Raw genomic sequence first — 72,089 nt, 5'->3', positions numbered from 1 at the left:
ACTCCACTGAAATTGGCCCTCCTTCAATTACATATTTTTACTCTGGATTGCTCTTTGTTCTATTCCGTAGCTAAGCTAAACCTTATGATATTATGATCACTGTTCACCAATGCCACCCTGGAAATACTTGATTCATTTGACCCACCTCAGTCCCCAAAACCAAATCCAGAAATGCCTCCTTCCTCATTGCATCAAGAACAGATTGATCAAGAAAATTCTCTCAAACATACATCACAAATCCTACCTGCTTTCTGTCCATTATCACTAGTCTATAGTTTTTGTACCTCTCGTAATTTCCCTGCAAATTTCCCCCTCCATATTTTTCCCACTTGCTGTTGGCCTCTCGAATACAGCCAGTAGGATCATTGTTTCTTAGCTCTTACCAAATAGATTCTTGGATTGACCCCTCCAAGACACCCTCTCTCTCCAGCACTATAATATCCTCCTTAATCAATACACTCTTCCCTTTTCCCATCTGCATCTTTCCTAAACATCTTGCATTTGGGAATATTTCATACCCAGTCCTGCCCTTTTTTGAGCCAGACCTCCATTATTATCACAACATCATGTTCTCGTGTGGCTATCTGCACTTGCAGCTCACTAACCTGATTTACTGCGCCACTTGTGTTTATATACTTGCACAATAAAGCTAATTTAGATCTTATTGCACTTCTCCTCAGTCTTACTTCACCTAATACCTTACTATTTCTTATTCTCACCCTCCCAGTGTTTTGTGCATCTTGTTTCTACTTCCTAATGATACACCCTGGTTCCCACCCCCTGCCAATTTAGTTAAAACTCTCCCCAGCCTTATCACCAGAAAACCACCACACGAAGACGCTGATCTCGGCTCTGTTGAAGTGCAATGCGTCTGGCCTGTATCGCTCCCACCCCTCCCAGAATTGGTCCCAATGTCCCAGAAACCTAAAGCCGTCTGTTATGCACCATCTCTCCAGCCAGTTGGCCCATCATCCTATTGTAATATTCACGAGCAAGTAGCACTGGGAACAATCCGGAGATTACTACCTTTGATGTCCTCCTTTCCATTCTCCATCCTAGCTCCCGAAAAACTGCTTACAGGACCTCATCCCTCACTCTATCATGTCTATTGGTATCAACATGGACCATGACCTCTGGTTGTTTACTCCATCCCTCTCAAAGAGCTCTGCAGCCTCTCAGCAACATCCTAGAATCTGGTAGCAGGGAGGCAACATTCCATCCTGGAATTAAATGCCTTAATTAACTCTTATTATGTATTTCTCTCAGATAATAATTTAATTAAATATTAGGAATGCTTTAATATTATGATCTCTTTTTATTTAATGTTAACTTTAACCCCATATATCTGATTCAGCACTGATTGTATTTACATGATAAACTGTACAAGGTGCAATGTATAAAAGTTGCTACGTTAAAGTTTATTCATTTTATCAAATTGGATTAATTTTAATTTTGATGCTAATTAATTGACTGAGCTTATGTTATTTACCTGTCGACTTACCCACCAGCCAATTCCTTGTGCTGTGACATCACTATACTATTTTTTCAGATAGACAGAGAGAGAAAAAGAGACAGAAAGTGAGGGAGACAGAATGAGAGAGAGAACAATTATCCAGATTCTTCATATGACTTGTCTCCTGGCCTCGGTCTTCATACTGCTCTGCTCCCACTCTCATCCTCACTGTTTCTGGTCACTCTGTTCTCATCCTCACTCTCTCTGATCGCACTGCACCCAGTCTCACTTTCTCTGGTCACTCTACCCCCACCCTCACTCTCTCTGGTCACACTGCCCCCACCCTCACTCTCTCTGATCACACTGCCCCCAACCTTACTCTCTCTGGTCACACTGCATCCAGTCTCACTTTCTCTGGTCACACTGCCCCCACCCTCACTCTCTCTGATCACACTGCACCCAGTCTCACTTTCTCTGGTCACACTGCACCCACCCTCACTCTCTCTGATCACACTGCACCCAATCTCACTCTCTCTGATCACACTGCCCCCACCCTCACTCTCTCTGATCACACTGCACCCAGTCTCACTTTCTCTGGTCACACTGCCCTCACTCTACCCCCACCCTCACTCTCTCTGATCACATTGCACCCAGTCTCACTTTCTCTGGTCACACTGCCCCCACCCTCACTCTCTCTGATCACATTGCACCCAGTCTCACTTTCTCTGGTCACTCTACCCCCACCCTCACTCTCTCTGATCACACTGCCCCCACCCTCACTCTCTCTGATCACACTGCACCCAGTCTCACTCTCTCTGGTTACTCTGCCCCCAACATCACTCTCTCTGATCACACTGCATCCAGTCTCACTTTCTCTGGCCATTCTACCCCCACCCTCACTCTCTCTGATTACACTGCACCCAGTCTCACTTTCTCTGGTCACTCTGCTCCCACCCTCACTCTCTCTGATCACACTGCACCCAGTCTCACTTTCTCTGGTCACTCTACCCCCACCCTCACTCTCTCTGATTGCACCGCTCCAACCCTCATTCTCTTTTACCATTCTGCTGCATCCCTGGCCTCACTCTCTGATCGTTTTACCCCCACCCTCATTATCGCTGATGGCTGTGCTCCAAGCGTCACTCTGTCATAACACTCCTGGCCTCTCTAATTGCTCTGCTCCAATCAGGATGGCCTGTACAGATATCAATTATCAGAAATACAATGCTTGACAAAACTTAATGAGGTTCCTTCAGAGGTGACGCACACGGACTGTGGGGAAATGCAGTGGATGTTGTGTACGTGGATCTTTGGAATGCTTGAATAGGATATCACACAGGATCCTACTGGAGAAAGTTAAGAAGCATGAAATTAGGGGGAGGGGAGCAAACTGCTTAGATGGGAAGAAACAATAGGGGTTAAGAGCAGTTTCTCAGAGTGAGTGGAAGGAGACAGTGGAGTCCCAGAGGAGTCTGCTCTGGGGTCACTCCTGTTAATTGTGTACAACAATGATTTGGATACAAGGCTGGAGAGAGCGATGTGTAAATTTGCAGATAATATTAAAATAGGAAGCACAGTAATTAATTCCGAGGACCAAAGCAATGTAGATAAGATAAACTGGATTGCACAGGGGAAGGGAGGGTGAATTGGCCTGAGGCACGGGTAGAGGCTACAGTGTTAGGCCTGTACTGGGGAAGTCGGGGGAAAGTGGCTTTAGACAGGGGAAGGGGCTGCAGGGCTAGGCCTGTACTGGGGGCTATGGGTGGGGAAGGTTGCACTCAGACACATGACTGGGGGGAGGGTGCGGGGATGTGGGGCTATGTTGAACAGTGTAAGTGGCCTCAAGGTGGGGATGGGGGAGGTCTCCAAGAGCCATAGGCACATCCACTTCAAAATGTTCGAGGGTGAACAAACAGACATGCAGCAGAAGCACAACAGGATCAGAGAATACAGAGGGTGGATGGGGAGGTCGGTGAGGGAGGGAAATCTGAACATGAAGCTCCTCCCGGATGATGGGAGGGGTTTACAAACTCACACAGAGAGGGTCCCAGCTGGTCTGGCAGTGAGAGTTCTGCACAACCATCTTCCAATCTGCAGCGATGGCGAGTGCAAAATTAAAATGAGGAGAAGCTCTGTTGGTGAGGGCCCTGCGAGGCTCCTGCAGAGAGAAGGCACAATGAGGCTCATGGCACCAGCCTAGCATTGGTGGAGCACACCATAGGGATCTTAAAGATGTGACTCTGAGGCCTGGAGAGATCTGGTGGAGCACTCCAGTACAGCCCCCAGAGGGTCTCACGGGACCATCATTGCTTGCAGCACGCTGCAGAACCTGGCATTACAAGGGGGGGGAGGATTGTCAGATGATGAGATGGAGGAGCTGCACATTTCCTCCAATGAGGAGGACCAAGAAATGTATGAGGGCATTGAGTTGAAGGAAGATGAGGCTGCAGGAGAGGAGGCCATAGCACGGGCCAGATGAGGCAGGCATGCCTGTGAGCTCCTCATTGCCACCAGATTCCACCAGGAGGATGATGAGTTGTAGTGAGTAACCTCTCGGACAAGTGCCCTCCATCATGGGCCAACATGAGCACCAGCATTGCTATTCCTCTCAATTCACCCTTGCACTTCAATATGGGAGTGAATCATTCCACACCAGACTCACATTGTCCTGATCCTTTGAAGGATGATGAACCCTGGGCAGCATGTGTCCTTGCTGAGTTGAGGTGCTAATTGGAGGGCGGCATCCAGTCATCAGCCGTCAGGAGGTGCTGCCTCATCAAGTGTCTCTCCAACAACGGCTCCCTACAAGAGCCAGGAGCGGTTGCACCATCTTCAGTGGGCTTGTAGCTGAATGCCTTCAATGTGACAAGAATCCTCGAGGAGATCCATCTCAAGCAAAGGAACAACACACTCTGTGCAACATTGATGGTGAATCAGATAATTCACACTTGTAACAAGGCAGCCAATGATGTTCTGCTGCTGTGAATTCATTTAAAGATGACTCAGTCGTCTGTGGTGCATTCTCCCAACTCACACTGACATCCGGCACTCTCAGTTAGGGATCCTGGGCTGCATTTATCCTCAGCTTGTTATGGATGTAGAACACCTGAGCATGATGATGTCAAACACGTACCTGCCAGACATTAGAATGGCTCCTCTTTAAAACAGACATTGTGCCCTCATGGCCAGGCCTGGCCCTTACCAAGTCCAAAATACTCACACACCATGAAGCCCTCAAGGGCACGTGTCATTGTGAATAAGGAGCAGGCTCCAGCTTCAGTACATTCTCACTCCTATCCCGTTGCTCCCCTCCACATTGTCTCAAGCACCCACATGCATGTCCAGAACATGCCCAAAACCTCTCTTGCCCACCAGAAATGACCAGTTGAAATGAGCGTCAGTGACCTCGGCGAGTGCTCAGGTGAGGAGGACGCACAGCATCTCTACTTTGTGGCGAGAGCCTTGTGCCCACAACAGACACAACTACAGAGTGAGAGACACTCAAGGTTGGACGTTTGAGAAGCAGGGCGATAATCTAAGAGGGGCTGAGCTTCACCCCCTTGGGGTTACAAAGTGCCCCCACTTATTGGTCAGTTTACATGTAGTGAGCACCCGCACCACCGCTGTGCTCCTAAACCTTTTCACCTTTTCTAACCCGGCCGCTACATCTTGGTGTTTGCCTGACATCCACAGCAGAGAGGGAGGCAGCCTGCTGACTGTCTGTGATGACCTTGGCAGGCGTCCTCTGGAGGGCCGAGACCTGGAGGGCCCGGGTCAGTTTTGGGTATCTTGTTATGGGGCAGGTGCACCCTCCCCGGCCTGTGGAGTTGGAAGTGATGGGGTCACAGGGAGAGGGCATTTGGATTGGCTGCACAGCCCCAGAGTGATGTGGGTGGATGACCCCAGGATATGCACCTGGTGACCCTCCTTCCTATGGGTGCCCAAGGGCCCCGGCTGACTCCATGAAGGTAAAGTTGGAGCTTGAGAGGGACCTAGGTGTCCCGGAGCCCTCTCACATTGGGTGCTACCATGGGCTACAGCGATGGCGTGCTGACCCTGCAGCAGTGCAGGACCAGTGTTCTGGACCAAGGTCTCCATGGCGGCCGCCATTCTGCCAGTGTTGACCTTGGTGCATTGGCATGCCAGTGCTATGAGCTCAGACTGAATGCAGACGGACTCCTCCATTGTACGTTACAATCTGAGGGATGCAGCTGACATCGCTTGCTGATGATTGTCACTGCAGCTTCTGCAACTTATTTAGGACCGAGTCCTGAGGCCTGTAATCAGGCTCAGGTCCAGCAGAATTGTGACCTCTAGTCACCCTCCCAGTGCCGGTGACCTCAGGTGTCCCTGCCTCTGCCTGCTGTGGAGCAGATTGTCTGCTGTGTTCACCAGATTGTGACCCAGAGGCTGCTCTGGAACTAGATCCCACTGAGATGTGTGTCTCTGCACTGGTGGAGGGTGTGGGCGAGCGCTGTGATGGGTCTTCAAAGGCGCTGTCCTCAGGTTCCTCATCAGTGGTGTCCTCGGGGCTGGAGCGAGGGGCCTGGCTGGTTGGGGGCCTCACGAGCTGGGCAGAGGTGCCTGTGAAAGGAAGTAGAGATAATTAGTGCATGGCAGCCAAATAAAAAACAGGACAGTGCCCTCACAGTAGTGTTGAGTGAGGAATGAACTGGTACATGGTCCTCATGTGGGTACTTGCTGTCGCCCTCACCATCGCCACAGGCACGGTCCATGTCCACTCCGGCCAGCTCAATGGCGCGATTTTCAAAGAGAGTGAGAACCTTGAGTTCCAGCACTCCACCCCCGGTCTGGGACCTCTTCCTTTTATTGTGCACGAGCTTGTCCTGCAGAAAGGTCAGGAGTGGAGATGTCCATTAATGCAAGCACAATGTTCAGCACCATTCACGACTTCTCAGATACTGAAGCAGTCCATGTTCAAATGCAGCAAGACCTGGACAATATCCAGGCTTGGGATGACAACTGGCAAGTAACATTCATGCTACACAAATGTCAGGCAATGACCATCTCCAACAACAGACAATCTAACCATCATCCTTTGACGTTCAATGGCATTACTATTGCTGAATCCCCCACTATCGACATCCTAGGGGTTACCATTGACCAGAAACTGAACTGGACCAGCCATATAAATACTGTAGCTACAAGAGCAGGTCAGAGGCTAGGAATCCTGTGGCGAGTAACTCACCTCCTGACTCCCCAAAGCCTATCCCACCATCTAAAAGACACAAGCCAAGAGTGTGATGGAATACTCCCCGCTTGCCTGGATGAGTGCAGCTCTCACAACACTCAAGAAGGTTGACACCACCCAGGACAATGCAGCCCGCATGATTGGCACCACATCCACAAACATTCACTCCCTCCAGCACTGACGCACTGTAGCAGCAGTGCGTACCAACCACACGATGCACTGCAGGAATTCATCATGGCTCCTTCAACAGCACCTTCTAAACCAATGACCCCTACCCTCTAGAAGGATAAGGGCAGCAGATAGGTGGAGACACCACCACCTGGAAGTTCCCCTCCACACCACTCACCATCCTGACTTGGAAATATATTGCCGTTACTTGACTGTCGCTGGGTCAAAATCCTGGAACTCCCTTCCTAACAGCACTGTGGGTGTATCTACACCACATGGACTGCAGCGGTTCAAAAAGGCAGCTCACCACCACCTTCTCAAGGGCAGCGAGGGATAGGCAATAAATTCTGGCCTAGCCAGCAAAGCCCACATCCCGTGAATGAATAAAAAAAAATATGGAAAATTGTCCCAGGTATGTCCTGTCCATAAAAAAGAGGCCAAATCCAACCCAGTAAATTATTGCCCCAACATTGACTCCCTCCACCAACGACACACAGTAGCAGCAGTGTGTACCATCTATACGTTGCACTGCAGTAGTTCACCAAGGCTCCTTCAACAGCACCTTCCAAACCCACGACCACTGCCATCTAGAAGGAGAAGGGCAGCAGGTGCATGGGAACACCAGCACCTGGAAGTCCCCCTGCAAGCCACTCACCATCCTGACTTGGAAATATATCACCATTCCTTCACTGTCACTGGGTCAAAATCCTGCAACTCCCTCCCTAACAGCACTGTGGGTGTACCTACAACATAAGGACTGCAGCAGTTCAAGAAGGCAGCTCACCACCACCTTCTCAAGGGCAAGTAGGGATGGGCAAGAAATGTTGGCCCAGCCAGTGAAGCCCACATCCCTTGAATGAATAATAAAATAAAAGGCAGATGGAGAGATTGTGAGCAAGACACATTCCAGGGCTGATGCTAAGGGTAAAGGCAAAATACTGCAGATGCTGGAAATCTGAAACAAAAACAAAAAACACAGGAAAAACTCAGCAGGTCTGACAGCGTCTGTGGTGAGAAAGACAGGTTAACATTTCGAGTCTGTATGACTCTTCTTCAGGATGCCTGGCATGTTTGGGTGGTGAGTGGATCTCTGGACAGGATGAGGACGTGATCTCCAAAGGAGATGAGGCCAGATGGAGAGGTGAAGGTGTGTGAGAGAGTGAGTGGTGATGTCCCTGGAGCTGGCAGAGTGAGAGCCCTGTGATTGATGGGCTTGTGACCGTGTGAATTGAGGGTGATGAGGTGGTTGACTTACCCTGGCAGCACGGATGAGATCATTCATCCCCCTTCTGCCCTGGGTGGCTGACCTCTTGTGGGCAGCGTTAGCGCTGACCACCGCTGCCACCACCCCCCAAGCTGGAGTGGTGAGGTTGGTGGACCTCCTGTGGCCATCATGGAGGTAGAGGACATAGCGATGGGCCTCCCTAGTGTCCAGCAGATGTTCGAGGGAGGTTTTTCTTGGGGATTACTGTCTTCTTCCCTTTTTGGGCTGGCTGTGGTGTCTGTAACAGTCCTGGGCTGGAGAGATCGCGAAAGCTGTGCACGGTTGTTTAATTGGCAACTGACTATGTTGCCCTCGACTAAAGCCCCAAATATCTTTATAAACATCGAAACATAGAAATTAGGAACAGGAATAGGTCATTCGGCCCTTCGAGCCTGCTCCACCATTCAATATGATCATGGCTGATCCTCTATCTCAACGCCATACACCTGATCTCTCTCCCTATTCCATGATGCCTTTAGATTCCAAAAACCTATTTCCTTCTTAAATATATTTAGTGACTTGGCCTCCACAGCCCTCTGAGGTAGAGAATCCCATAGGTTCACCACCCTCTAAGTCAAGAAGTTTCTCCTCATCTCAGTCCTAAATGGTCTACCCCATATCCTGAGATTGTGAATCCTTGTTCTAGGCCCCCCTCAGCCAGAGGGAACATCATCCCTGCATCAAGTCTGTCCATCCCTGTCAGAATTCTATATGTTTCAATGAGATCCCCTCTCATTCTTCTAAACTCTAGTAAATACAGGCCTAGTCGGCTCAATCTCTCTTCCTACGACAATCCTGCCACCCCAGCAATCAGCCTGGTGAAACTTGGCTGCACTCGCTCTGTCGCAAGCATATCCTTTCTTCAGTAAGGAGACCAAAACTGCACACAATACCCCAGGTGTGGTCTCACCAAGGCCCTGTACAGCTGCAGTAAGACATCCTTGCTCCTGTATTCAAGTCCTCTCGCAATGAAGGCCAACACACCATTTGCCTTCTTAACTGCTTGCTGCACCTGCATACTTGCTCTCAGTGATTGGTGTACAAGGACAACCAGGTCCCTTTGTACATCAACATTTCCCAATCTATCACCATTTAAATAATACTCTACCATTCTGTTTTTCCTACCAAAGTGGACAACTTCACACTTATCCACGTTATACTGCATCTGCCATGTATTTGCCACCCCCTCAACCTGTCTAAATCACCTTGAAGCATCTTAGCATCCTCCTCACCGCTCACATTCCCACCAAGTTTCGTGTTATCAGCAAACTTGGAAACATTGCATTTGGTTCTCTCATCCAAATCATTGATATATATATTTTGAATAGGTGGGGCCCAAGCACTGATCCCTGCGGTACACCACTCATCACCGCCTGCCTATCAAGTGGGCTGCTTTGTCCTGATGGTGTCAAGCTTCTTGAATGTTGTTGGAGCTGCACTCATCCAGGGAGGTGGCGAGTATTCCATCACACTCCTGACTTGTGACTTGTAGATGGTGGACAGGCTTTGTGGGGGTCAGGAGGTGAGTTACTCTCTGCAGGATTCCTAGCCTCTGACCTGTTGTTATAGCCACAGTATTTATATGGCTAGTCTAGTTCAGTTTCTGGTCAATGGTAACGCCCAGGATGTTGATAGTGGGAGATTCAGCAGTGGTAATGCTGTTGAATGTCAAGGTGCGATCATTAGATTCTCTCTTGTTGGAGTTGGTCATTTCCTGGCCATTGTGTGGTGCGAATGTTAATTGTCAGCCCAAGCCAGCACATTTCCCAGGTCATGTTGCATTTGGACATGAACTGCTTCAGTATTCATTAGGGTGAGATAGCAAGTACAATGTGTCCTCACTGTGGCCTGGAAATAAATCAAATGGGTCCTGGAGATCAGTAAATGCACGATTAGTTAGGATTCACTGCCTGGAATAAAGCAAACACAAATATACAGAATGAAGCAGATTGACCCATTTCGATTGCATGTCCAAAGTGATGAAGAGGCTACAGCCAACATAAGGGAAAACATGGAGGAGTGTCAATGATCAACACGACTTGAAATAATAACTGTAAAATATGAGTATGTAACATGTCCTACACCAACAAGTTCCACCATCAGAGTAGTCAAACCAACAATGGTTATAATAACTCACATCGAACTCCAACAACTCCAAGAATGGGATAAAAAATGGGCTCAATATCAATAAGTAGAAATAATAACTCCACCAGATTCATGCTCTGTGGTGAACTCTATTGTCCTTTAGTGTGGAACAGTTTTCATTGACTCTCTGAACTCACTCAGTGGAGCCCTGAGTTCGTCCAGGTGGGTGACACCCACTGAGACCATGAGGCTTACATAAACGTTGTTATTAGTTCCAGGAATTGGAGTAAACAGATTAGCACCATGCATGAAACCTCAATTAGTTAAACAACAACAGAATCATTTTATTTACGCTTGATAAACACCAGCCCAAGTACTGGAATAGACACATCATGGAACTGGCAACAGAAAAGGGGCCATTCAACTTATCATATCTGCCCTGGCTGTTGATAGGATGATCCACTCACACCCATTTCCCTCTCCTTCCCCCATATCTTCTCCCCTTTGACGAATGCTGAATGCAGGCTTGTCCAACCTTTTCGTGTGGGAGGCCACATTTCAGAGGCCAATAAGCAAATTTCAGAAGCATGTGGTTTTGGACAACATTAAACATGATTTTTTTTTTAAAAGGCTGACGTATGAAAAGTAACAAGTTGCTGAGCAAAAACAAACCACAACAATCAATTAACAATTTTTTAAAATGAGCAATAAATGAAGATGGTGGGTGGAATTTTCCCTGCCCGTTGATGTCGGGCATGTTTGGCGATGTGAGTGGACAATATGTCAAGAAGGCCACAAATCAGTTTCACAACACCGTGAACCAGTTTGCGATCGTCCGCTCTGCCCAACAATGGCAGGCCGTGGTTCCCGCTGTCGGACATCGGGAAATTCATTGTAATCCATCTGCACATCATTATAAGGTCAGCTCGCTGGAATCATCCCCCCCACACTGGATCATCTGAGCACGTAGGCATGATTGCACACCGACATGTTTCACAACAGCATAGATTATGTGTGCACTTGGCAGACTGCACATCGAGGGGAACTCGGAGATGAGTGCACAGTAATGTTGCACAGCGCTCACCAGGGTCACCTGTTGGGCTTCAAGGTTGAAGTGCCGTGCATTCAGGCGAGGGCACAGGTAGGTCACTGTTTCCTGGCTGGCTGACAGTGCAGTGCCGGGGCAAGGGTTGCCCTGCAGTTGAAGTGACTTGGTGGGGTGCAGGGAGCGAGGGCTGCCCTGCGATTGATGGTAGTGCACAAGCACGTGCGGGCTGGTGGGGAGGGAAGCAGCCACGCATTAGGGAAACCTTATAGAGACTGACCATTCCTCTGCAATTGAGACAGTTCAGGTGCAGCCACATTGACATGCTTGGAGTCGGGCCTCTAGCTGATCTGCCCACTCAATCAACACAGAGGCATGAAAGTGCCACCAAATGCTCCCGAGCTTTTCACCCCTTGGACACAGGCTGCAAACTAATGAGTGCAGAACAGTTGGGAGGCCTCGCACATTGTACAATCTCCTTGCGAGAGATTCCATGGGGCAGTCACTGGTGGAGGCACTCACAGCCCCTTGCAATGTCATCATCCCGGTTTGGACCAGTCTCCCTCATGGCCCAAGCTAACAGTGCAGCCTTGCAGTGCGGGTTAGGAGAATGCCTGTGCCTGAGCTGAGCGCACAACATGCAGTCCAATGGGCAAAGCTGCAGCCAATCGGTCGGGTTGAGTGGGGCGGAGATGGGTGGGGTCTCGGGCAGCCATGCAGTGCACTGATCTCTGGCCATCCAAGTGGTGGCCAACACTCTGCGGATGTGTTAAGGGGCCTTCAGTCTTAACCAAGAGGGGTTCTTAGAACACACAAGCTAACCCATGGGCAGAATTTTGCCCTTGTCGGGGTTGCTCGGTGGGGGCGGGCGGGGGCAGTTGGGAAGCTGACTGCCACCCACAATCGGCACCGCACCGCGATTTTAGGCGGACGGGCCAATTAAGGCCTACCCTGCGTGGAACACGAGCGGCAGTGCCCAGCGCTGTCTGTGCGAGTTGGGGGAGGAGGGAGAACAGGCCTAGTGCGAACTTCACACATGCGCACGAAAGAGCGTTTCAATCTCCCTGAGGCACGGAGCTGCTCTGTCACATGAACAGGAACATGTTTTTAATTCAAGTGTTCAATTTTTATTTTATTTTTATTTGCTTTAGGAAACCTCATTCCGCCCAATTGTTCTGAAGTTCATTAGGTTGAACAGGCAGTAAAACATTCAGGACAATTGTTTACTTCATGGCCTCAGTAGGTTTTAGTTGCTTCCGGCTCCAGCGCACACCCGCCCACCTAACTATCGCCAGAGAGTGCAATGACATCATCACACTCGGCCGTCGCCAACACGCTCTATTTCACGCTCGGGCGTGCCAGGCACGTGCCCACATGCCAAGCGTAATTTTCTGCCCCATGTGTCTCTCTCTTCCATCCTGCAGGAGGAGTACATCAGGGGCATGGAGACTGATGAACTCGCTGTATGTCTCATGCCTTACAGAGAGCGGAGAGAAAGGAGAAGACAGTGATGGAGGTGCCTGGATGGGCAGAGGGAAGAGCAGCACCCTCAGGAAGAAGGGGCAGCTGGGGCTCCTGCACACGCCGCTGAAGAGCCACAATGAGCCATCGCTGGTCGGCGCCTAATGACACCAAGGCTCTATAGATGCCGCCTTTCATCCCTGCAGATGACCAAGAACCAGTGTCACCAAAGACTGCGCATGTCCAGGGAACTGGTCAGTCACATCTGCCACCTGCTGCAGGATTTGGCGACATGGGAACATGGAGGGCATCCACTGCCAGTGGCCGTTAAAGTGACCGTGGCACTCAATTTTTACGCCAGTGGTTCCTTTCAGGTCTCCACAAGTGACCTTTGTGGGATCTCACAAGCCTCCACCCACAAATGCTTCCAGGAGGTCACAGATGCCATCTTCGCGAAGGCACATAACTTTGTGCATTACACCCCAGACCAGGAGATCCAGGATGCAAGAGCGATCGGATTTGCCCATATCTCAGTGGCAAAAAGGAGTCAACTATGTCAACCACAAGGGCTTCCAATCACTGAATGTTCAGCAGGTGTGAGACCTCCACAAACACATCCTGCAGGTCTGCGCATGGTTCTGAGGGAGTGTCCACCACTCCTACATTCTCAGTCGGTCTCATATCCCTGAAGTCTTCCAAGGTCCACAGAAGCTGCAGGGATGGCTTTTCGGGGACAAGGGCTCCCTACAGAGGCCGTGGCTGATGACACCCGTGCGGTGGCCTCAGACTGCAGCAGAGCGAAGGTATAATGAGGCTCATGCTGCAACTCGCAACTTGGTGGAGCAAACCATTGGGATGCTGAAAATGAGGTTCCGGTGCCTGGACCGGTCTGGTGGAGCCCTATAATACAGTCTGGAGAGGGTGTCACACATCGTCGTCGTCTGCTGTGCCCTTTACAACCTGGCGCTGCAACGGGGAGGGGAGCTGGCTGAGGATGAGATGGAGGAGCTGGAAGTCTCCTTTGATGAGGAGGACATCGACAGGGATAAGGGTAAGGAGGTCCTCGATGGCAAGAGTGACAGCGATGAGGCCAATGCACTGGCCAAACGAGGCAGGCGTGCTCGGGAGGCCCTCATAGCTGCTAGACTTGTGGAGGATGATGACGACATGCAGTGAGGAGACACCATAGATCCTCACATTGCATCTGTGAATGTTTAAGTCCAGTCTGGCTAATGGCAGCACACATGCCCTCTCTGATAAGGCTCCTGTCATGGAGACACAGTGGAGGCCCCTAATAGTCGCTTGATTGCAGACGGGTGATGGTGACATGCAGTCAGGGCACTCAATAGGTCTTCACATAGCCTCTGAGAATGTCTGACTCCTGTCTGGCCGAGAGTAGCTCGCTTGAGCTCTGTGATCAGGGTCATATCATAGAGATGCAGCTGTGAAACTTTAAATGCATCTGATCATTTGTCGGCCTTCAGCACCTGAGCCTTTCAGGAGCACAGCGTCACTGGTCACAGATGCTGAAGAGATGGGGGCCAGCCCCTCCTTAAAGGTGCTGGGAGCATAGAGAGAATGGCGGAAGTCTGTGACGCCTGTGCATGACATTCTGGCAGCAATGACCAGCACCACCGAGGTGCAGGCATCAGTAATGTGTCCAGCGAGTGTGAGGCTGGACCATCACTTTGGTCTGAAGGCTGCACAAAGCACAGGGAAGAGGCCCTGGACTGAGACACCTGCCTTTATCTTGTACAGAAAGGTTTCACATCTGAGTGATAGGAACACTGCTCATCAGAATAAGGAACCAAAGGCAGGGAGACATCCTTGGGAATTTGTTTACAATAGTGAACATTATGTACAAGTGATTAAAACTTGTGCTGAGGGAGGAGGACCTCCTCATGAAACTGCTCCTGGGCCTGGCCAAGTTGGCCATTAACAGGTCCAGGCAGCGGGCGATTGAGGTCGTTGTCCGGCCTGAGCGTCTGCCGCTATTCCGCGGCCACGTTCACTGCCGGGTGCCCCTGGAGAGGGAACACGTGGTGTCCGCTGGCACCATCGAGGCCTTCCGAGCTCAGTGGGCACCGGGGGCACTGGGGTACCTTATTGACCCCTTTAATCACAGTTTGATTTAGTGTTTGTAAGTTTCCTTTGTGATTTGTTTTTCTTTTGCAGTTTCCCTTTAAGGGGCTGCCTTTTGCTCTGTCCCTGACTTTGTTAATTTAGTTTCATTGTTATACTAAAAAGAGTTGCATCTTCTTATCCTCTCTAACCCTGCAGCTACATCTTGGTGCTCCCCCTACACCCACAGCGGAGGTGGAGGCAGCCTGCTGACTGCTACACCCCGGTCTCTAATGGCCTTGGTGGGCATCTTCTGGAGGGCCGAGGTTTGAAGGGCGCCGCCTGCTTTTGGGGTCCTGCTGTGTGGCAGTGGCACCTTCCTCAGCCTGTGGAGCTGGAGCTGCTGGGGTCACAGGGATTCAGATGGGCCGGCACTCCCGGAGTCACCAGGGTGGATGGCCCCGGAGTGTGCACCTGCTGATCCTCCTCCTGACTGGTGTCCGAGGGCCCCTGGCTGACTTCTTGAGGAGAAAGTTTAGCTGGAGTGAGATTGAGCAGCACCGCACCCCTCTCACGTACACACTGTTGCAGACCAACTATGGCATTAGCGATGGGGTTCAGCCCGTGCAGCAGTGCCAGACTGATGTCCTAGACCAAGGCCTCCATGGCAGCCGCCATCCTACCTGTGTTGACCTCGGTGCGTTGGCATGCTAGCTATCACCTCAGCCTGAAGGTGGACAGACTCTTCCATCGTGCTTTACAATCTGAGGAGTGCAGCGGACATCCCTTCCTGATGTTCCCGAGCTTGCCTTTGCAGCTCCAGCAACTGTGACATGACCGAGTCCAGAGGCTCATCATCTGACTCGGACTCAGCAGATTTCTGGCCTCCAGCAGTCCTCCGAATGCCAGGGAGCTGGGAAGCCCCTGCCGCTACCCACTGTGGATCGGACGGTGCAATGTGCTCACCAGATTGTGATCCTGAGGTTACTCTAATGTGAGGACACACTGAGGTGTGTGTCTCTGTGCTGGTGGAGGGTGTGGGTGAGCGCTGTGACTGGTCTTTAATGGTGATGCCTTCAGATTCTTCTTCAGAGGTTTCTTCGGGGATTGATTGGAGGCCCTGGGTTGTGGACTGCGTTGGCGATATCCCAGATGTACCTGCGAGACCAAGGAGACATAATTAGCGTATGGCAGGGGCCTGTGAAACAGGACACATCACCCACAGCATGGTTGTCTGTTGCGCTGCTGGATCCTCACTTGGTAGAGCAGTGTCAACCTCACCATCAGCACAGGAACAGACCAGGTCCTCGCTGGCCAGCTGGATGTCCCTGTTTTCAAAGTCCACGAGGACCTTGATTTCAGACATTCCTCCACCAGTCTGCGACCTCTCCCGGTTGTTGTGTGTCACCTTGACCTGCATGAATAGAGACGGAGAGAGTGTAAGCAGGACGTCTGCCAGGCCAGATGATAAGTGTTTCTGGAATGTGTGGATGGTGAGTGGTCCCATAGACGGGATGAGGACAATGAAGGTGTCTGTGAGAGATGAACAGTGATGCCCCTTGAACCAGCAGTGAGTGAGATCCCTGTGGATGTGTGATGGGTTTGTGAGTGTGTGAGTTGAGAGTGATGAAAAGAGTGACTTACCCTGATGGAACGGGGGAGATCATTCATCCGATTACAGCACAGGGGCACTGGGTGGCTGTCCTCTTTTGTAGGTCATTGGCAGTGACGACCGCAGGCACCACCTCCCATGCTTTTTTTATTCATTCACGGGATGGGGCCAAAGTTTATTGCCCATCCCTAATTGCCCTTGGGAATGTGGTGGTGAGCTGCCTTCTTGACCTGCTGCAGTCCTTGTGGTGTAGCAGAGGGCGGGGGCAGAGAGGAACAGCAAAGCTGGGGAGCAGAGAGAGTGGGCAAGAGGTGGGGGGCAGCAGAGAGGGGGCAGCAGAGAGGGGGGGAGCAGAGAGAGTGGGCAGGAGGTGGGGGGCAGCAGAGAGGGGGCAGCAAAGGGGGGGAGCAGAGGGGGCAGCAGAGAGGGGGGAGCAGAGAGGGGGGTGCAGAGAGGGGGCAGCAGAGAGGGGGGAGCAGAGAGGGGGTGGCAGGAGGTGGATGGCAGAGAGGGGGCAGCAGAGAGGGGGGGCAGAGAGTGGGGGGGCATAGAGGGGGGAGCAGAGAGGGGGGGCAGCGAGGGGAGAGCAGAGAGTGGGGAGCAGAGAGGCGGGGGCAGAGAGGGGGGAGCAGAGAGGGGGGGAGCAGAGAGGGGGGGCAGAGAGGGGGGAGCAGAGAGGGGGGAGCAGAGAGGGGGGAGCAGAGAGGCGGGGGCAGAGAGGGGGGAGCAGAGAGGCGGGGGCAGAGAGGGGGGAGCAGAGAGGGGGGAGCAGAGAGGGGGGGGCAGAGAGGGGGGAGCAGAGAGGGGGGAGCAGAGAGGGGGGAGCAGAGAGGGGGGAGCAGAGAGGGGGGAGCAGAGAGGGGGGAGCAGAGAGGGGGGGTGAGGGGGGGGCAGAGAGGGGGGGTGAGGGGGGGGCAGAGAGCGGGAAGCAGAGAGGGGGCAGAAGAGAGGATGGAGCAGAGAGGGGGGAGCAGAGAGGGGGGAGCAGAGAGGGGGGAGCAGAGAGGGGGGAGCAGAGAGGGGGGAGCAGAGAGAGGGGAGCAGAGAGAGGGGAGCAGAGAGGGGGGAGCAGAGAGGGGGGAGCAGAGAGAGGGGAGCAGAGAGGGGGGAGCAGAGAGGGGGGAGCAGAGAGAGGGGAGCAGAGAGAGGGGAGCAGAGAGGGGGGAGCAGAGAGGGGGGAGCAGAGAGAGGGGAGCAGAGAGGGGGGAGCAGAGAGAGGGGAGCAGAGAGGGGGGAGTAGAGTGGGGGGCAGAGAGGGGGGGAGCAGAGAGGGGGCAGCAGAGAGAGGGGAGCAGAGAGGGGGGAGCAGAGAGGGGGGAGCAGAGAGAGGGGAGCAGAGAGGGGGGAGTAGAGAGAGGGGAGCAGAGAGAGGGGAGCAGAGAGGGGGTGGCAGAGGGGGGAAGAGGGGGGGCAGAGAAGGGGGCAGAGAGGGGGGCAGCAGAGAGGGGGGAGCAGAGAGGGGGGCAGCAGAGAGGGGGGAGCAGAGTGGGGGAAGCAGAGGGGGGCAGAGAGGGGGCAGAAGGGGGGATAAGCAGCAGAGAGGAGTTGAGTTTGCAGAAAGCAGGGGCATTCGGAGACACTATCTGTAACAATGGATGGGGGCAGAATTTCTACTTCCTTCACCTCTTGGGACAGCAGAGCTTTTTGAGACTGTGGTTTGTTGCATCAGCTGATGTCAGAGACCCACAACCTCCTGGAAGGTGACCAATTCCCTTCTAGATTGGTGTCCACATATTACTCGTGGTTGTGAAAGTGACCATCACCGTCAGCTGATTGTTCTCTTTCCAGGGTGTTGCTGGTGACATATTCCCAATCTCCCAGTCTGTTGAACATAATTGAATAAGGCAGCTCACTGATGGGCTGTTTTCCGGGGTTGGCAATTATGTCAACTTTGTTTGTGATGAGACCAGTCAGAATGAGTGGGCGTTCATGTTGTGTCTCTGGCTGGCTTCCTGCAGGTGCCGGGCTTTATCTGGAGATCCGTTCAGCCCCGAATCAACCAGGAATATTCGTAAACCACAAGGGGTCTCCATCCTATGAATGTTCAGCTGGTGTGTAACCACAGTAAAAGTTTCTGCAGGTACGCACCAGATTACTGGGGAGCAGCCATGATGCTGTCACCCTGTGGTAGTCCAAGTTCCCCACCCTCTTTGGACCAGCAAGTAGACTTTAGGGGCAATCGCTGCGAGAGGAAAATATCACCTTCAAATTCGGCTGATGAGATCACTGAAAAACCCAACCAATGCAGTCCAGGGTTGGTACGACAAAACCCATCTAACAACCACCAAGATATGTTGGCATCCTGTGTCTGCACTGCTGTTGCCAAGTCCTGCATGGACTCATTGCCAGGATTGACACTCCACAAAGTTGGCCACTCTATCCATGGAAGAAGACATCATCACCTTGTCCTGTGACAACAACCTACTCATGTTTAAACTGGACTCCTCCATTCTCTCTGCAATCTTGGACAGTGTGTGTGGAAGGCCTGCCAATACATCACAGATTTTTTGCTGTCCCTTGATGATTAACCTCTTGATCGATGTTCCCCGGGCTACGGTATCTCTGTCCAGCGGAGGGAAGCTTGGAGAGGGCTGTGTTCTCCAATGCAGATTCTCCACAGTTGTCTCTGTCACACTGTCTGCTCTTGTTCACCCGTCAACTTTGAGTCACCAGTGAAAACCCAATAACCTGTCTAACAGGATCCCCTGAAGTGTGAGTATCTGAGCTGGTGTACGGTAAGCCTGAGTCCTGTGATGGTGACCCTGAGAACGAATCAACTACCCTGAGAATTCATCATCTGGAAGGACCACCAATATTGACATGGACTGGTTCCCATGGTTTTGTTGTGTTTGACCATAGAATGAAATGAATCTTGGTTTGATCATTTCTCATTCTGAGACACACTCACAACTTTTCACCAAGACTTCAACATCTCGATCTACCTCTGGATACCAAAAATAACTTCTTGCAGCTGCTTTCATACGGATTATCCCTGTATGATCTTGATGAAGTTCCTATAACAATCTCTCACTAAAACTTGGCAGAATAATGACTCTTAAACTTCATAATAAACTGTCTTGGTCTACACTCAGTTCATTCCTATACTCCTGCAACTTCTCATCATCTCACTCTTTAGACCAGCCATTTATGACATAATTGAACACTTTACTGAGCGTCACATTCTTGTGAATTTCTTCACTAGTTTCTCTGGCAGACACTGACATGTCATTTGTGTATTTCAAGTAATTCACAGGTAACTCAGTGACTAGAAATGAATCAGTATTCATGGGAAATATCTAAAGATTTCCATTTGCATTTGCATGACCTGTTGACTTAACGATTATTTAATCCTCACACTTATGGGCCATCAAAATCAAAATCAATGCCCATCTTTGAAGCCGTGCTGCTGTTTGGGATGGTGCTCTGTCCTTTGAACAGCCTGATGGCCAGTTAACAAAGTGCACTTCCAAGGACCCATCTACCTCTATCAGGTCAATCACAGATAATGCCAACACTGATCACTTGCTTACTTCCCTCTCCACTCACAACCCTCTTCCCAATCCCAAGCCCACTTCCCAGTGTATCAACCCCCTAGAATTAGCTCTCTCACAATTCACTTACAACTGCACTTGAAAATTTACAACTACCTAGCGTATATGGCACTCCATTCAACTGCCTGTCTGCCCAATCACATGCTCACCTCTACCATTGATGCCCTTGCCCCCTTTAAAACTGCTCCTTTCTCTTACACTGGGCATTCCACCTGGCACAGTCCTCATCTACGTTCCCTCAGTTGAAGGGACACAGACTTGAAAGTTTTTGGCAGACAAACAGGTTTATTTATCACCAGATCTGGCTGGGCCAAATAAAGCACTATCGGGTCCTGCCTCCTCTGCCAAAACTGTTTACTCTTCTGGATCATCCAAAAAAGATAGTTAGCTAACCCCCAACCTCGCTTGTTCATTACAAGCCATCTTCTTAAATCCTTCTCCATGAGCTCTCTACCCTCACCCCCAACAACAATTCTGAGGTGCTTATTGATTCCTTCATCAGTAAGATTGAGACCATCGGTTCAGCTGGATCTACCACTTCTCTTCCTTCCCCTAGCCCACCAAACCAAACTCTCCCTGTGGGTCTCCCCTGCCCTAGCCCTGAATTTGCAACTTTCTCTAGTTTCTTTCCTATCTGCCCTGGTAAAGGGGAACTGGTAGATTTTGTGTACTTGGATTTCCAAAAGGCATTTGATAAGGTGCTACATCAAAGGTACTGCACAAGATAAGAGCTCATGATGCAAGGGGTAACATATTAGCTTGGATAGAGGATTAGTTAGCTATCAGGAAGCAGAGAGCATGGATAAATGGGCCATTTTTGGGTTGGCAAATTGTACCTAGTGGGTTGTCACAGAGTGTCTACTATTTACAATCTGAGAAGGGACAGAATATATTGTTGCTAAATTTTCTGATGACACAAAGATAGGTAGCTAAGATAGGTATTCTGGTTGATTTTGTCCATGACACCAGCCTTCTGCTCCCTTGACCCTATTCCCACTAAATTGCTGACCACGCAGCCTTCTTTCCTGGGTACCATGTGGGCTCATATTGTTGATGTATCTGACTAATCATCACCCTCCCCTTCAAATCCACAGCCATCGTCACCCTTCTTAAAAAAAATCCATCATCTCTTTTCAAAACCTTGAACATATTGTCACCTCTCAAATCCATATCCATCTTTTCTGCAACTCTATCTTTCAAGCTCTTCAAACAGTTTCCCACCTCTGCCACAGCACTGAAACTGCCCTTATTCATGGTACAAATGATATCCCATGTGGCTGTGACCATAGGAAACCTTCCCTCCTCTTCCTTCTCAACTTGGCTGCAGCCTTTGACATGTGGATTTGAGCACATAACCCAGATTGAGACATTAGTTTAGTACTGTGGGAGTGCTGCACTGTCAAATATGCCATCTATCTACCCTTTCAGGTGGATGCAAAACATCCCATGGCACTATTTTGAAGATGAGCAACCACTTGGCAGGTACTCACTAACCAGCTCACTTCTACCCCTGCAGTAGAGCAAAAATCAATTCCTACAGGGTGAAAAAGTTAGTAAAGGCAAAAGTAAAGGAGCATCTGCTTCCCCTCCTCACCGAACTCCCTTCATCACCCAACTTCAGCACTCTGTTCAAAGCCATACTCCGTGCTAAGTCACACTGAAATGTCTGTTTTTATATCTTACTCAAACAAAGGAGTTAACTGGCCCCAGTTACAGAAAAGTTTCAGAAGAAATACATGTGATGCAATGAGGAAACAACTAAAACAAATAAACTGGGGGAAGGTTGAGTGGGAGCAAAGTAGAACATCTTTAAAGGTATAATCCTGAGCATGTCAGAGTGAGAGGAAGTTACAGAGTCGGTTAAGCTTGGGGTTTGGTGCTGGGGCCACTATGATTTCTAATTCAGATAAATCACCTGGATTCAGAAACTCAATGTGAAGGGGTCTGATTTGTAGAAGATGCCAAACTGGGAGAGACATTGGATTTGGAAGAGGCAACTCAGAAGTTATAGAATGAGTTGCACAAGATATTTCAGTCAGCAAAACAATGGTGGGTGAAATTTAATGGAGACAGTGTAAAGTGTTACAGGTAGAAAGGAAATCTAGGCAACGAGTACTCAGTCAATGGTGTACAAATAGATAAGGATGAATCTGAAAGAGACCTAGAAATCTTTGTAGACGCAATGCTAAATATCACCAACCAATGCAGAGCAGCACTCACCAAAGCCAATAGAATATTAATCTACAATCGCCAAATCAGTAGAATAGAGTCAAAGGAAGAAATGATCAAACTGACTTGAAATCTTTTCAGATCGCACTGTGAATATTTGGTCCAGTTCCGGTCACCTTCAAACAAGCGAGAAATGGGAATTACTTTGAGCAGAGCTGGGATGTGGGATGTGAGCACATGGGAACACCGCGGATGTGACATGATACCTCCTAAGATGGAAGTCTTTCCTTTTGTGATTCATCCCAGGGACATTAGAGTGTGGAAACTCATTTGTGTTCACCCTTTTGTGAGTTCCCTCTTCAAACAGAGATATCAGACAATGTTACTGTATTCCGTAAAGAGATTTTTCTCAGGTTGGCCATATTTTTACATTGGTAGTTATTAGTTGCCATGATATGTATTTTTAAAATAATACACAAGTAAAATGTTTTTACTTAATACAATGATTTAAATTGTAAAGATTATTGAAGTTCAAACAAAGAGCCAGTTTGCATTTATACTCTTTGGTTGAACCAATTAAACTGAATTAACAAATCAGGGACAAATCAAGAAGCAGCCCATTAAAGGGGTACTGCAAAAACAAAGGCAAACCTTAAAGAAACCTACAAAATTCAAAACAAAATGTGATTAAAACACCCCAGTCCTCGCCGTGACCACCAGGCATGGAAGGCCTTGATCGGGTCAGTGGACACCGCGTGCTCCCTCTCCTGGGACACCTGGCCGTGAACATAGTCGCGGAAGAGGGACAGTCAGTCGGGATCGACGACGCCCACTGTCTTGACCTGTTGATGGCCCACTTGGCGAAGCCCAGGAGCAGGTTCACGAGGAAGTCCTCCGCCCTCCCTGCCCCTCCTGCGCTGAGTGCCTGAAGATCAGGAGCGTGGGACTAAAGTGCAAACAAAAGTTAAGTAAAAGGGTTTTTCAGAAGCTGAAAAGGGAGTGCTGCCTACAACACCCTACATACGAAGCGATTTAAGGTAGAATTTAGTGCTAAATTACTTTGACTCTTGTATATTAAAAATTCTTCTATTTTAAACCATGGAATCTTGTGGCTTCATTCTTTTAGTAAATAACTGGGATTTTGGATTTCTTTTTTTTAAATTGCTGGTCTCTCCCAAGATCAGACCAATTGTTGTTAATCCAACAGAATATAAGATAAAGGAATGAATGATAATTATCCAGTGCACTTTTCAGATTACACAATCAATATATGTCCATTTCTGGTCACCTTCAAACAAGCGAAAAATGGGATTTACACTTAGAAGAGCTGGAGACTGGGAAGTGAACACATTGGAACAACTCGGATGTGACACCATCATAAAACCACAGCTCCTCCCAAGAAGGAAATCTTTCCTTTTGTAATTTATTCCAGGAAAATAACAGGGTTGAAACTTCTCTGTGTTCACCCTTGTGAGCTCTCTCTTCAAACAGTTGTATCGAACAAAAAAATCTATTCCTTAAATCAATTTTTCACAGGATGATCACTTGTTCTCATTGGAAATAAGCATCATGGAAATTACACCAAAATAACACGTTAAAAAAGTGGTTTGAGTTTATACAGTGATGGATATTGTCAAGATCATTTAATTTACAGAAAGACCGAGTCTGCATTGATATAGCACCTTTCACAACCTCAGTAAAATCCAAAACACTTTTCACAGCAATGAGGTACTTTGAAGTTAGGCACCGTTGTAAAGTAGGAAATGTGGCAGCCCACACACCATGTACATATCAAGGCCTCACAAACAACAATAACACAAATGAACAGACATTCTTATGTTGGTGGCGTTGGTTATGGGATAAATATTGGCCACGGGACTGGGGAGAACTCTGTTCAAATTCTTCAAGCTGGTGCCGTGGGATATTTTACATCCACCTGAGAGGGGAGTCGGGCCTTGGTTTATTAGCTCATTTGAAATACACCTCGGAAAGTACAGCACCAGCTTGGTTATGTGTTTAGAGTAAGCATCAGTTTCAGGATAGAATTTAAGGTAGAATTTAGTAGAATGCTTTGAATGCTTTGCTACTTTGTTTCCAAGTTGTCATGGTTATTTAACATAGTTAATAATTGTAAAAAATCGATCCATTATTACATTTCTCAACTTCTCTCTCAATTTAGTCTGAGCTAGCACATTACACGTGTCTGTACAGGAGCTGAGCAGTTGAAACATATCGCTGGTGTAGTCTGAGATAAGTAAGGGATCCGTGTGTTGATCTGGATTGTAATGTCTGTCAGTAATTCGGGAAATGAGGAAAAATACAACATACGGCATCCACAGCACGATAAAAGTACCAGAAATGGAGAATAGTAAAATGATGGATTTCCTTCGGCTCTGCATCTCTGGATCATCGCTATTCTGGTTGTTGTGTTGACCTCGCAGTGCTCTGCGGGTTCGATTAACCATCACAATGTGTCTAACAGTCAGAGCACTGAGAAATAAAATCAGAAAGTACGGCAAGAATGGGTTTAAAATTGTATCAAGCCAGTCAAAAATGACCATTCCTGGCAAAGCATAGCAGGTTGGTTTGAAAAGAGCTCCCCACTCCACATTGTTAACTGTATAGACAAGTTCAAAAGCAAAATGTTTTTCAAACAGAACACAACACAGACGGTCACTATGACCACAGCTGCAGTTTTCTCCCTGCAATACTTTTCTCTGAACTTTTGACAACAAATGAGGACAAAATGATCGACAGTGAAAGCGACCATCAACCAGACAGAGCAGTCAATAACTGCTCGAATAGTTGATAACCTCATGAATGATCCTTGTTGAAGTGTAGTCTAGCGGTGAATAAGCCCATGAAGAGTCAACTTTTTCTGCAGCTATTTCTTCAGACCAATATTCTTCAATTTTAATTGTTAAGTTACAAGCTTACTGTGTATGTAAAAAAAGTATTGCCTAATACCTGGCAAAAGAACTATACCTGTTTGTTCAAAGACTGTGAGCTAACTCCACTCCCTCTGCAACCTAATTGAACCACAGGGGAGGATTGAATTGCTTTATATAGGGGCTGACAGGAATGATGACTACGGCTGCTTCAGGTCTCTCATCACAGGTTGGTGCTATCTCCTCTCTCCAAAAATGAAATTCATGGAACTATCGATAATCGAACAGACAACTTTCATTTATTATCATTTTCTTGGAATCTTTGGAGTTCCTGGTAAGAAGCTGAGGCTGGTTACTTTTGGTTCTTCATTCAGTCTTTAAGTCTGTTCTTGCTCTGGATGTATCTCTCAATGTATAAAAGCTCGGACGTTCTCTCTTAATGCATAATCTGGTTTTATGTCTTTTTCAATGAAGAGCACTTTCTACAATATATTAAGTTTACTCTTTTTTCAGCATACATCTTAGGTTACAGAACATGAGGAATTGGAAACATGGCATGTGTTAAATGGAGGTGTAAGTGTTTCCTGAAACATAGTTCAAAAACTCTACATCACTGGGAGTTTTCCTGGTCTCATGTCTTGGTCTCTTGTAGACTGATTGAAAGAGACTGGTTGTTATCATTAGATAACAACTCCATTATCCATGTATCATGTGAATACCAGGATGGTGGAAGGAAAGTTAGATGGAATTTGCTCTTTATCCCTTTATCAATCCCTAAGCCCTCAGATCATGTTCCCAGCATTTTCTGTTTCCAGAGAGGGATTTGCTTATTTTTGATCTGTGTAGTATTATCTCACCCACACAGATAATGTAAGTTTTTATCAGTTAGGATAATCTCTAACGTACATGAGGAAGAAAGGAATAGAAGGATATTTTGAGATGGTGAGAAGAAGTAGGGTGGGAGGAGGCACTCGTGGAGCATAAATACTGACATGGACCTGATGGACTGATTGAGCTGATTCTGGGTTGTCATTTCCAAGTAATGGCATGTAATTAATTTTAAGATTTTGCTCTTTTCTTTGTAGCTAATTTCCTAACAATTGTTCTACTGTCCCGAGGAGGCTGTGGTCTATCCAAAGGGATCACTCTTTACCTGGTTGGTATGACAACAGCAGACCTACTGGTCATTATTTTCAATGTGATAACCTATTACATACTTCGTCACTATTTCCCAATTTCACTTCTACGCTACACTTCCATCGAAAGCATTCATGAGGTTATCAACTATTTGGCTGTTGACTGCTCTGTCTGGTTAACGGTCGCTTTCACTGTCGATCGCTTTGTCCTCATTTGTTGTGCAAAGTTCAGCGAGAAGTATTGCAGGGAGAAAACTTCAGCTGTGGTTATAGTGACTGTCTGTGTTGTGTTCTGTTTCAAAAACATCCCTCTGTATTTTGCTTTTGAACCTGTCTATATAGTTAACAATGTGGAGTGGGGAGCTCAATTTCAACCAACCTACTTTACTTTGCCAGGATGGGTCACTTTTGACTGGCTTGATACAATTTTAAATCCATTGTTGCCGTACTTTCTGATTTTATTTCTCAACGCTCTAACTGTTAGACACATTGTGATGGTTAATCGAACCCGAAGAGCACTGCGAGGTCAACACAACCAGAACAGCGATGACCCAGAGATGCAGAGCCGAAGGAAATCCATCATATTACTATTCTCCATTTCTGGTACTTTTATCGTGCTGTGGATGCCGTATGTTGTATTTTTCCTCATTTCCAGAATTACAGGCAGATATTATGATCCACTTCAACACACGGATCCCTTACTTATCGCAGACTACACCGGAGATATGTTTCAACTGCTGAGCTCCTGTACAAACACGTGTATTTATGCACTGGCCCAGACTAAATTCAGAAAAAAGTTGAGAAGTGCAATAATGTATCCATTTATTGCAATTATTAAACCTGTCAAATAATCAGATCAACTTAAAACAAAGCAGTACAACATTCAAAATGTTCTACTGAACGCTGCCTTCACTTTTATCCTCAGAACTGACACTGACTGTGTAAGTGTCAGCCTTGGCTCAGTGCAGGGTAGTATTCTCCCCTCTGTGTCAGGATGTGCTGTGTTCCAGCAAATAAACAAGGCTCTGCTGCACTGGCCGGAATTTTACATCCCGCGGGCGGACACGTGCCTGACCTAAACATGCGTAAGATCGCTCGAGGTGACTTCAGGTGAGTGTCCCGACATTATCGCGCACTCGTACGATATTTCACTCACCGGACGCACGTAAAAGTCGGAAGAGCAGCTGCTGACAGTTAAGCGGGTATTTAATCCCATTAACAGCCAAATTGAAAGCGACTTTACGCGGCCCGTCCAACCTTATGTTTGGCGGATTGGCCAATCGGCCAGGCAAGCTTGGCATTTTTGGTGAAACCTCATCCAAGAGCCGGGTGAAATCTCCATTAGGAGAGAAAATAAAAAGAATTATCTGGGGACTGTTTTTTTTGATGAGGTATGCTTTCAGGCACTTGATTGTATTGCATGGACATTTTTTGCAGCATTTTAGTGCTTTCCTTCATTATTTGGAGGTCTGCAGCTCCCTGAGGCAGCTTTAATCCAACGAACCTTCAGCTAGCGCACAGCAAGTGGACCCCCAACACAAGCCAGGGCTGCAGGCTCCATATTCAATAACTGAGAGCAAAATCTGCCTGGATAGCAACATTAACTAAGGGCCTTGTCAATAAAGCTCAATGTTAAACAACTCACTCATCACATCATGGGTAACCATCCACCTACAGAAGAAAGGAGTCACCCTGAGCCATGCTCACGTATCTAAATTTAATGATTTTACAAAATGAAGCACAAAAAAATAATGAGAAAGGTGTTCTGTATCACACTAAGTGGCCATGAACTAATAGTGGGGCAACATAAAATCACCAGTGAGAAACCTGTGGTGTGCCTCAGGTGCCTTAAGTTTACGTTTCCGGGTGCTATGATCTAGGTGCTGCCCCTCACGGGCACTGGCATCTGAGACAGCTGGCTCACTCTGCTGTCCTGTTGGCCTCAATGACTTTGGCGGACGTCCTCTGGCCCGTGGAGCCTTTGATAGCCCCGCCTGGGAGGGAGCGGCCAGTTACACAGCTGGCATCTCCCCAGTCGCTGCAGCCTCATCGGGTCCCACGGTCACTGGCAGAGGGGCGGAGGGACTGCTGCCCTCATCTGGAGTGCCCTGAGAGGAGCCCGCAGAGACCGACAGGCAGCTGCTGCACCGACATGAGGTCGCTTCGGACCTCCCGGCTCACCGTTGATGGATGGGCACCGAGCTGGGATTCTTGGTGCCCAAACCATCTCCCACATTGGCACTGACCAGCTGAGGTCATTGCTGCTGTGAGGGCTTGCTGGTCAGAGTGCATCCCCAGGAAGCCCTGATTGCTCTCCTGGAGGAGCGTCTCCACGAGAGTCGCCACTCTCTTCATGGAGGAGGCATGGCGCTTGGCCATGAGGCTCATTGCATTGGTGAAGCTCCGTGTGGATTCCTCCAGCACGGAGACTATGCCATGCATAGCCTCATGTATCTCCTCCAGACCCTCCCGCGTACCCCACTGCACTGCCAGTGTCTGCTGCCTCACAGACGACTCCAGAGACACATCATCAGCCAACGACGGAGCATGTGCCTAGTCCCCAGCAGTCCTCTGACTGCCAGCGCCCTGGGCACTCTCTGTCTCTGCCCGCACCTCAAGCGAGTGTGAAGTGCCCTCACCGCTGTGCCCCAGGACACCAGCCAATGATCTAATTCCCACCGAGGTGCTAGTATCTGCACTGGTGCCTGCCTGGCAGAGATGGTGAGATGCTGGTGAGTCCAATTGATCAGGGGCCTCAGGTGTGAGAGTTGGCCCCTCTCCCTTCTCTTCCCGGCCCTGCTCCAGTGATGCTGAAAGGAAAAACCAGGACATTTGAGTAGTTAAAGCAGAGACAATGTCAATGTGCATGCCTGTCCCCTGGATTGGTATGTGCTCATCCTTCCATAATCAGTGGTCAACCCATGTTGCAAACTTCAATCACTGAACATTCAGCAGCGCCATAGCTGCTGGGACACACATGGTGACCTGAGTGGTCAGCAATCATACCTCCCCATGGCACCCTAGCCTCACCACCACCGGTGGACCTGGGCGCATGGCGCCTCTCCAGATCCATCGCCTCCTGATTGTATCTTGTCACGGTGGCCAACTGGGCCTGGCCTCCGCCAGTCCACATCTGCTCAGTGGCATTGTGTGCATTCTTCTCCTGAAAAGGAGGGGGGAGCATTGATTAGTCCACCCTGTACCTGGATTCCCATCACATCCCTGCCACCCCAACCAGAGTGGGACATTGCAGGGCTCCAGTGCTCCTCACCCAGCAGCTGCCGCACACTCACACCGAGAAGCCAGGGCTGTCCCCCCCTTGCCCACATGCTGCCTCCATCACATTGGGCACCGCATGGTCTAACCTTGCAAAGCAAAGACGCACAAGCACGTGGAACGCCAAGGGCAGCAGTTGGGTTGGTGCCCAGCCACCTGGAAGATCCCCTCCCAGCATGTCAGCACCCCGACTTTGACATGTTTTGCAGTTCCAGCACTGTGCCTAGGTGCAGGTCCTCCAGTTTCACCCACATTCTGTACTCTGGGTGTCAGTGTAACACATGCTGTGGGTGCGGAACCCATCTCAGCACTACCCTCTCAGGGTGAGCTGGGCATGGGCAATACCTGCTGGCCCACCCAGTGAGGGAAACATGCCGTGAAGGATTCAATGCTGTAATTGCACTCAGAGTAGTGGGGGGGGCCTTGTGGGGTAAGGCTACCGGCTGTATTAAGTGCCCTCTGCCAACATGGTACTCACCCTTCCCGAGCGCAAGAGGTCGTTGAATCACTTGCGACACTGGACCCAGGTGCATCGCACCACGTCATGGGAGCTGACTATCTCTGCCACCTCCTCCCAGGCACGTTCAGTCAAGTGGGGGGGCCTCCGCCTCCCGTCCCTCAGAACGAGGACCTCCCACCGCGCTGCCACCTCTTCCAGGAGGGCAGCTAGGCACTCATCGGAAAACCGAAGGGCACAGTGCCCTGCTGCCCTACCCTCCGGCCTGTCCTGCTCTCCAGCAGCGCTCTGGTGAGCCTTTCTACTGGCCATTATGATCAGCCTTTACAAGGCGGCCAGCGCTTCATTTAAACAGGCCGCCAGCTTGCCATTGGACCCTGCATTGATTGCACTCCCGCTGCTGCCCACCCACTCCCGCTATCCTCGGGAGCCGTGCTTCACACTGGGTGGGCCTTAATTGGCCCGCCCGTGTAAAATGGCAGCGCGGAGCTGATCGCGGGTGGCAATCGGCTCCATGCCCACCCGCATTCACACCCGACAGACCCACCCGAAAGACCCACCCGACATGGGGAGAATTCCCCCCATGGTTTCCCATTCAGGGGTCTTGCAATTTCTGTGCTTTTGCTCATCTCAAAATTGTTCTAAATCCAAATAACAGTGTTGTTCGACAGACAGATTTCTTGTAATATTTAATTCACTTCTTCCTCAGAAGAAAACCCTTTTTTATGTCTGTAGAAACCACCTAGATGATCTGTGTTTGCCTTTTTGTTTTCCTAGAATCCCTTTGAAAATCAGACAATTTTCCCTCAAAATGTTTAGACTACCAACCCATATGGATTAACATCAATTCATCAATTCCAATTTCTTGTGCCCAGACGGACTGGTTTTGAAAATTCTGACACTCATTGGTCAATGTGTTTACATCAGATTTCCCAACTCAAGCACTTTGTTTGGGAAATCACCAATGGGTTTAGGCCAAATTCCTCTTAGTTTTCCTTTTTTGTAAAAATAGCCTTTAGTCCATGAGTATTTTGTTGAAGGTACCGCAGATCTTGTTACTTGTAGTTTACCTGTAAGAAAAACGTAAAAGATTCATTTTGCTTGGGGCAAAATGGGTTAATTTGTCCAAACATATCTGGCAATTGAGAAACTTAAAAATATAAAAATCCATCAACAACAGCCTGCATGTTACCATTGACTAAAAACATAACTTGACAAGCCATATAAATCCTGTGGCTACAAGAGCAGGTCAGAGGCTGGGAATTCTGTGTAGAGTAACTCACCTCCTCACTCCCCAGTGCCTGTCCACCATCTACAAGGCACAGGTCAGGAGTGTGATGAAATACTCGTTTCTTGCCTGGACAAGTGCAACTCCAATAACACTCAAAAACTTTGACACCATCCAAGACAGAGAAGCCCATTTGATTGGCACCCCATCCACCACCTTAAACATTCAGCCAGCCCATCACTGACGCACTGTAGCAGCAGAGTGTACCATCTACAAGGTGTGCCATAGAAATTCGACTAGGCTCCTTCAACAGCACATTCCAAACTCATGGCCTTTAACACATAGATGAAGATCACACAGTGTGTTGATTATGACCACCAGCAAGTTACCCTCCTAGTTACACAAGGCCCTGACTTGGAATTATATTGCCATCCTTCACTTTCCTAGGGTCAAATTCCTGGATCCTCTTCCTAACAGCACTGTGGGTACCACAGCATTACATGGATTTCAGAGGTTCAATGAGGCATCTTAGCACCTCTTCCTCAAGGACAATTTACACAAACTCCAAATATTATGAAGCCCAAGATCCCTTTTGGTTTACTAGTTGCTCTCGCAATAGGTTCTGCCACCTTCCAGATCTATGCACATGAAGCTCCAGGTGCCTCTGAATGTTCGAGCTCTTTAGAATTGAGCCATTAAGTCTATATTGTCTCTCCCTGTTCCATCTACCAAAATTCATCACCTCACACTTCTCAGTATATAATTCCATCTGCCATTCATCAGCCCATTCTGTTAGCCTATCAATGACCTGTTGTAGTCGATTGGCATCTTCCTGACTGTCGCACCTCCAAGTTTGCTAAGATTGACAAATTCTGAAATTTTACTCTGCATTTCAGTCCAGTTCAGTATCAAAAAAAGCAGGGGTCCCAGCAGTGACCCTTGAGGAACACCATTGGCCATCATCCTTCAGTCTGGAAACAACCATTTCCCATGATTCACTGTTTTCTGCCCTTAAGTCAATGTTTTTATTCAAGCTGAAACTGACCCTCTTATTCCATGAGCCTTAATTTTGGGAAATGACCTTTTATGTTGTACTGTAGAAAATGGTTTCTTAAAATTCAGATAAACAACATCTACTCTATTCCCTTCATCAACGTTCTCCATTACTTCATTAAAATATTCAATTGGATTAGCCAAGCATGATCTGTCTTTTACAAATCTGTGCTGGCTTTCTTAATCAGCTCAAACCTTTCCCAGTGTCTGTTAATCACAGAATCACAGAATCACACAGTGCAGAAGAGACCCTTTGGCCCATCGAGTCTGCACCGACACGTGAGAAACACCTGACCTACCTACCTAATCCCATTTACCAGCACTTGGCCCATAGCCTTGAATGTTATGACGTGCCAAGTGCCCATTCAGGTACTTTTTAAAGGATGCGAGGCAACCCGCCTCCACCACCCTCCCAGGCAGTGCATTCCGGACCGTCACCACCCTCTAGGTAAAAACGTTTCTCCTCACATCCCCACTAAACATCCTGCCACTCACCTTAAACTTATGTCCCCTTGTGACTGACCCTTCAACTAAAAGGGCCAGCTGCTCCCCATCCACCCTGTCCATGCCCCTCATAATCTTGTACACCTCGATCAGGTCGCCCCTCTCTGCTCCAACGAAAACAACCCAAGTCTATCCAACCTCTCTTCATAATGTAAATGTTTCATCCCAGGCAACATCCTGGTGAATCTCCCCTGCACCCCATCCAGTGCAATCACATCCTTCCTATAATGTGGCGACCAGAACTGCACTCAGTACTCCAGCTGTGGGCTCAACAAGGTTCTATACAACTCCAACATGACCTCCCTATTTTTGTAATCTATGCCTTGATTGATAAAGGCAAGTGTCCTGTATGCCAATTGCACCACCCCACTAACATGCCCCTCCGCCTTCAGAGATCTATGGACACACACGTCAAGGTCCCTTTGTTCCTCAGAACTTCCTAGTGTCATGTTGCTCATTGAATACTTCCTTGTCAAATTACTCCTTCCAAAGTGTATCACCTCACACTTTTCAGGGTTAAATTCCATCTGCCACTTATCTGCCCATTTGACCATCCCATCTATATCTTCATGTAGCCCAAGAAACTCAACCTCACTGTTAACCACCCGACCAATCTTTGTGTCTTCCGCAAACTTACTAATCCTACCCCCCACATAGTCATCTGTGTCAATTATATAAATGACAAATAATAGGGGACCCAGCACAAATCCTTGTGGTTCACCGCTGGACACTGGCTTCCAGTCACTAAAGCATCCTTCTGTCATCACACTCTGTCTCCTACAGCTAAGCCAATTTTGAATCCACCTTATCAAATTACCCTGTATCCCATGTGCATTTGCCGCCTTTATAAGTCTCCCATGTGGGGCCTTGTCAAAGGCTTTGCTGAAATCCATGTAAACTACATCAACTGCACTACCTTCATCTACACACCTGGTCACCTCCTCAAAAAGTTCAATCAAATTTGTTAGGCATGATCTCCCTCTGACAAAGCCATGCTGACTATCCCTGATCAAACCTTGCCTCTCCAAGTGGAGATAGATTCTCGCCTTCAGAATTTTCTCCAATAGTTTCCCTGCCACTGATGTGAGACTCACTGGCCTTTCGTTCCCTGGCTTATCTCTACAACCCTTCTAAAATAGCCGAACCATATTAGCTGTTCTCCAGTCCTCTGGCACCTCTCCGGTGGCCAGAGAGGAATTAAAAATTTGGGTGAGAGCCCCTGTGATCTCCTCCCTTGCCTCCCTCAGCAGTCTGGGACACAAATCATATGGACCTGGAGATTTGTCCAATTTTAAGCCTGCCAACACCTCCAATACCTTGTCACTCCCTGTATCAATTTGCTTAAGAACCTCGCAGTCTCTCTCCCCGAGTTCAAAACCTTCATCCTCATTCTCTTGGGTGAAGACGAATGTGAAGTATTCATTCAACACTCTACCGATGTCATCTGGCTCCACCCATAGATTGCCCCCTTGGTCCCTTATGGGCCCTACTCTTTCCCTGGTTATCCTCTTCCCATTGATATACTTACAGAATATCTTGGGATTATCCCTACTTTTACCAGCCAGAGAATTCTCATATCCCCTCTTTACTCCCCTAATTGCTTTCTTAAGCTCCACCCTGCACTTTCTGTACTCCACTAATGTCTCTGCTGATTTACTTCCCTTGTACCTGCTAAAAGACTCTCTTTTCCTTCTCATCGTAACCTGAATATCTCTGGTCATCCATGGTTCTCTGGGCTTGTTACTCCTTCCTATCACCCTGGAGGAAACATGTTGAGCCTATGCCCTTCCCATTTCCTTTTTGATCGCCCCCAACTGCTCCTCTGTAGATTTCCCCACAAGTAGCTTTTCGCAGTCTACCTTGGCCAGATCCTGCCTGATATTACTAAAATTCCCTCTCACCCAATCCAAAACATGTTTTTGCAACTTGCCTATTTCTTTGTCCATAACAAACTTAAACTGTACCATGTTGTGGTCGCTATCACTAAAATGGTCCCCCACCACAACCTCAGCCACCTGTCCGGTTTCATTCCCCAGAATTAGGTCCAACTCTGCGTCGTCCCTTGTTGGGCCCTCTACATATTGACCTAAAATGTTCTCCTGTACACATTTCAAGAAATCCACTCCATTCAAGCCCTTAACATATGTCTATCCCAATTAATGTTGGGAAAGTTGAAATCACGTAATATAATTACCCTAATGTTATTGTTTTTATACACCTCCGCAACTTGTGCACATATTTGCTCCTCAATTTCCTGCTGACTATCTGGGGGTCTAAAACAAACACCTAACAATGTGGCTGCCTCTTTTTTATTCCTAAGCTCTAACCACAAAGCTTCATTCGATGCCCTCTCCAAGATTTCATCTCTCCTTTCTGCAGTAACTGACTCCTTAACTAATAATGCAATGCCTTCTCCTTTTTTACCCCATCCCCTGTCTCGTCTGAAGTTTCCACATCCCCGAATGTTGAGCTGCCAATCCTGCTTCTCCCTCAACCACATCTCAGTGATGGCTACTATATCACAATTCCACGTGTCAATCCTCACCCTTAACTCATCCGTTTTACCTGTAATACTCCTGGCATTAAAAGTAGAGGCCATCCAGCCTTGCCTTGCTGCCTTGAAACTTAATGCAGCTGTACTCCCTCTGACTTGATTGTTTTACTGTATTATGATGTGTCCCTATTCTGCTAACATACTGTGTCCTCTCCCCATGCTGAATTAGTTTAAACTCCTCCCAACAGCACTAGAAAACCTGCCCGCAAGGATGTTAGTCCTGCTCTGGTACAGGTGTAGTCCGTTCTGCTTGTACAGGTTCCACCATCCCCAGAAACACTCCCTGTGATCCAGGAATCTAAAACCCTCCCTCTTGCACCAACTCTTAAGCTACGTATTCATTTGTGTTATTCTCCTATTCCTGAGCTCACTAGCACGTCGCACTGGGAGTAATCCAGAGATTACAGCCCGAGAGATCTTGCTTTTTAGTCTACTGCCTAACTCCCTTAATTCTTGATGCAAGACCTCATCCCTCTTCCTATCTATGTCATTGGTACCAACATGTACCATGACCTCTGCCTTATCACCCTGCCCCTTCAGGATGTCCTGCAGCCGCTCAGTGACATTTCGGACCCTGGCACCAGGGAGGCAACATACCATTCTGGAGTCATGTTGATGGCCACAGTAGCGCCCATCTGTTCCCCTGACGATAGAATCCCCTATTACTATTGCTCTTCCTCTCTTCCTCTCCTCCTGTACAGACAGGCTGTTTGGGGTGCCTGAAGCTTGGCTCTGTCTGCACTCCCTGGAGGAACCAGCATCCTCATCAGCCTCCAAAATGGAATACCGATTTGCGAGCGGGACCCCAGGGGACTCCTGAACTACCTGCCTGTTTCTCTTGGACTGCCTGGAGGTCACCCATTCCCTTCCTTCCTCAAGTCCCTTCATCTTCGGTGTGACCACCTCTCTAACCGTGCTACCCACGATGCTCTCAGACTCGCGGATGCTCCACAGTGTCCCCAGCCGCCATTCCAGCTCTGAAACCCGAGCTTCCAGGAGCTGCAGCTGGACACACTTCCTGCACACAAGCTAGACCCCGGCACTGGAAATGTCCCCGGCTTCCCATACAATGGTTCAGCTCTTCTACCATGACTAATCCCTTTAAATTAAACCTTTTAAATCAATTACTCTCGGGCCCTTCTTTCCTGATCTTTGTTACCATAGAATATACAAACTATAAACCACAAAATTACCTTAAGCTATAAGCGATTAAAGTAGTAAATACTTACCCAGTCTGACCCACTACTTACCAGTCATTCCTTTTCCTTGTAGCCTCTACTGCTGCAGCAGGGCAAGACCACTCTCTAAAAATTTAAGGAGTTGGATAGCAAGGAAAAAATGCAAAGAGCACCTCTTCCCCAATGCACCGAATTCCCACTGTGCTCCAAATTGCCAATACCCACACTCACTCTGGCTGTATCTCACTCAGGATGAGCTCTCTCCCCTGTTTGTGTGCAAACACACTGATCTTTTCCCTGATTATTGTTGCTAAAGCCTTACCCACCACTTAGGTTAAACTGACTGGCCTATGGCTGTTAGGGATGTGCTTACACTCTTTCTTAAATAAGGGTGTCACATTTGCCACTCTACAATTTTCTGGCACTTCCCCCGTATCTTGGGGAGAGTGGAAGATTACAGTAAGTACTTCCACTATCTCCAACTCCACTTCCCTTAGCAACCTGGGATGCAAGCCATCCCAACAAAGCGATCTATCCACTCTAATCACAGGCAGCCTTTCCAGTAGATTCTTTCTGTCAGTTTGCACCCCATCCGACATCTCTATCAACTCCGCTTTATTTTGCCAGCATCCTTTTCCTTAGTAAATACCAATACAAAGTACACATTAAGTGCTCTAGCCTTAGCTGTGGCTCTGTCCTTTAGGGAAGGAAATCTGCTATCCTTACCCAGTCTGGCCTACATGTGACTCCAGACCCACAGTAATGTGGTTGACTCTTAAATACCCTCTGAAATGGCCAAGCAAGCCACTCAGTTGTATCAAATTGCGAAAACAACTCAAAGGAATTAAATCTGACGGACCACCCGGCATCGACCTAGGCACCAGAAACGACAACCGCAAACTCAGCCCTGTCGACGCTCCAAAGTCCTCCTTACTAACACCTGGGGGTTAGTGTCAAAATTGAGAGAGCTGTCTCACAGACTAGGCAAGGAACAGCCTGACATAGTCATACTCACGGAATCATGCCTTACAGACGATGTCTCAGACACCACTATCACCGCCCCTGGGTATGCCCTGTCCCACCAGCAGGACAGACCCAGCAGAGGTGGCGGTACATTGGTATACAGTCGGGAAGGAGTTGCCCTGGGAGACCTCAACATCGACTCCGGACCCCATGAAGTCTCATGGCATCAGGTCCAACACAGGGCCTGACCATTCCGGCTGATAACCACATATGCACCCTCTCCTCACTGCCCCTCCTCCCCCTCACCTGATGAATCAGCAGACCACCATGTTTAATATCGCTTGGAGGCAGCACTGAGGGTGGCAAGGGCACAGGATGTACTCTGGATGGTGGACATCAATGTCCACCACCAAGAGTGACTCAAGGGCACCATTACTGACCAGACTGGACCACTCCCAAAGGACATAGCTGCTAGGCTGGGTCTGCGGCAGTTGGTGAGAGAACTCACAAGAGGCTGCAACAAATGGGATAGATTTCAAACAGCTCTTGCAACTCAAGACTGGGCATCCATGAGGTGCTGTGGGCCATCAGCAGCAGCAGAATCGTATTCAGCCACAATCTGTGACCTCATGGCCCGGCAAAGCCCACACTTGACCATTAACGCCAATCCAGGGGATCAACCCTGGTTCAATGAAGAGTGCAGGAGGGCATGCCAGGGGCAGCACCAGGCATACCTAAAAATGAGGTGCCAATCTGGTGAAGCTACAACACAGGACCACTTGTGTGCCAAGCAGCATAAGCGGCAATTGACAGACAGAGCTAAGCGATCCCACAACCAACAGATCAGATCTAAGCCCATTAGGCCTGCCACATCCAACCATCAACTAAACAACTCACTGGAGGAGGAGGCTCCACAGATATCCCTACCCTCAATGATCGGATAGTCCAGTGCATCAGTGCAAAAGATAAGGCTGAAGCACTTGCTACAATCTTCAGCCAGAAATGACAAGTGGATGATCCATCTTGGCCTCCTCCAAAGGTCCACAGCATCACAGATGCCAGTCTTCAGCCAATTTGATTCACTCCACATGATATCAATAAACAGCAGAAGCCACTGGATGCTGCAAGTTCTATGGGCCCTCACAATATTCCGGTAATAGCACTGAAGACTTGTGCTTCAGAACTCGCTGTGCCCCTAGCCAAGCCGTTCCAGCTGCAGCACTGGCATCTACCCAGCAATGTGGAAAATTGTTCAGGCATGTCCTGCACACAAAATGCTGGACAAACCTAATTCAGCCAATTGTAGCCCCATCAGTCTACTCTCCATCATCAGTAAAGTGATGGAAAGAGTCATCAACAGTGCCATCAAGTGGCAGTTGCTTAGCAATAACCTGCTCACTGATGCTCAGTTTGGGTTTTGCCAGGGTCACTCACCTCCTGACCTCACTACAGCCTTGGTTCAAACATGGACAAAAGAGCTGAACTCCAGAGATGAGGCGAGGGTGACTGCCCTTGATGTCAAGGTGGCATTTGACTGAGTGTGGCATCAAGGAGCCCCAGCAAAAAACTGGAGTCGATGGGAATCAGTGGGAAAACTCTTTGCTGTCTGAAGTTATACCCAGCACAAAGGAAGATGGTTGTGGTTTTTGGAGGTCGGTCATCTCAGCTCCAAAACATCACTGCAGGAGTTCCTCAGGGTAGTGTCCTCGGCCCAACCATCTTCAGCTGCTTCATCAATGACCTTCCCTCCATCATAAGATCAGAAATGGGCATGTTCGCTGATGATCAGATACTGAAGCAGTCCATGTCCAAATGCATCAAGACCTGGATAACACCCAGGCTTGGGTTGAGAAGTGGCAAGTATAATTCAAGCTGCAAAAGGGCCAAGAAATGACCATCTCCACCAAGAGAGAATCTAACCATTGCCTCTTGACATTCAATGGCATTACTTTCACTGAATCATCCACTATCAACATCCAGGAGGTTACCTTTGACCAGAAACTGAACTGGACTAGCCATATAAATACTGTGGCTACAAGAGCAGGTCAGAGGCTAGGAATCCTGCAGTGAGTAACTCACCTCCTGACTCCCAAAGTCTGTCCATAATCTACAAGGCACAAGTCAGGAGTGTGATGGAATACTCTCCCCTTGCCTGGATGAGTGCAGTTCCAACAAGACTCAAGAAGCTTGACACCATCCAGGACAAAGCAGCCCACTTGATTAGCACCCCATGCACAAACATTCACTCCCTCCACCACTGACGCACAGTAGCTGCAGTGTGTACCATGTACACGATGGACTTTAGAAAATCACCAAGCGTCCTTCAACAGCACCTTCCAAACCCACAACCTCTAGCATCCAGAAGGACGAGGGCATCAGATACATGGGAACACCTCCACCTGGAAGTTCCCCTCCAAGCCACTCACCATCCTAGCTTGGAAACATATCCCCACTCCTTCACTGTTGCTGGGTCAAAATCCTGGAACTCCCTTTCTAACAGCACTGTGGGTGTACCTTCATCAAATGGACTGCAGCGGTTCAAGAAGGCAGCTCACCACCATCTTCTCAAGGGAAATTAGGGATGGGCAATAAATGTTGGCCTAACTAGTTAAGCCCACATCCCTAGAATTAATTTTTAAAAAGCCTTCTTTCATTCCTTATAGGACGCACAACACCTCTCACTACCCACTAACTATATACATACAGGTAAACGAGTTTTGGCACTCTTTATTCTGAACTGCTATTTAATTCTCATATTCTCTCTTTGGCGGTCTTGTTTCCCTCATCACTATCCCTCTCACCTCATTGTATTTTACCTTGCTCTCATTTGAAGAATTCACCTGACATGCATTGTACACCCTCTTCTTTCAGTTTAATCATATTCTTTATTTCCCTTGTCATCCAAGGAGCACTGCCTTTGGTTCCCCTATCCTTTGCCCTTGTTGTCTTACCCAACCTGTACCTGAAATGTCTCCTTAAAGATCCCCCATTGTTTGGTTACACTTTCTCCTCTCAGTCTTTGGTTCAATTTACCTGCCGAGATCCGCTCTCATCCCAGTGAAGTTAGCCCCCTTCCAATTTAGAACTTCTACTTTTGATTGTCCCTTTCTCTTCTCAATTATTAATTGAAACCTGATGATACAACGATCACTTTCTCCCAGCTGTTCCCCACAGACACTTGGTCCACCTGGCCCACCTCAGTCCCCAGCACCAGATCCAGCAATGCCTCCTTCCTGGTTGGGCTGAGAACACACTGGTCAAGGAAGTTCTCCTGAAAATGTTTCAGAAATTTAACCTAATCTTTTTCAATTGGTATTTAGGTAATGGAAGTCCCCCAATATCACCACTCTTTAGATTTCCTCCACACCTCTGTGATTTCCCTCCAGAATTGCTCCTCTCTCTCTCTCCCTCGCTCCCTTCTCACTATTTGGAGGCCTATAGAACACCCACAGAAGTGTAATCACACAATTCTTGCTTCTAAACTAAATGGATCTTGTAAGTCCACCCAGGAGGTTCTCAGGCCCAGGGGGAATGGTCTCTAATTCTGCAATCGCCAACCACCTGGAATTTTATAGCAGGTGAAATAAGTGGGTAGGATTCCCATGGTGAGGGGACAGGGGGTGTCAGATCCCATCTGACAACCATGACATCAACAGCAGCATGTCCCAGGAACTTAGTTTGTAATTAATGCTTCAGACAAAATCTACTGCATTCACCTTTGGGGATGTTGAGTGTCAGTCATGGCTAAGTTTGTAGAACTCTTGTCTCTGAGGCACAAGGTCAGAAATTCAAGTTCCATTCCTAATACCCGAGCCTAAAATCAGACTGACACTTCACTGCAGTGCTGAGGGAGTGCTGCACTGTCAGTAGTGCTGTCTTTTGCCTGAGATGCTAAACTGAGGTGCTGCCTGCCCTCTCCAGTGGGAGTGAGAGATCCCATACTCTATTTCAAAGAGGAAATGGAGAGTTGTCCCTGTGTCTAGGCTAATATTTATCCTTCACTAATATTAAGTAAGAAAATTGGTGAAAGATTTCACCCCAGAAGAGCAGATATTCTCAGCAGGTGCCATTTCATATCCAGAATTGTGTCCGCACCATGGGCACACACTTCTGGCGTATGTTGTGCCAGATGCCTATTGTGGTAGGTTGGTGGTGGAGCATGGACCAGAATTGAACAGAATAGGCAGATTGTGACATCAGTCAGTTTGTAACAATGATTCACTGTGGCAGTTCCACTTTCAACCTCAAGGCTCCAGCTAACACCCTCTCTTTACTTTGCCCAGCTGAGCATGCATTCAGCAGCAGGAAGGAAAACCCACCAGCGTTATTTAGAGAAATCATTAACTATTCAGTTTAGCTGCTGATTGCTCTCTACTGGCTGCTGCTGAAGTCTATAGGGAGCGGTGTGGCACATGGTGAAAGCCTTGGTTCTGACTTCAAATGTTCTCTCAGGACACTTGCTCCGCTTCGTGGGTGTTATAGATTCCATTCCCCTTGGCCTGCAGGCTGATAGGGAGAATGTGTAGAGATGACACAGAGATGGACAAGCCGCTTGGAGGGAGGAGGAGGAGAAGGAAATAGCTCTCAACAGGAGGTCATAACCAACCAAGTTCTTCAAGGAAAGATTATCCTATCTCAAAGGCAGTGAGGGACAGTGTGTGTCAGCCATCTCTACTTCACTAAGGAGATACTCACTGAAACCTGCCATCTCTTGCAGACAGGCCTGCATCCACTGTTGTATAAGGAAATGGTGCTGTGTGAAATAAGGTTTCCCTTTCTATCCTGTCCAGTTATCTATCATCACTGTCTCCGTCCTGTACATCCTGATGCTTCAATCTAGCACTATAAATGGTGACCAGAAATTCAAACCCATTACAAATGGATGCCAGCTATTATATGCCATTATAAACAGAGAGACAGACAATTCGTATCCAGATTCTTCGTACCCGCATCAGCAGACTGATACTTTTCTCAGTCATCACAGCTGATCACACACTAATGGTTGTGGATCGATGCTCATCCACCAGCTAGAGAACCGGTGGCAGCCCCACTGGGGCCATTTCCAGCAGGCCCAATGGGATTTGATGTGGTTAAATGTCAGCCGGTGCAGAATGATGCCCGTAAGTGGCCACTTGAGAGCCTCAATTGATTCTGGGTGGGAAGGCCATCCTCAGGCCTTCCTGCCCTGGACTAAATCAGGGGAAGGTGGAAAAGTAGCAGGATTTCCACTCCGTACATTGCTGCCCAATCACATGGCCACCCCCGGCCTTGGAACCTGCCTCTGGGGTATGGCATTAAATTCCACTCGAAGCTTCTGATCACAGGCCTAGAATTCCGTCACACTCCCTAACCTGGGTATGCAACATGACCCACCCAAAATAACAATATTGTCAATATCAAGCACCTTGTCCAAGCACACCTTGCTGTGATGGAATCTGTGGTTTCAAAGCTTGTATTTTTTGGGTCAGACACTAACGGAAAGGGAAACGAGGCCTTCAGGTTTCTAGGGAAGCTACAACTGAAATTGAAATGGAAACGGAAACTGAAACTGAAAAATCAGGTTTCAGGGAAACTGAAGCTAGTTGAAACAAGACAAAATGATTCATGGCCACCTAAGCTGAGATGCCAGTGGAGCAGTTGGTTTAAGGTGAACACAAAGGCTGGATCTGGAAGAACAGATAATGGAAAATGAGGTTACTGCCACTGCTTTAGTTACTTTAAAGGAATTGATTGACCTACTTGACCATTTAGTACACAGGGTTATTAGTGAGGTTTCTAATAATGGTGTTTCGAGGGGATTGATGTCGTCAAGGCTATAATGAGCAGACCTAAGGAGGACATGCAGAGGTGCACCATTTTGGTGAAGAACGTCCGGTGGAACTCGTGCTGATTGGGAGCTGCTGTTGGATGGGAATTGTTGGCTAAACCCTTGACGAAAAAGAGCTGAAATTCTACCTGAGGAAGTTCATTGCTTTGAAGAACATTGTGGCTGAAATTAGTGCAATATCTGCGAAATGGACTGCCCAGTAAATCCTTGAGATCTACCTTTATTGTATCAGCTAATGTCTCATTTATAGTTTATATTTACGGCAATTTTCCTTTTAACTTTTGTTTTATTTATGCCAATTTTGGTTCAAATGTTAAAGTAAAATTTATAAAAAGTGAAATCTGACCCATTGGGTTTCTCATTGGCATCATTCAGTCAATTCAGCTCTTTTGGTTTTTTGAACTCCACGGGAATCATAACATTGTCCAAACATTCAATATTTCGGAATGTCCAAACTCCCAATACTACGGGGATCTAGGACACCTTGAAAAAACTCCCAACATTTGGGATCTGATAGTCATTGTCCAACCTTGCAATATTGGGAATATAGAACAGTTAACCCAAAGACATGCTGAGGGACAACAATGTAACATTGAGATGCAGACACACATTTGCACGTGAAGTTTACCGGATGTGATCTTGGTAAATGGGTTTGCTCTCACCTGCCGAATGACCAGCACAGGATGCGGATATGATATCATCAGTGCCGCCATTTTTGATCACCATGATCTGGCTCACACTCTGTCTTAACCTCAGACAGCTGAACACTACATTAAACTGCATGAAGGTACCCCCAGGCAGCTCTACTTAAAGTGGTCATCGATTACGAACAGGTTTGTTGTTGGATTATTCTTCCTGCTATTGATGTTTCCTATAGCTGGTGAGAAAGCTCTCAATAGTTTACAGAGAGCAGTCTAGATGGTGCTGAAGAACTGGTTTTTGTTCATTTAAAAGTTTCTGATGAAACAAGTTGCTTCCAGACATGGGAAGCCTGGTGGATCTTCCTCAGATTCAACAGTAACTTTCAGAAGGAAATTGGTTTGAAAAGGAAATATTTGCTGGGCTATGGAGGAAAGTGCAGTGAGTGGGAAAGGTTGGACAACATCTTCAAAGAGCCAGCACAGGGAAAATGGCATCCTTCTGGTGAGAAAATGAAGATCAGGGGAAAATCAGGCTCCAGAAAGAGTTCACGGTAAAACTTCAGCCTACACTTGATTCGGGCTTTAATCCATTCATATCCATCCCGATTACATTGAAAAAGTTGTATAATGTAATCTAATTTTCAGAAATAAAAGGTCACAGGTGAATGACTACTAACAGAGTCTTAAACAGGAAATATATGCCAGGAAACTCAGCCACTCTCAAGGCAGATGGAAAACTGTTGGCATGGTGCTCCAGATTTGAGGTGGTCTACTGCTTGGGTGAACAGAAACATGGTTGTATTTGCCTTGAATTTCTCCATGTATTCACATTGAAACCGAACATCTTTACCCCCAGTACCTGCTGCAAATATCAATTCTTCTCTATTTAAAATCATGGCTTTAATATTTTAATGTCTTCCCAAGGACAGAGAAATTTTAACACTTGCCCTGCTAAAGGCAAAACTTTCCCATTTCACTTCATAAAACTCCCAATTACTAATATATGGGTAAACCCCTGAAAAGTCAACCTTTCCTGGATTAATGTTTTCAGAGCGATATTCTTCTATAGACACTGCTGGCTTTTAAACTTCATAAGAATGTTAAAATTGCTTTGACAAATCCCTATTCAGATTAAAGCGCCTGTTTGTTCAAAGATCTCAAACTAATTCCACTCCCTCTGTAACCTGATTGAATCACAGGGGGTTTTAGTTGCTTTATATAAGAGGCTGTCACTAATGAAGAAAGGCTGCTGCTTCAGGTCTGTTGTCACCGTTTGGTGTTGTCCCCTCTCTCTGAAAATGGAACTATCAACAATCGAACAGACAGCTTTCATTTATTATCATTTTCTTGCAATGTTTGGAGTTCCTGGTAAGAAGCAGAAGCTGGTTCTTTTTGTTTTTAATCACTTTTAAACTCTGTTCTTGCTCTACATTTACCTTTTAACCTATCAAACTGCAGACTTTGCCACTACATCCTGAATCCTATTTTAGGTATTTGCACCAATTTTTGCTGCTTTGGAAGGATGCTTCTTTCAGAAAATATTTTGGGACACAGTAAATGAGGAATTTGAGACATGACATGTGGGAAATGTTTCCTATTTGAGGGGAACAGGTCTTTTCAGACCCATGGTTCACAAAGCTCTCCACCACTGGGGATTTTCTTTGTCTCATGTTTGGAACTATTGTAGATTCATTGAAAGGAGACTGATTGCTATGATCACTCAACATCTGCATTATCCTTGTATCATGTGAATATCAGGATGGTAGAAGGTAAATTAGTTAGACTTTGCTCTTTTTCAGGTCTGACAGCATCTCTGGAGAGAGAAAAAGTTTCGAGTCCATATGGCCTGAAATGCTAACTCTGTTTCTCTCCCCACAGATGCTCTCAGACCTGCTGAGCTTTTCCAGAATTTTCTGTTTTTATTTCATATTTCCAGCATCCACAGCATTTTGCCTTTATTTTGCTCTTTTTAAATTGATCAATTTCAAGAGGCTCAGTTGAATGTTCCTGGTTTGAGAGAGGAATTTGTTGCCTTTTGAATGATGCACTATTACTCCAAACATGTCCAGGTATTGTGAGCTTGCCAGTTAGGGGAAGCTCAATCATAAAGAGCGTAGGAAAAGAATAGAAGCTTATGTTGATATGGTGGCGCTGACCAAATGTGGGTGGCGGTGAGGGTGAAGCATAAACAGTGACGTAGACATATTCGTCCGAATGACCTGATTTTGTGCTGTAATTTCCAAGTAATTCAATGTAATTAATTTGGAGATTTTGCTCTTTTCTCTGTAGCTAATTTCTTGACAATTCTCCTTTTGTCTTGAGGAGGCTATGGTCTATCCAAAGGGATCACTCTTTACCTGGTTGGTATGACAACAGCAGACCTACTGGTCATTATTTTCAATGTCATAATCTATTACATGCCTGGCTACTACTTACCATTTTCACCTCTAGATTACACTCCCATATATAGCATCAATGAGATTATCAACTATGTGGTTATTGACTGCTCTGTCTGGTTGACGGTCGCTTTCACTGTCGATCGCTTTGTCCTCATTTGTTGTCAAAAGTTTAGAGAGAAGTATTGCAGGGAGAAAACTGCAGCTGTGGTTATAGTGACTGTTTGTCTTGTGTTCTGTTTCAAAAACATCCCCCTGTATTTTGCTTTTGAACCTGTCTATATAATTAACAATGTGAAGAGGGGAGCTCATTTCAAACCAACCTACTTTACTTTGCCAGGATGGGTCACTTTTGACTGGCTTGATACAATTTTAAACCCATTCTTGCCGTACTTTCTGATTTTATTTCTCAACGCTCTGACTGTTAGACACATTGTGATGGTTAATCGAACCCGCAAAGCACTGCGAGGTCAACACAACAACCAGAACAGCAAAGATCCAGAGATGCAGAGCCGAAGGAAATCCATCATTTTACTATTCTCCATTTCTGGTACTTTTATCGTGCTGTGGATGCCGTATGTTGTATTTTTCCTCATTTCCAGAATTACAGACAGTCATTACGATCCAGATCTATACACGGATCCCTTACTTATCGTAGAACACACTGGAGATATTTTTCAACTGCTGAGCTCCTGTACAAACACGTGTATTTATGCACTGGCTCAGACTAAATTCAGAGAGAAGTTGAGAAATGCAATAATTTATCCATTCATTGCAATAATTAAACATGTGAAATAATTAGAACAACTGGAAATAAAGCACCACAACATTCTGAGTGATCTATTGAATTCTACCTTCAATTTTGTCCTCAATGCCTGATACATACTCTAAGTGTCAGCGTTGATTCTGTGGTCGTACTCTCACCGCTGTTCAAACACATAATCGAGGCTGGAGCTGCACTGTCAGAGGCGCTCTATCAGATGAGCTAATAAACCAAGGTCCGTCTGCCCTCTCAGGTGAATGTAAAATGTCCCACAGCAGCAGTTTGAAGAACAGTAATGGAGTTCTCCCCCATCTCCTCTTTGTGCCTGAACGAACATCATCCAAATCAGATTGTCTGATCATTGATCTCATTGTTGATTGTGAAGCCTTGCTATGTACAAATTGGTCGTTATGTTTCCTTGGTTACATCACATTGATTTCTTCGAATACCACAGTAATGACACTTCAATGTACTTCATTAGCTGTGAAGTACTTTGGGATGTACTGAGGTTGTGAAAGGTGCTATCTAAATGCAAGTTCACTTTTTCTTTATACTTTAGCAGAGTTTGCAATTTAAATCATGGTTACTATTTAAAACTATTTTAATTGTGTGTTATTTTGAAAATGTACATAACAGCAACTAAAGAATTAACAATGTAAAGGTATGATGTCCTCTACCCCCGCTTTGGCCGCAGGATGGGCAGCAAACTCACTAATCCGGCTTGAGAGGCGGTGGCAATGGTGACCAGCGCCAATGGCCTACAAAAGAGGACAGCGACCCAGTGCCGCAAGAGGATGAATGACCTTCTCCGTTCTTCCAGGGTAAGTCACTCTTCTCACACTCTCAACTGACACACTCTCAAACTCATTTTTTTTACGCAGAGGTTAGTGAGTGTCTGGAATTCGCTGCCAGAGGAGGTGGTGGAAGCAGGTACGATAGTGCTGTTTAAGAGGCAGCTTGACTAATACATGAATAGGATGGGAATAGAGGAATACGGACCCCGGAAGTGCAAAATGTTTTAGTTGACAGGTTATATGATCGGCGCAGGCTTGGAGGGCCGAAGGGCCTGTTACTGTGCTGTACTTTTCTTTGTTCTTTTCATCACACATCCACAGTGCCCTCACTTACTGCCAGTTCAAGGGACATCACTATTCACTCTCTCACACACACCTTCACTGTCCTCATCCCGTCCATGGGACCACTCACCACCCTTCACACGCCAGGCACACTTGTCATCTGGCCTGGCAGGCATCCTGCTTACACTTTCTCCATCTTTGACTTTGAAAATAAGGTTGTGCAGCTGGCCGGTGAGGATCTGGGCCGTTCCTGTGCTGACGGTGAGGTCAGTGGTGCTCTATCAAGTGAGGATCCAGCAGTTCAATATCCATCAGACAACCATCCTGTGAGTGATGTGTCCTGTTTCACAGGCCACTGCCATTCACTAATTATTACTGTTTGCTTTCGCAGGCACATCTGGGAAACTGCCAAGGGAGTCCATGACCCAGGGCCTCCAATCACTCAGATCGAATTTCAGAAGAGGAATCTGCTGAAACCCTCCCTGAAGACCGGCCACAGCGCTCACCCACACCCTCCACCCGAGCAGAGACACACACATTGGTGGGACCTAGCTTTAGAGAAGCTTTGGGATCACAATCTAGTGAGGACATCGCACTTTCTGACAGACAGCAGGCGGTGACAGGGACTTCCCAGGTGTCCGGCACTCGGAGAAATGCTGGAGGCCAGAAAATTTCTGAGTCCGAGTCAGATGATGAGCCTCTGGACTCGGTCACGTCACAGTTGCTGGAGCTGCAAAGACAAGCTCGGGAACATCTGGAAGGGATGTCCGCTGCACTCCTCAGATTGCTAGGCATGATGGAGGAGCCTGTCCACCTTCAGGCTGAGGCGATAGTGCCAGTAAACCAACGCACCGAGGTCAACACTGGTAAGATGATGGCCGCCATGGAGACCTTGGTCCAGGACTTCGCTCCTGCACTGCTGCACGGGCTTAACTCCATTGCTGATGCCATAGTTGACATCCAACAGTGTGTACGCGAGAGGGTTGTGGGGCAGCCAGATCTCACTCCAGCTACCCCTTCTCCTCAAGGAGTCAGCCAGGGGCCTGGACAACCCTAGGGAGAAGGATCAGCAGGTCTACCCCCTGGGGCAATACATCCATGTGACTCCGGGAGTGTCCGACCCATCCAAATCCGCTCTTCCTGTGACCTCAGCAGCTCCAGCTCCACCGGCCGAAGAGGGTGTCACTGCTACACAGCGGGACACCGAAATCAGGCCGGGACCCTCCAGGTCTCAGCCCTCCAGAGGACGCGTGTCATGGCCATCACAGACAGGGTGTCGTTAGGAAAGTTAAGAAGAAGTAGTTGCACAGCCTGTGCACGGGTGGTAGTAACTTGTACATACTGTTCACTATTGTTAATAAACTACCAAGAATGTCTCCCTGCCTAAGTCTCCTTGTCACTCAGGTGTCAAACCTTCCTGCACAAGATAAAGACAGGTGTCTCAGTCCAGAGCCTCTTCCCTGTGATCTGTGCAGCTTTCAGTCCACAGTGTTGGTCCGGCCTCACACTCCCTCGACACATTACTGATGCCTGCACCTCGATGGTGCTTGTCATTGCTGCCAGAATGTAGTGGGCAGGCGTCACAGAGTTCCGTCCTTCTCTCTGTGCGTTAAGGTGGGGCTGGCCCCCATCTCTTCGGCATCTGTGCCCAGAGACGCTGTGCTCCTGAATGGCTCAGGTGCTGAAGGATGACAAAGAATCAGACATTTTTAAAGTTTCATGGCTGTGTCTCTATGATATGATGCTGATCACACAGAGCAAGTGCAGTCCAAGTGCTGTAGGTACATCCACAGTGCTGTTAGTGAGGGTGTTCCAGGATTTTGACCCAGAGACAGTGAAGGAACGGTGATATATTTCGAAGTCAGTATGTCAAGTGACTTGGAGGGGAACTTCCCGGTGGTGGTGTTCGCATCTACCTTCTGCTCTTTTCCTTCTAGATGGTAGCAGTTGTGGGTTTGGAAGGTGCTGCCAAAGGAACCTTGGTGAGTTTCTGACGTGTATCTTGGTACACACTGCTGCTACTGAGCATCGGTGGTGGAGGGAGTGAATGTTTGTGGATGGGGGGCCAATGAAGCGGGCTGCTTTGTCCTGGATGATGTTGAGTTTCTTGAGTGTTGTGGGAACTGCACTCATCCAGGCAAGTGTGGAGTATTTCATTATATTCCTGACTTGTGCCTTGTAGATGGTGGACAGGCTTTGAGGAGTCAGGAAGTGGGTTACTCGTCATGGGATTTCTAGCCTCTGCCATGCTCTTGTGGCCACAGTTCAGTACAGTTTCTGGTCAATGGTAACCCCCAGGATGTTGACAGTGGGGGATTCAGTGATGGTAATGCCATTGAATATCAAGGGGCAATGGTTAGAATCTCTCTTGTTGGAGATGGTCATTGCCTGGCTCATGTGTGGGCGAATGTTACTTGCTACTTCTCAGCCCAAGCCTGCATATTGTCCAGGTCTTGCTGCATTTGGACATGGACTGCGTCAGTATCTGAGGAATCGATAATGGTGCTGAACATTGTGCAATCGGCAGTGAATATCCCCACTTCTGACCTTATGATGGGAGGGAGGTCATTGATGATGCAGCTGAAGGTGGTTGGGCTGAGGACACTACCCTGAGGAACTCCTGTAGCTGAGATGACTGACTTCTAACAACCACAAACATCATCCTTGTGCTCGGTATGACTCCAACCACCGGTGAGTTTTCTCCCTGATTTCCATTGACTCCAGTTTTGCTCGGGCTCCTTGATGCCACACTCGGTCAAATGTGGCCTTGATGTCAAGGGTAGTTACTCTCACCTCACCTCACCTCTGGAGTTCAGCTGTTTTGTCCATGTTTGAACCAAGGCTGTAATGAGGTCAGGAGCTGAGTGACCCTGGCAGAATCCAAACTGGGTGTCAGTGAGCAGGTTATTGCTGAGCAAGTTCCGCTTGATAGCACTGTTGATGACCCCTTCCATCATTTTACTGATGATGGAGAGTAGACTGATTGGGCAGTAATTGACCGGGTTGGATTTGTCCTGCTTTTTGTGTATTGGACACACCTGGGCAATTTTCCACGTAGCTTCATCACCATCGATGTCCTCCTCATCAGAGGAGACCTCCAGCTCCTGCATCTCCTCCTCATCCATCTCGTCTCCCTGTTGCAGCCTCTGTGGACTACATTGCAGGGCTCCACCTGACCGGTCCAGGCACCGCACCCTCACTTTCAGCATTCCGATGTTTTGCTCCACCAATTAGTGAGTTGCAGCATGAGCCTTGTTACACCTTCACTCTGCTGCAGCCTGAGGCCGCCGCACGGGTGTCATCAGCCAGGGCCTCTGCAGGTAGCCCTTGTCTCTGAGGAGCCATTCCTGCAGCCTCTGTGGACCCTGAAAGATGTCAGGAATTTGTGACCAACTGAGAATGTAGGATTCGTGGACACTCCCTGGAAACCGTGCGCAGACCTGCAGGATGCATTTGTGGTGGTCGCACACCAGCTGCATATTCAGCGAATGGAATCCTTTGCAGTTGACATAGTTTCCCACGTGTTGCAATGGAGATCTGAGCACCACGTGAGTGCAGTCGATGGCACCCTGCTCCTGTGAGAAACCCGAGAACTGGGCAAATCCAATCTCTCTTGTATCCTGGCTCTCCTGGTCCCGAAATGCACAATGTTGTGTGCCCTCACGAAGATGGATTCTTTGGCCTTATGGATGCGTTTATGGGTGGAGTTTTGTGACATGCCACAGAGGTCATCAATGGAGCCCTGCAAGGGGCCAGTGGCATAGAAAAATGTTCAGATAAACACATTGTCTTGATCTTCTGAGAAGATTACCTGAAAGTTTACGAATAGTTTGTATTGGATGGGACATGTGGCATGATATTGGGATACCGGTGTGTGTGTGCAAATGTGCTCTGTTGTGTCTGTGAAGCAAATAACCTGTGGAAATGCATATTGAACTTGCACTGAAGAATGGGTCTCAGCCATGCTTAGTAACTTGACAAAAGCAACACATGAAATGTGGTCAATTGAGTGAGACAACATTTTAAATAAAGACATTGACACACATTCCACAGAGAAATTGACTTTAAAACAATCAGGAGAGAATTAAACACACTGGTAATAGTTATTCACTAACCGCCTGTTAGGATAAGTGTTTAATTAGGAAAGGCATCCGTTAGAGTAATGAAAATGAGTTAAAAGAGCAATTACACTACTTTGTGACTCTTTTCAGCTATAATTAATTGTAGGCAGGTAAAAGTCTGTAGTAGGTTGGGAGTGACTAAGTAGTTGCATGATGAATATTATTCGAACATGTTACTGCCGTAGAGAGTGTGAAGAATTGATTATCATCCAACTGGCTCAAATTTATTGTTACATTTGGTCACAACATACACCCCGACCTGGAACATTTAGAGAAACTTAAAAGGACATTAACTGACCTGGAACAAACATCACTACAGCCAAAATATAACAATATCATGACCAGTAATGATGAGAAAAGTCAAAAATAAACAACTCTTAGGAATGTTGTAGTGTATCACGTCACACTAGACATTTGAGTGATGAATGCAGGGCATGAAATCCTTTTAGGATGAATTAATTGCAATTGCCTAAGACCCATTCTTCAGTGCAAATTTCACATGCATTTCCATATTAGTTGCTAGACCATATTCCTGTTATTCATTGTATGAACTGAACTGGACTGGAAAAAAATCCTTTTTGCAAATGACATTGTTTATGAAATAGGCCTGCTAAACTCATCAAGACAAAAGCAAATGCTATCAATGAAAATAACAGAGAGTTCAAGCAAGTGTCAGGCGTGCTTTGAAAATGCTGGGCGGAAACCGAATCTGGGACTCCAGCCCTCAATCCCATCACCAGCAATCTTCAATAATGTGGAATAAGAGTGCAGGTCACTCTGCCATGCCTCCCATATGTCCACATCACCCTTACCCGCACCACGCCCACCAACCAGTTTTGACTATGTACAGAACTCATGAGCCCTACAGTAACATTGGGAAGTCTTTGAGATGTTCACAAAACTGTCAAAATAAACAGTCATTCAAAAAACACTTGAAAAATTATTCTTCTGGAGCTCATAAAATTCAGTATAAATAAACCCGGCACCCCCTTTGAAAGCTGTGTCAAAAAACCTGCTGAGCAAAGTTCATCGGGGGGTTTGGAGCCCAGCCAATCATTCATCATGAAATTTCATTGCACAACTGTGTCAACGTTACATGAGAAGTTTTAAAGCAAGGAAGAATACAACAAGAAGCTTTGCAGGAGCATTATAAAATAATGTATGACATAGAGTCACAGAAGGAGATATTAGTTCTGATGTCCAGAAGCTTGGTCAAAAAGCGAGGTTTCAAGAATTGTTTTATAGGAGGAAAGCAAGGTAGAGAGGCGGAGAGGTGCAGGGGCAGAATTCCAGAGCCTGGGGCCGAGGCAACTGAAGGCACAGAGAATGATGGTGGAGCAATTATAATTGGGAATGCACAAGAGGCCAGAATTAGAGGAGTTACCCTTAAAGGGATCTGGTGTTATCGGAGAGTACAGAGATAGGGAGGGACAAGGCCATGGAGGGATTTGAAAACAAGGATGAGAATTTTGAAATTGAGGTGTAGCTTGACCAGAGAGCCAATTTAAGACAGCAAATACAGGGGTGTTAGTGGAACAAGACTCACTGCAAGTTAAGGCATGGGAGGCAAGGCTTTGAATGATCTCCAGTTTACAGAGTGTAGGATGTGGGAGGCCAGCCAGGAGTACTTTAGAGGTCAAGTCTAGAGGTAACAAAGGCATGGCTGAGGGTTTCAGCAGCAAGTGAGCTAAGACAGGGATAAAGTTGAATGATGTTAGGGAGGTTGAAAAGGGTGGTCTTAGAGATGACACTCAGAGATGCTCATTTCATGATCAACTGTGAGACTGTTGCAAACTGTTGGTAGCTTGTTTTATAGTTATGTTTGCCATACCCTCGGGTTTACTTCCTTCTCCCTCTAAAAATCCTCTTATAAAACACATTAATCTTAAAGTTATTTACTTCTTAGGGAGCACCATAAGTTTCCCACAGTCCTCTGGAGAGTTCCCTTTTGTTTTAGCAAGTCTCAGAGGTAAATCTTTCATTTATCTTCTCTTGACTGTGGAGGCCTCAGTCTCTGGGTCTGGTTACTTTTCAATACTTCCAGTCTAATTCAGCTGATTAATATCCTTCACAAGAAGGCACTGTGAGGTTTATTGTATATTCTTTCACTAGCTTCAGACTAGGCTAACTTCCAGCTTCTGTACCTCCACAAACTGGGGTTAAGTCTCATCTGCATTCCACCTGGTCAATGATGGAATTAGTTACAGTGCAGGTCTATCTAACTGTCAGGTACCTTGGCTACCATCTCTCGGTGAGCTGCAAGCCACATGAGGTCCAAATGGTAACTAAAAACTCTCTCAGCAAACTCCCAGATAGATTGAAACCAGAGAGCTTCCCTAAGCTCCAACCATCTCCATAATGATGGAGCTGAATCTGGGATGTCCTCAAACTGTACTTTAGATTAGTTATTCCCCCATTTACAATTTCATCTTTGATCTGATGAAGTAAATGGGTTTCACATGAACCATAAACCAGATATTCACAATAATATTTAAATTCAAAACCTTCACTCCCTCCCCACACGCACACCCACCCCCCACCACCGCCACCGCCATTTATAAATGTATAAATCAGCCCATGAAGAGTTAACTTTTCCTGTATTGATGCTTTCAGAACAATGGCCTGAATCTTCTGAGCAGCAGCAAGGCTGCGTATTTGCCGCAGTGCATGAAGATTTCCACGACCTGATGCTGCTGTGAATTTCTCCTGGGATCTTCAATCCAGGCAGTGAAAGAAATGCACAGCACAGTGTCTCCTGGGGAACTCCACTGGAGTAGAGTACAGTCGGGGGAAGAGGATATGCCCCTCTCTGCTGCTGCATGGTAAGTTTAAAGGTCCAGTATTTTCTTCAATTTTAGTGAATCGATTAGTAAATGTGTGAGTGGCTGAGGTGGGTAGGTGGGTGAGTGGGTAGGGGAGGTCAGATTGGTGAGGTGGTAAAGTGGGTGATGTAGGTAGATGGATGAGGGTGATCAGTGGGTAAATGGGTAGGTGGGTGAGTCGATAAGTAGGTGAGGTATGTGGGTGGGTGAGTCCAAGGGTGTGTGAGGTGAGTGGGTAGGTAACTGATGTGGCTAGGTGGGTGATGTGGGCGATGGGTGAGTAGGTGGGTGAGTGTGTAGGCCAGACAAGTGGGCAGTGGGTCAGGTGGTTGAGATGGTTAAGTGTGTGAGGTGGTTAGCTGAGTGAGTTGGAAGAGTGAGTAGGTGGATAAGGATGTTGGTGGGTGTGTGGGTAGTGGGTGATTGGGTAAGTGGGGAGTTGGGCGAGTGGATAAGTGAGTGATGTGGGTACATGAGTGAGTGGATGAGATAGGTAGGTATGTGACTTGTAGTTGAGTGAGTTGTGAGAATGGGTAGGTGGATGAGGGTGGTAGATGGATCAGTGCATAGCTGGGTAGATTTATGGGTGTATGACGGTGTTAGGTGGCTAGGGTGGGTGAGATGGGTGAGTGGGTAGGTGGTTATATGGATAAGTGGTTGAATTGGGTGAATGGGTAGGTGCTTTAAGTGGGAAGGTGTAGGTGGTTAGGTGGGTGAGCGGGTAGGTTGGTGAGTGGGTAGAATGGATGAGGTGGGTAGGTGGGTGAGATGGGTGGTCTAGTAGTTATGTGGGTAGTTGGGTCTTGTTGAGGGGGATTGTCGAGTCTGATCAGATGGGTAGTCAGGTAGTTGAGCTGTAGTGTGGGGATTGAGGGTCTGTTGGCTGGTTGGGGGAGTAGTTGGGTGGTCCACAGAATGGCACAGAAAGAGGCAATTTAGCCTATTATATCTGCACCTGCTCTCCAAATGAGCATTATGACCTAGTGCCATTGCCCTGACTTCTCCCCGTCCCATTGCACATTGTTTCTATTCAAATAATCATCTAATGTGCTCTTGAATGCCTTGATTGACCCTGCATCCACCACACTTCCAGGCAGTGCATTCCAGACCCAAACCACTCATAGTGTGATAAAGTTTTCTCTCATGTCACATTTGATCCTTTTGCAAATCACTTTACATCTGTGCCCTTTTGTTCTTCATTGTTTTACCAGTGGGAACAGCTTCTCCGCATCTATTCTGTCCAGCCCCCTCATGCTTTTGAACATCTCTATCAAATCTCCTCTCAGCCGCCTTCTCTCCGAGGAGAAATTTCTTCAATCTATCCTCATAGCTGAGGTTTCTCATTCCTCGAACCATTATTTTAAACCTCTTCTGCACTCTCTCCAATATGTTCACATCCTTCCTATAATATGGTGCCCAGAACTGTACACAATGCTCCAGCTGAGGTCTAACGAGTGTCTTATATAAATTCAGCATAACCTCCCTGCTCTTGTACTCTATGCCCCTATTAATTAAGCCCAGGATACTCTATGCTTTATTAACTTCTCTCTCCACCTGTCCTGCCACCTTCAATGATCTATGCACATATACAACCAAGCCTTTCTGCTCCTGCACCCCCTTCAAAATTTCACCCCTTATTTTATATTGTCTGTCCACGTTCTTCCTACCAAAATGCATCAACTCACACTTCTCTGCACAGAACTCCATCTGCCGACAATCTGCCCACTCCACCAACTTGTCTATGTCCTCTTGAAGTTCAACAACGTCCTCCTCACAGTTCACAACACTCCCAAGCTTTGTATCATATGCAAACTTTGAAATTGCCCCCTCCACACCAAAATCCAGATTATTAATATATATCAGGAAAAGCAAGGGCCCCATTACCAACCCCTGGGGAACTCCACTACAAACATTCCTCCAGCCCAAATAATATCCATTGATCATAACTTTCTGCTTCCTATTTTTCAGCCAATTTTGTATCCATGTTGCTGCTGTCCCTTCTATTCCATGAGCAATAACATTTCTCACAAGTCTGTTGTAGGCACTGCATTAAATGCTTTTTGAAAGTCCAAGTACAACACATCAACAGCATTACCCTCTTCGACCTTTTCTGTTACCTCTTCAAAATACTCCAGCAAGTTAGTTAAACATGATTTCCCCTTTAGAAATCCATGCTGGCTCTTCCTTATCAACACATATTTTTCCATGTCATTGCTAATTCTATCCCGAAAAATTGTTTCTAGAATCTGGCACACCATTGAAGTTAAGCTGACTGGTCTGTAATTGCTGGCCTTATCCTTGCAACCTTTTTTGAACAAGGGTTGGGGTCTGTCAGATGGTTGAGGGTGTAGTCAGGTGGTCGGGGGGGTAGTAGAGTAGTCGGGAAGCAGACGGGTAGTCAGGGGGGTAGTCAGGTGATTGGGATGTTTTTCGGAGGATGTGTCAGTTGTATAGCCACCCAGGTGTTAGACCAGGTTTAAATATCCAGGTAGGGTTCCATGGAATTGTCTGAAATCTCTGCCTCTAGCTCACAGTCGGAGACATTCTCACAGGGTCCCGGGCAGCAGGGGAATTGCCCATCAGAAGTTTAAACTTCCCGGACAGTTCCAGATAGGGCCATACCACAATTCCCACCCAGGAGACCGGATGATTTGGGCTGTTCTTCTCCAAACGAAATTGTTTGGCTTTAACTCTGATGAGACCCTAAAGGTTGTCTTGCCCAATATCTGTTAAAATTCAATATACCTGTTTGTTCAAAGACCTCAAACTAATTCCACTCCCTCTGTAACCTAATTGAATTACAGGGGGTTTTAGTTGCTTTATATAAGATGCTGTCACTAATGAAGAAAGGCTGCTGCTTCAGGTCTGTTGTCACCGTTTGGTGTTGTCCCCTCTCTCTGAAAATTGAACTATCAGCAATCAAACAGACAGCTTTCATTTATTATCATTTTCTTGCAATCTTCGGAGTTCCCGGTAAGAAGCTGAAGTTGGTAGTTTTTGTTTTTTCAATCAGTCTTTAACTCTGTTCTTGCTATTGATGTATCTCTCAATGTATAAAACCTGAGAGTTCCTCTCTTCATGCTGAATCCAGATTCAGATCTTCCTTCAATGAAGAGCACTTTCTGCAGTGTATACAGTTTATGTATTTCATAAACATTTTGGGATACAAAAAATGCGGAAATTGTGTCATGACATGTGGGAAGTGTTCCATGTTTGGGGGAACAGGTGTTTTCAGCCCTATGCTTCCCAAAGTTCCCCATTACAGGGGGAGGGTTTTATACTTGCCTCATGTCTGGGACTGTTGTAGCCACATTGATAGAGATCGATTGCTATGATTGGTCATCATTATCCTTGTATCATGCAATTACCTGGTTGAGAGAAGGCAAATAAGATGGAGTTTGCTTTATGAAGTCCTAAACCTCAGGTCATGTTCCTAAAATTCTTTGGATTGGGAGAGGAATTTGTTTATTTCAATCTGAGCAGTATCATCACACCCAGACAGATATGGTGAGTTCCGTCAGTTAGGGGGAAGCTGAATAAGTACATGAGGAAGAAAGGAATAAAAGGATGTATTGATATGGTGAGATGAAGTAGGGTGGGAGGAAGCACTTGTGGAACACTCACAGAGGCACAGAACTGTTGGATGAATGACTTGATTCTGTGCTATAATTTCCAAATAATGGTATGTAATTAACATTTTGCTCTTTTCTTTGTATCTATTTTCCTGACAATTATTCTCCTGTCTCGAGGAGGCTGTGGTCTATCCAAAGGGATCACTCTACCCTTGGTGGGTATGACAAAAGTGGACATACTAGTCATTACTTTCAATGTGATCATCTATTACATATTTTGTTATTATTTTCCATTTTCACCTCTGGACAACACATCCATACTGAGCATTAATGAGGTTATCAACTATGTGGTTATTGATTGCTCTGTCTGGTTGATGGTCGCTTTCACTGTCGATGGCTTTTTCTCATTTGTTGTCAAAAGCTCAGAGAGAAGTATTGCAGGGAGAAAACTGCAGCTGTGGTTATAGTGACCGTCTGTGTTGTGTTCTGCTTCAAAAACATCCCCCTGTATTTTGCGTTTGAACCTGTCTATACAGTGAACAATGTGGAGTGGGTAGCTCAATTCAAACTAACCCACTTTACTTCACCAGAATGGGTCACTTTTGACTGGCTTGATACAATTTTAAACCCATTCCAGCCATACTTTCTGATTTTATTTCTCAACGCTCTGACTGTTAGACACATTGTGATGGTTAATTGAACCCTCAGAGCACTGCGAGGTCAACACAACAACCAGAACAGCGATGATCCAGAGATGCTGAGCTGAAGGAAATCCATCATTTTACTATTCTTCATTTCTGGTACTTTTATCGTGCTGTGGATGTCGTATGTTATATTTTTCCTCTTTTCCAGAATTACAGACAGTCTTTACGATCCAGATCAATACACGGATCATTTACTTATCGCAGGCTACACCAGCGATATATTTCAACTGCTGAGCTCCTGTACAAACACGTGTATTTATGCACCGGCCCAGACTAAATTCAGAGAGAAGTTGAGAAATGCAATAATGTACCCATTCATTGCAATTATTAAATCTGTCAAATAATCAAAATAACTGAAAATAAAGCACCACAACATTCTGGGCGATCTACTGAATTCTACCTTACATTCTGTGCTCAGAATAGATACTTTCTGTCAGTGTCAGTCTTTGCTCAGTGCAGGGTCGTATTCTGACCTCTGTGTCAGGATGTCCTGTGTTCAAGCACATAAACAAGGCTCTGCTGCACTGTCTGTGTTGCACTTCAGGTGAGCTGATAAACTGAGACCTGTCTGACCTCTCAGCCGAATGTAAAAGACTCCATGGAGCTAGTTTGAAGAAGAGCAATGGTTTGTCCCAACTCTCCTGGCCAATCTTTATACCTTAACCAACATCACCCAAATCAGATTTTCTGATCAGATTGTTTTATGATAGTGTCACACCCAAGGTGTTCACTTCCCACTCTCGAGCTCTCATTCAAGTAATTCCCATTTCTCGTTTGTTTGAAGGCAAACTGAACTAGACACAGTATTCTTGGTGTGATCTGAAAAGTGCTCCAGAAATTGTCATCATCTGTTCCTTTCACTCATATTGTACTTATTTGATTATAACAGGTTAATATCTTATTGGCTTTTTTAATTGCTGCTCTGCATTGGTTAATGTTATTTAGTTGCGTCTTCTGAGACTGTGAAGTCTCTTTCAGTTTTATCCTTATCGATTTGTACAACGTTGACTGAGTACTTGTTGCCTAGTTTCCTTTCCTACCTGTAACACTTTACGCTGTCCCCATTAAATTTCACTCACCATTGTTTTGTTGACTGAAATATCTTGTCCAAATCATTCTATAGTTTCTAAGCTGTCACTTCCGATGCCGCTGTCTCTCCCAGTTCAGTATCTTGTGCAAATCTGACCACTTTCCACTGAGCTTCTGAATCTCCTTTAAAAATACTAGTGGCCCCACAGCCAAGCCCTGAGATTACTCTACTCAGGAACTTCCTCTCACACTGACATCCTCAGGATTGTAGCTTTAAGATATTGAGCTGGATTCTCATGTTCGAGGCAGGTAGTGGGAATCAGGAAATTTCTTGGTCACCTGCCTTGAGAAAATATGCCTGGAATGATGTGATTTTCATTCTGGTGGTGGTGATGTAAGATTTCCTGGGGTTCGGGGGGTGTGTGCACAGATACCGAAATAGACAATCGATTAGTCAGATGTAATTTTAAGATGGTTTAATTAAGTTTATTGAGAAACAACAGTTTCGATATGATACATGAACAATTTAGACAGAAACAGTATGTGACCCATGACAGTTGTTGTTTACGGGTTCCATACAGCAGACAAACAGTTGGCACAGAGTGTGTTGATCTCACCATTCTCTTCCTCCTCATGCATCTTAAGAAAGCGGCTACTGGTGAGAAATGCAACCTCCCCAGCACCTCAGCAGCATATGATCCCTGTTGGATCCTAGTCTCTAGTTTGGTTGGACTTGTGGATCTGGGTTGCACACTTGTTTTGGGATGGACGAGTTGGTGCCATAGACAGAGTAGATCAGCAGACAGTTCTTAGGTAGAACACATTCTATTTATTTGCAAAGGAACTCAGCAGCCACATTGTGTGTGCTTTCAACTCAAACCCTGTCTCTCCTTTACAGACTCTAACTGTAGACTACTGACTATGAGGGAGTCCGCGCTGCTCTGCTATTGGATACTCAGATCATGTGATCTTCCATTATAACATTCTTCTTAAAGGTATATTACACATCAGATTACCACAGTGGGTGAGCACAAACCCCCTGGGACGGACTCCCCACTGCGTTCCGGCCTGCCCCAAAATTTCATGCTGCGGTGGGCGCGGCCTCGGCCAGCCGGCCCGCCCTTGCCCAACTGAGGCCCTTAAGAGGACGATTCTTGACTATTTAGGAGCCTTTTACACCCAGCCTCAATTTTCAGGTTGTCTGGAGGAATTCTGGGGTATGGGAGAGACCCAAAAATAAACTAGATTCAGTCCCTGGATGGGAAGGTGGGTGGTACATCTATCAGTGGCTCCCTTTGATCATCGGGCGCACCTTAAGGTCCGGTAACCACAGGGCCTCCCACCCACCTCAGCCTCCTTCTGTGCACCTCCCCCAGTCCTTACCTACCCTCCAAGCCCTGAGTCCACCGTAACTTGCCTGTTCCTGGACTCAGGCTCTGGGGACTGATTGCAGTCCCAGCCCCCTCCACTGCAGCTCCTGGTGCTGCACAGACTAGAGAGCTGGCGGCCAATCAGATTGCTCGGCAGCTCTCTAAGGCGGGGCTTCCTGTCGAGAGAGGGGCGGAAGACCTGCCTCCAGCCAATGAGCACTGGTTGGGGTGTGAAATGACTGCAGGAAATCTTTCCTTTTGTAATGTATTCCAGGAAAATAACAGGGTGGAAACTTCTTGTGAGCTCTCTCTTCATTCAATTGCATTGAACAAAAAAATCTATTCCTTAAATAAATTTTTCACAGGATGTTCATTTGTTCATATTGGAAATAAGCATCATGGAAATTACACCAAATTAACACATAAATAAAATGGTTTGAGTTTATACAGTGATTTGAATTATAAAGGTAATTTAACTTTACAGAGAGAGCCTGCATTCATATAGCACCTTTCACAACCTCAGTAAATCCCAAAACACTTCACATCAATGAGGTACTTTGAAGTTAGGCACCGTTGTAAAGTAGGAAATGTGGCAGCCCATACACCATGTACATATCAAGGCCTCACAAACAACAATAACATCAATGAACAGACATTCTTATGTTGGTGGTGTCGGTTATGGGATAAATATTGACCACGGGACTGGGGAGAACTCTGTTCAAATTCTTCAAGCTGGTGCCGTGGGATATTTTACACCCACCTGAGAGGGGAGACGGGCCTTGGTTTATTAGCTCATTTGAAATACACCTCGGAAAGTACAGCACCAGCTTGGTTATGTGTTTAGAGTAAGCATCGGTTTCAGGATAGAATTTAAGGTAGAATTTAATAGAATGCTTTGAATGCTTTGCTACTTTGCTTCCAAGTTGTCATGGTTATTTAACATAGTCAATAATTGCAAAGAATCGATCCATTATTACATTTCTCAACTTCTCTCTGAATTTAGTCTGGGCCAGTGCATAAATACACGTGTTTGTACAGGAGCTCAGCAGTTGAAACATATCTCCGGTGTAGTCTGCGATAAGTAAGGGATCCGTGTGTTGATCTGGATCGTAATGTCTGTCTGTAATTTTGGAAATGAGGAAAAATACAACATATGGCATCCACAGCACGATAAAAGTACCAGAAATGGAGAATAGTAAAATGATGGATTTTACTTTACAGCCTTCCGGACTGAATATTGAATTCAACAACTTTAGATCTTGAACTCCGTCCTCCATCCCCACCCCCTTTCCGTTTCTTCCCCCTCCCTTTTGTTTTTTCCAATAATTTATATAGATTTTTATTTTCCCACCTATTTCCATTATTTTTAAATCTATACCTGTAATGCCCTGTCAATTTTTCCACCCCAACCCCACTAGAGCTGTACCTTTAGTGTCCTGCCATCCATTCTTAATTAGCACATTCTCCAAGATAATATCACCACCTTCAACACCTCTTTGTTCCTTTGTCTGTGACATCTTTTGATTATCTGCTCCTATCACTGCTTGCTTGTCCCTACAACCAACCGCCCCCCCCAACTTCTCTCCCCCCAACCCCACCACCTTAAACCAGCTTATATTTCACCCCTCTCCTAATATTACTCAGTTCTGTTGAAGGGTCATGAGGACTCGAAACATCAACTCTTTTCTTCTCCACCGATGCTGCCAGACCTGCTGAGTTTTTCCAGGTAATTCTGTTTTTGTTTTGGATTTCCAGCATCCGCAGTAGTTTTTTGTTTTTATCTCTGGTTTAAAATGAGCTCCCCACTCCACATTGTTAACTATATAGACAAGTTCAAAAGCAAAATACAGGAGATGTCTTTGAAACAGAACACAACACAGACGGTCACTATCACCACAGCTGCAGTTTTCTCCCAGGAATACTTCTCTCTGAACTTTGACAACAAATGAGGACAAGCGATCGACAGTGAAAATGACCGTCAACCAGACAGAGCAGTCAATAACCACATAGTTGATAACCTCATAAATGCTTCTTATTGAAGTGTAGTCTCACGGTGAGAAAGCCCATGAAGAGTCAACTTTTTCTGCAGTTAATTTTTCAGAACAATATTCTTCAATTGGAATTGTTAAATTACAAACATCCTGTGTATGTAAAAAAAAGTATTGCCTAATACCTGGCAAAAGAACTATACCTGTTTGTTCAAAGACTGTGAGTTAATTCCACTCCCTTTGCAACCTAATTGAACCACAGGGGAGGATTGAATTGCTTTATATAGGGGCTGACAGGAATGATGACTACGGCTGCTTCAGGTCTCTCATCACAGGTTGGTGCTATCTCCTCTCTCCAAAAATGAAATTCATGGAACTGTCGATAATCGAACAGACAACTTTCATTTATTATCATTTTCTTGGCATCTTTGGAGTTCCTGGTAAGAAGCTGAAGCTGGTTACTTTAGGTTCTTCATTCAGTCTTTAAGTCTGTTCTTGCTCTGGATGTATCTTTCAACGCATATAACCTCGGACGTTTTCTCTTAATGCCTAACCCAGTTTTAGGTCTTTCTTCAATGAAGAGCACTTTCTACAATATATTAAGTTTACTATTTTTTCAGAATACATCTTGGGGTACAGAACATGAGGAATTTGAAGCATAGCATGTGGTAAATGGAGGTTTAAGTGTTTTCCCAACAATGGTTCCAAAACTCTCCATCGCTAGGAGTTTACCTTGTCTCATGTCTTGGTCTCTTGTCGATAGAAATTGATTGCTATCATTAGTCAACAATTCCATTATCCTTGTATCATGTGAATACCAGCATGGTAGAAGGAAATCTAGATGGAATTTGCTCTTTATCACTTTATCAATTCCTAAGCCCTTTGATTATGTTCCCAGCATTTTCTGGTTCCAGAGAGGAATTTTTTTCTTTTTGATCTGTGTAGTATTATCACAACCACACAGATAATGCAAGTTTTTTAGTTAGGATAATCACAAAGTACATGAGGAATAAATGAATAGAAGAATATTTTGATGTGGTGAGAAGAAGTAGGGTGGGAGGAGGCACTCATGGACCATAAATACTGACATGGGTCTGATGGACTGATTGAGCTGATTCTGGGTTGTCATTTCCAAGTAATGGCATGTAATTAATTTAGACATTTTGTTCTTCTCTTTGTAGCTAATTTCCTGACAATGGTCCTTTTGTCTCAAGGAGGCTGTGGTCTCTCCAAATGGATCACTCTTTACCTGGTCGGTATGACAACAGTGGACCTACTGGTCATTATTTTCAATGTAATAACTTATTACTTACTTCCTTACTATTTCCCATTTTCACTTGTACGTTACACTTTCATCGCAAGCGCTAATGAGGTTATCAACTATGTGGCTGTTGACTGCTCTGTCTGGTTAACAGTGGCTTTCACTGTCGATCGCTTTGTCATCATTTGTTGTCAAAGTTTCAGAGAGAAGTATTGCAGTCAGAAAATGGCAGCTGTGGTTATAGTGACTGTCTGTGTTGTGTTCTGTTTCAAAAACATCCCCCTGTATTTTGCTTTTGAACCTGTCTATATAATTAACAATGTGGAGTGGGGAGCTCATTTCAAACCATCCTACTTTACTTTGCCAGGGTGGGTCACATTTGACTGGCTTGATACAATTTTAAACCCATTGTTGCCATACTTTCTGATTATATTTCTCAACACTCTTACTGTTAGACACATTGTGATGGTTAATTGAACCCGCAGAGCACTGCGAGGTCAACGCAACCAGAACAGCGATGATCCAGAAATGCAGAGCCGAAGGAAATCCATCATTTTACTATTCTCCATTTCTGGTACCTTTATTGTGCTGTGGATGCCATATGTTGTGTTTTTCCTCATTTCTAGAATTACAGACAGATATTACGATCCACATCAACACACGGATCCCTTGCTTATCTCCGAATACACTGGAGATATGTTTCAACTGCTGAGCTCCTGTACAAACACGTGTATTTATGCACTGGCCCAGACTAAATTCAGAGAGAAGCTGAGAAATGCAATAATGTACCCATTCATTGCAATTATTGAATCCGTCAAATAATCAAATCAACTTAAAACAAAACAGTACAACATTCATAATATTCTACTGAATTCTGCTTTAACTTTTAACCTCAAAATTGACGCTGACTGTGTAAGTGTCAGCCTTGGCTCAGTGCAGGGTGGTATTCTCCCCTCTGTGTCAGGATGTGTTGTGTTCCAGCACTTAAACGAGGCTCTGCTGCACTGGCCGGAATTTTACATCCCGCGGGCGGTTATGCATCAAGACTGAGATAGATAGGTTCTTGATTGGTAAGAGAATCAAAGGTTATGGGGAGAAGGCGGGAGAATGGGGTTGAAAAACTTATCAGCCATGATTGAATGGCGGAGCAGACTCGATGGGCCGAATGGCCTAATTTCTGCTCCTATGTCTTATGGTCTTATGGACTTGCTGGGTCCAAACTGACTTCCACACCAATGACTACACATCAAAGTACTTCATTAGCTGTCATAGTGCTTTGGGATGTACCCAGGTTGTGAAAGGTGTTTTATAAATGCAAGTTTGCTCTTTCTTTAAACTTAAATGAATTTAACAACATAAATCATTGCATTAATTTAAGCCATTTTAGCTGTGTGCTGTTCTGTGAATAAATGTAATGGCAACCAAGATCTACCAATGCAAGCGTGTGAAAAATCCATTTGAGGAAAACAGAGACATTGATTGATAAAATTGTTTGAAGAGACAGTACACAATGGTGAACACAAGTGAGTGTCTAGCCTGTTATTTTCCTGGGATAAATAACAAAAGGAAAGATTTCCTTCTGAGGATGTGTTGAGGTTTAATGAGAGTGTCACAACCGAGGTGTTCCAATGTGCCTACATTTCACTCTCCAGTTCTACTTAACCCCTGCTTCTCACTTGTTCAAAAGTGACCAGAACTGGATACAGTATATGTGATGTGGTCTGAAAAGTGCCTTGGAATGCTTGACTTTTTTTTTTCTCTTAAACTCAAATTCATTGGTTTGACTGTTATAATTCAATACCCTACTGACTTAGATGAATAATAGGCATTAGGGAGAACACTTGCAACAACTTGTTGACCTGCAATGGTTGGTGACATATAGTAACCATTCACCTAGATTTGAGTATTGCTGATAAAATAGACTTGTTTTGTCAAAGCATTTTGTCTTGTACTCATAAGGACAATTCACAAGAAAATGCCAATGTCAGGGAAACCAACATATTGATACTGTATGAAAAGAGATTGCTGATTGCTTGGCAAGTGGACTCTGATTGGTGGAGGCATTGCCATGGAGCATGCACCAGTTGATGGTGACTGACAATTAACTGCCAAGCATTGTTTGAAATTTAAACCCAACAGCTTCACTCTGATTGGTCCAGACCTTGTCCTGGGCATTGAACCAACGAATGAATGTCACTTATTTTGTTTAGCTGAAGTAGGCGCAATGTGTGTACATGTTCTTTCTGTCTGCAAAGATCAGGGCCCTGTGTGTTAATGTATATATAGCCCCCAGTACACACCAATGTGCCACACTGTGAGGTCGAGATGATAATCTTAAATTGGTTGTTAGCATAAATCTTAGCACACTGAGGATTATTTAGCAAATTTTGTCCAATCACGGAATCACATCTAATGTTGGACACTGTGTTTTGAGTTTTGTAAGCATGGGCTGGTTGGCTATGGTCTGTACCCTGCCCATTGTGAAGCGACATGCTGTTTGATATGATCCACCAGCCTTTGGGATGTATGGCCTACATACCTAGCATCACACTGGCACTGAAATTCATACACCACATAACTCATTTGTGTGATAGGCAGAATGTCTTTTTGGCTGGACAGCAGCGTCCTGTTAGTGGTGAATACTGCTCATGTTGCTAATGCAGAGTAGCAGCGTGACACAGCTAGCTTCACCTGTTGCTCAGTTTGTTGAGAAAGCTTGCCCATCCAGGTAATCTGAGGTAGAACTGGGCAGTTTTCAGAGTGGAATGTGATGGCCCTAGGCCGGTTCCTGAGTTTGCGTGATATACAGTACGAAATGATCTGGCTAGGGTAGCTATTATCCTGCAGGATGCCTTTGCTGTGCCCTATTTCACCATTGTAGGGGTTCCTCTTTTCCCTCAGAGACCCTCCCCGCAATCAAGTTCATGACACCAGATTCATAAGCATATGGCTTAAACAGAATGACCAGTGAGACAAGTTTCTTCTGATAAGTCACAATTGCTTTACTGAATCACTCAAAACCCCACAGCACAAAACCCAAAACTTAAAACAACCTAATCCAGTGCCCAACACAAAGTCACCACGACTCGGTTAAAACTTACAAAATCACAGGCAAAACATCACATCCTGTCCTGAAACCTTAAGGAAAAAACCCTCAGACCAATATCAACCTCAAATCTGCTCTTCTTTTATAATAACTTAACTCAGACATGTCAAAACATATTTCCTGTTGTTCCAATGTCCGTTTGGTTGATTTCACGCGAAGCCCAGACAAATGTCATCAGCTCCTGTTGGTTGAAACAATGCAGGGTTTTCCATGGATGATCTGTGCAGATGAATATTATCAGTTCTTATTGTGTGAGCAATTTTCTTGCTGTTTGAGGTGGCATAGTAACAGCCCAGTAACAGCATCTGTCTCCAAATTAAATGAGGGTTTGAATGACCCTATTCCAGTACTATTGTCTGCGGTGGTTGAATAATTCCTTGAGTGTAGTTTATTGATGATATGTCCTTTGTGCCATTGTACTGGGTAATCAGACTTCTTGATCACGTTAGTTAATGTCCAAACCCTTTTGATGAGTCTCTGTGTTTTCACTAAATGTCCAAATTAACCCCTTGCTGCCCAGCCCTCTACTGCTGACTGCAGCCTATCTTTTGAAATTTATAGTTCCAATCATGAGGTCAAAACATGTCTTTGGGTTTGAAATTATTTTCTATAAATTTCCCAATTGGAGTGGATTTTGATCCTACATCTCCCCTTTTAATATCTCTTTTATGATTCCTTAAATGAGAAATTACAGCTGATGAACCTTCCACCGTGATGAGGTATTGCAGGTCCCAGCCAAACCTTACATTTTTTACAGAATCTATATATTTAAAATTCATCAACCCAAATCATCCTTTAAATAACCCTTTTAATTTCACGTGTTTTGCCTTATGTTTTAATTTGCATGATATTATAAGTAGATATAACACCATAACTAACTGTACAATTACTAATATATGTGATACAATTCAATTCCAAGGGGGCCTTCGATATTGAGACCAGTATCCCACCAAGGTGGGGTAGTTATCTCCCTGATCTCATCTCTCATTTTACTATTCTCCTGTTGGAGAGTACAACAATGTTTTTGTGGAAGTTTCACCTCTTTTACCAGTTTTGTTAAACGCTCGGGTAATGGAGGGATGTCAGACCCAAAATGAGATATTACTACTCGGTCCCATGTCTTTTGCTAACCATGGGTGACTGTAAGTGTTTCCTTCCCCTTAACTAAGTTACGTACATATTTATCCAAGAAATTTCCCATTTTACAATATCCCTTCTCTTTCTTTGCAAATGCATATAATCATACAGACATTTTGCTTTCTTACATCTGCGTTTTCTCAAATCACACATTAAATATAATACCATAGTGAACTGCACAATAACAAAAGATGAGGAGCAATACAGATCCAGGGATGGATCTGAATATCAGCGCCAAAATCCATCTGTACTATCACTGATCTCTCTGAGGTGAACCCGCTGTCCATTGTAACTTGAAGGTGATGTCTGAATAATATCGTCTTAGATTGTTACCCATTTCTGTATGACTCTTCCAACCTGCAGATCACCTCACCCAATATCATTAAAATTACATCAGCTCTCCCTTCATCTGTATCCATATGGTGGTTTCCCATTCAGGGGTTGCTCACACATCTGATGGTTTCCCAATCAGAGGTCTTGCAATTTCTGTGCCTTTGCCCACCCGTCTTGTGGAATCTCACTTAATTCCTGCACTTTTGTTCATCTCAAAATTATTCTAAATCCAAATAACAGTGTTGTTCGGCAGACAGATTTCTTGTAATATTTAATTCACTTCTTCCTCAGAAGAAACCCCTTTTTTATGTCCATAGAAACCACCTAGATGATCTGTGTTTGCCTTTTTGTTTTCCTAGAATCCCTTTGAAAATCAGACAATTTTCCCTCAAAATGTATAGACTACCAACCCATATGGATTAACATCAATTCATCAATTCCAATTTCTTGTGCCCAGACATACTGGTTTTGAAAATTCTGACACTCATTGGTCAATGTGTTTACATCAGATTTCCCAACTCAAGCACTTTGTTTGGGAAATCACCAATGGGTTTAGGCCAAATTCCTCTTAGTTTTCCTTTTTTAAAAAAAAAGTCTTTAGTCCATGAGTATTTTGTCAAGGTTACTGCAGATCTTGTTACTTGCAGTTTACCTGTAAGAAATACACAGAAGATCCATTTTTCTTGGGGCAAGATGGGTTAATTTGTCCAAACATATCTGACAATTGAGAAACTTGAAAATTAAAACAGCCTGCGTATTGCCATTGACTAAAAACATAACTGGACAAGCCATATAAATACTGTGGCTACAAGAGCAGGTCAGAGGCTGGGAATTCTGTGGAGAGTAACTCACCTCCTCACTCCCCAGTGCCTGTCCCCCATCTTCAAGGCACAGGTCAGGAGTGTGATGAAATACTCGTTTCTTGCCTGGACGAGTGCAACTCCAATAACACTCAAAAACTTTGACACCATCCAAGACAGAGAAGCCCATTTGATTGGCACCCCATCCACCACCTTAAACATTCAGCCAGCCCATCACTGATGCACTGTAGCAGCAGAGTGTACCATCTACAAGGTGCAGCATAGAAACTCATCAAGGCTCCTTCAACAGCATGTTCCAAACTCGTGACCTTTAACACCAAGATGAAGGTCACCCAATGCATTGATTATGACCACCACAAGTTATCCTCCAAGTCACACAAAATCCTGACTTGGAATTATATTACCATTCCTTCACTTTCCTAGGGTCAAAATCCTGGAAACCTCTCCCTAACAGCACTGTGAGTACCACAGTATTACATGGATTTCAGAGGATCAATGAGGTATCTTATCACCTCCTCCTCAAGGACAATTTACACAAACTCCTAATATTATGAAGCCCAAGATACCTTTTGTTTTGCTAGTTGCTGTCGCAATAGGTTCTGCCACCTTCCAGATCTATGCACATGAAGCTCCAGGTGTCTCTGAACGTTCGAGCTCTTTAGAATTGAGCCATTAAGTCTATATTGTCTCTCCCTTTTCCCTCTGCCAAAATGCATCACCTCACACTTCTCAGTATATAATTCCATCTGCCATTCATCACCCCATTCTGTTAGCATATCAATGACCTGTTGTAGTCGATTGGCATCTTCCTGATTGTTTGCCACACCTCCAAGTTTGGTAAAATTGACAAATTCTGAAATTTTATTCCGCATTTCAGTAACTTTCGGTGTCAAAAAAAGGAGTCCCAGCAGTGACCGTTGAGGAACACCACTGGCCACCAGCCTTCAGTCTGGAAACAACCATTTCCCATGATTCACTGTTTCCTGCCCTTAAGCCAATGTTTTTATTCAAGCTGAAACTGACCCTCTTATTCCATGAGCTTCAATTTAGTTAATCAACCTTTTATGTTGTACGTTAGCAAATGGTTTCTTAAAATTCATATAAACAATATCCACTCTATTCCCTTCATCAACATTCTCCATTACTTCATTAAAATATTCGATTGGATTAGCCAAGCATGATCTGTCTTTTACAAATCTGTGCTGGCTTTCTTAATCAGCTCAAACCTCTCCCAGTGTCTGTTAACTCTTTCTCTGAAAAAGTTGCTAAAACCTTACCTACCACTCATGTTAAACTGACTGGCCTGTCGTTGTCAGGAATGTGCTTACACCCTTTCTTGAATGAGGGTGTCACATTTGCCACTCTACAATTCACTGGCACTTCCCCCATATCTTGGGGAGAGTGGAAGATTACAGTAAGTCTTTCCACTATCTCCAACTCCACTTCCCTTAGCAACCTGGGATGCAAGCCATCCCAACCAAGCGATCTATCCACTCTAATCACAGGCAGCCTTTCCAGTAGATCCTTTCTGACAGTTTTCACCCCATCCAACATCTCTACCTCCGCTTTATTTTGTTATCACTCTTCTCCTCAGTAAATACCAATACAAATAACACATTAAGTGCTCTAGCCTTCCCTGTAGCTCTGTCCTTTAGGGAAAGAAATCTGCTGTCTTTACCTGGTCTGGCCTACATGTGACTCCAGACCCACAGTAATGTGGTTGACTCTTAAATGCCCTCTGAAATGGTCAAGCAAGCCACTGAGTTGCATCAAACTGCTAAAATGTATCAAAGGAATGAAATCA

The sequence above is a fragment of the Cetorhinus maximus genome, chromosome 14 (assembly GCF_964194155.1).
Source record: "Cetorhinus maximus chromosome 14, sCetMax3.hap1.1, whole genome shotgun sequence".
In the NCBI taxonomy this organism is placed as follows: domain Eukaryota; kingdom Metazoa; phylum Chordata; class Chondrichthyes; order Lamniformes; family Cetorhinidae; genus Cetorhinus; species Cetorhinus maximus.
Note: the sequence above shows the minus strand (reverse complement) of the source record.